Source organism: Lagenorhynchus albirostris, chromosome 11 (genome assembly GCF_949774975.1).
Source record: "Lagenorhynchus albirostris chromosome 11, mLagAlb1.1, whole genome shotgun sequence".
NCBI lineage: Eukaryota > Metazoa > Chordata > Mammalia > Artiodactyla > Delphinidae > Lagenorhynchus > Lagenorhynchus albirostris.
The window spans coordinates 6,822,358-6,892,029 of record NC_083105.1 but is presented as its reverse complement, the minus strand read 5'-3'; the positions used below and the strand labels follow the sequence as shown (position 1 = coordinate 6,892,029).

General features: G+C 51.3%; 2 protein-coding genes and 1 non-coding gene across 4 annotated transcripts; 1 reads left to right on the top strand and 2 right to left on the bottom strand.

The window, feature by feature from the left end:
• Positions 1 to 11,237: 11,237 nt before the first annotated feature.
• POLDIP3 (DNA polymerase delta interacting protein 3) lies at positions 11,238 to 34,425 on the bottom strand. Of its 2 annotated transcripts, XM_060164634.1 has the most exons (9): positions 34,258 to 34,421; positions 23,421 to 23,811; positions 22,575 to 22,661; positions 21,281 to 21,376; positions 19,344 to 19,523; positions 18,706 to 18,783; positions 15,767 to 15,896; positions 14,651 to 14,717; positions 11,238 to 13,576 (listed from the first exon to the last, which is right to left on the bottom strand). In XM_060164634.1, exons 1-9 carry the CDS (start codon positions 34,314 to 34,316, stop codon positions 13,399 to 13,401), a joined length of 1,266 nt encoding a protein of 421 aa, XP_060020617.1. In that variant the 5' UTR covers positions 34,317 to 34,421; the 3' UTR covers positions 11,238 to 13,398. The 2 variants fall into 2 exon arrangements, with proteins under 2 accessions (XP_060020617.1, XP_060020618.1); XM_060164635.1 differs by lacking the exon at positions 14,651 to 14,717 and having other exon boundaries at positions 13,433 to 13,576; positions 34,258 to 34,425.
• A 279-nt stretch (positions 34,426 to 34,704) lies between these two features.
• On the top strand, positions 34,705 to 34,854 carry LOC132530160 (U12 minor spliceosomal RNA). The gene has a single exon (XR_009543714.1). It is a non-coding gene; the product is annotated as a U12 minor spliceosomal RNA (small nuclear RNA).
• A 4,531-nt stretch (positions 34,855 to 39,385) lies between these two features.
• On the bottom strand, positions 39,386 to 64,864 carry LOC132529356 (NADH-cytochrome b5 reductase 3). Its single transcript, XM_060165700.1, has 9 exons — positions 64,711 to 64,864; positions 55,339 to 55,470; positions 51,943 to 52,015; positions 51,478 to 51,584; positions 49,151 to 49,280; positions 48,588 to 48,671; positions 48,295 to 48,380; positions 44,289 to 44,388; positions 39,386 to 40,513 (listed from the first exon to the last, which is right to left on the bottom strand). Exons 1-9 carry the CDS (start codon positions 64,729 to 64,731, stop codon positions 40,341 to 40,343), a joined length of 906 nt encoding a protein of 301 aa, XP_060021683.1. The 5' UTR covers positions 64,732 to 64,864; the 3' UTR covers positions 39,386 to 40,340.
• Between the last annotated feature and the right edge of the window lie 4,808 nt (positions 64,865 to 69,672).

Here is a 69,672-nt window from a genome sequence, read left to right as displayed (position 1 = left end):
AAGAAATATCATGGTTGCCATAGCCCCTGGGAATACCATGGTCTGCGAGCCATCAGCACAGAACCCTGCAGGCCCACGCTCCCTGGCCGCCGCTTGGCCTTGCTCCCGTTCTGGTAGTTACATCAACCCCAGCCTCTGCTCTCTGGAATCCTGTCATCCACACTGACCTCTGGGAGCCCAGCTCCAAGGTACTGTCCGCCCCTGTGGCCTCAGAGGCAGCCCCCCGAGCCCCCTGTGGCATCAGTGATCCTCACTCGTGCATCCCTTGTGCTTGAGTGAAGGCAGCTCCTGTGGGCCCTCTGATCATGCAGCCAGCTGGGTTCTCTGGTCTTACGTCCACCTCTGAGCCTTTTGGTCCCTTCTCAATACCCTGCCAAGATCGTCCTGTTACCTCCCTCTTATTCAGTGGGGCCACCATTTCTTCCACACTTCGAGGAGCCATCTCAGTGGCATGTCAGGACTGGCTCCAGGGCTCTTGCCAGATCACATCCTGAGCCTCGGGGGAGTGGCTCCATGTCTGTAAACCCTCCCTCACCCAACCTAATATTCTGCTCTCTTCCCACCGGAGCCCTCAAGACCCACCTTGGACATGGTCTTGTTCTGCTGGCACATCTCGGCCAGTTTCTGCAGCCAGTGTGGGGAATCATCTCACTTCTCTCATGGCAGGGGCACGACTTCCCCAGCTGGGCTGTGGGGAGACTCGATCATAATTATTGGTCCAGAAGCAAAGAGGGAATTTAGGGAGCAGATCTTGAGGAGGGAAAGCATTGCTTCAAGGCTTCTACCTTAGGGGGTGTATTAGTCAGGGCTCTCCAGAGAACAAGAACCAGTAGGATATAGAGATAGATAGATAGATAGATAGATAGATAGATAGATAGATAGATAGATAGATAAATAGATAGATAGATAGATAGATAGATAGATAGATAGATAGATAGATAGATAGAAGAGATTTATTATAAAAATTGGCTCATGTGATTATGGAGGCCAAGAAGCTCCATGATCGGCTGTCTGCAAGCTGGTGGTTTGGTTAAGTCTGTGTGTGGAGGTCTGAGAACCAGAAGCGCGGATGTCTGAGGGCAGAAGAAGATGGATGTCCCAGCTCAAGCAAAGGGAGCCAATTTACCCTTCCTTTGCCTTTTTGTTCTGTTTGGACCCCCAACAGACTAGGTGATGCCCACCCACACTGGTGAGGGCCATGTCTTATCCAGGCTACCAATTCAAATGCTGATCTATACTGGACACACCCTCACAGACACACCCAGAAAGAATTTGTTTACCAGTTATCTGGGCTCCCTTATCCCTGTCAAGCTGACAGACAGAATTAACAATCACAGGGAGCTCCCTGCTGGCCTAGTGGTTGGGATTCTGGGCTTTCATTGCTGGGGTCCAGGTTTGGTCCCAGGTCAGGGAACTGAGGTCCCGCAAGCCTCATGGGAAAAAAAAAAAAAAAAGAATTAACCATCACAGGGGGGACTTTGCGTGGTCTCCAGGTAAGAGGCTGCTATTCTTAAGCAAGAGGGAATGGGCCACTTCTACTGGCTCAGGGGGTTAATGGGAATCTGGGGTTCAAGATCCTTAAGCCCATCTACCAGATGTCCCCCTGCTAGGTTTCAGTGTCCCACTCCTTCCCTTATGTGACCATAACTGGAGCACAGGCTTTAGCAGAGTCATCTTTTTGGCCTGCTTCAGAACTCCACTCTTCTCAGGCAGGTTCTGGGCCTTCACCAGTACAGGCTGCAGTAGACAAGAGTCTTTAAACACTGATATTGAAACCTCCTGGCTTTCACACTGGGCCATGGATTGATAAATGTCTGTCCTGAGCCTGTTATTTTCTCCCTCAGCACATCACTGCCACTTAATAATAATCAAGTTCACTTTCCATATAAATTACCATTGCCCCATGTATCTCAAATGTTAGCGACATTGCCTAAGCCAGTGTACCCCCTTCCCCAATGTGCCCCATCCCAGGGCAGAAGAGATGAGTCTTAGTAATTATGAGATTCAGCATGCCAAGTGTTATCACAACAAGTTTCAGCTAGCTGTTGCTGCATAACAAATTTCCCCACAACTTAACTGCTCAAAACAATAGCTGTTTTATTACCTCTCATGATTTTGTGGGTTAGGAATTTGGGCCAGGTGATTCCTTTGCTCCATATGGCATTGACTGAGGTCATTCAGTTTGCATATGGTCTGGTCTGAAGGGGCCAAGTCAGGTTCACACATATGTGGCATCTTAGCAGGGATGGCTGGAAGGCTGGGCTCACGTGGGACTGTCAGCTAGAGCACCTACCCATGGCTTTCCCAATATATGGTCTCAGTAGTGAGTCTTCATACGTGGTGGCTCAAGGCCACCAGAGGGTGTTCCGGGGGTAGGAAGTGGGGAAGTGGCCAACCTTTCAAAGTCTGGGGCCAGAAGCTGGCTGAGTCATGTCTGGTCAAAACAGTTACAGAGCCTACTCAGATTCAGGAGGGGCACAGACCCCACCTCTTGAAGGGAAGAGTGTCAAATAATTTGCAGCTATCTTTAATCCACCATAATACCTACTCCAGTTACTGTCACCAACTGGATCTTTGTTGCCATCTAGCTGTTGAGCCTTCCAATTCCAGAATCTAATTCTGAGTATCTATTTCTTAGACTCCCTTCTGGTACCAATTGTTCTAGAGTGGGTTCTCCCAGAAGCAGACCTTGGGACAAGGATTCAGGCGCAAGTAGTTTATTTGGTAGGTGATCCCAGGAGACACCACTAGGGAATTTAGTGCATGGCTGTAAGTTCCAACACTCCACCTTGAGTAGACTGATAGCTTTGTCTCCTCTTCCCTCTTTAGCCTTTGAAATCCAGTATTTAAGTCCTTGTATCAACAAATACCTGTAGGGTAGCTATAGCTTCACTGCTAACTTAACATTCCAATATCTAGATTCTTCATTTTTGTGCCTGGAGATATTCCTTATTTTCACAGGTGTACAGCACTGAAAGGAAGGCTGTTATATGAAGAGTTTCTAGGTGTTTTGTAAGGAGAGGGTTTTCCATATAACTTAGTTCTGCTTATTGCTGGAAGCAAAGGTCCTATTTTTTCAGCTTCATATGATCTCCGGGAGATTTTTTCTAAAGATGGCTGCCAACAATTCCTCCCACCCCTGTAAATACCTGCCACTCCTTTCATCAAGAGCTGGAGGCTATGTCCCCACTTGAATCTGGCCAGTCTTGTGACTTGCTTTGACCAACAGATTGTGACAGAAGTCATATACTGGGGTTTTCAAGCCCAGGATTTAAGTTTATAGCCTTCAACCTCCTGGGATCTAGCCATATAAAGAAACTTGACCTAGACTTCTGAGAGAGAGAGACCACATGGAGAGAGGGAGGCTGCCAGCTGAGTCGTGTGAATTAAGTTGTATCAGTTGTTCTAGCCCCAGCTGTACTGATGGAATGAAGCTGTAGGAGTGAACCCCACTAACACCATGTGGCGGAGAGATGAGTCATCCCTGCTAAGCCCTGCCCAAGTAGCAGAATACTGAGAACATAAATTATTCTTGCTGTTTTAAGTCACTACGTTTTTCATAACAGCTTTATTGAGATATAATTCACATACCATAAAACTCGCTGTTTCAAAGTATGTAATTCGGTGGGTTTTAGTATATTCATGAGGTTGTGCCACCATCACTGCTATCTAATTCTAGAACATTTTGAGAATCCTAAAAAGAAACCCCATATCCATTACCAGCCACCCAGTCTTCTCCTTCTGCCTTCAGCCCCTGGTAACCACTAGTTGCTGTGGACTTGTTTATTCTGGACATTTCATATATATGGAAACGTACAATATGTGGTCTTTTGTGACTGGCTTCCTTTGCTTAATTTTTTCAAGGTTCATCCATGTTGCAGCATGTATCAGTACTTCATTCCTTTATTTAAAATTGTGGTAAAATAAACATAAAACTTACCATTTTAATCACTTTTAAGTGTACAATGTAGTGGCATTTGGTACATTCACATTGTCGTGCAACTGTCCCCATTATCCACCTCCAGAACTTTCTCACTCTCCCAAATTTAACGTCTGTACCTGCTTTCCCCTTTTCCCAGCCCCTGTTAACCACTATTCTACTTTCTGTTTCTATGAGTTTGACTACATTAGGTACTTCATATAAGGTCCTCTTGCATCTTATTTCACTTGCCATGTTTTCAAGGTTAATTAATGTTGTAGCATGTATCAGAAGTTCCTGTCTTTTTAAGGCTGAATAATATTTCATTGTATGTATATACCACATTTTCTTTATCCATTCATCTGTCAATGGACATATGGGTGTTCCTACTTTTGGCTGTTATGAATAATGTTGCTATGAATATTCATGTACAAGTTTTGTGCAGACATGTTTTAATTTCTGTTGGGTATATATCTAGGAGTGGAATTTCTTGGTTATATGGTAACTCTTTGTTTAACTTTTTGAGGAACAGCCAGACTGTTTTCCAAAGTGACTGTCCCATTTTAAAATCCCACCAGCAATGTATGAGGTTTCCAAGTTCTCCACATCCTTACCATGACTTGTTATTATCTATCTTTCATTAGAAGTATCTTACTGGAAGGTACTGTACTGAAGTGGTATCTTACTGGAGTTTGATTTAATTTCCCTAATGACTAATGAGTTTGAGCATCTTTTCATGTGCTTGTTGGCCATTTGTGTATCTTTTTTTTTTTTCTTTTGAGAAATGTCTATTCAAATCCTTTGCTCATTTTGGGAGGTTATTTGTCCTTTTATTTTTATTTTTTAAACTATATATTTATTTATTTGGCTGTGCTGGGTCTTGGTTGCAGCACGCGGGATATAGTTCCCTGACCAGGGATCAAACCTGGGCCCCCTGCATTGGGAGCACAGAGTCTTAACCACTGGACCACCAGGGAAATCCCAGTCCTTTTATTGCTGAGCTTCCGTTATTCATCTTTTCTGAATACAATTCCCTCATCAGATATATGATTTGCAAACATCTTCTCGTATCTCCTGAGTTGTCTTTTCACTTTGTCAAAGGTGTCCTTTAAAGCACAGATTTTTAAATTTTGATGAAATTTATTTTTTGTGGATATCCAGTTGTCTGCACCATTGTTGAAAAGACTATTCTTTTTCCTCACTGAATTGTCTTGGCACCCTTGTCAAAAATTGATTGACCAGGGGAATTCTCTGGTGGTCCAGTGGTTAGGACTCCACGCTTCCACTACATGGGGCACGGGTTCGACCCCTGGTCGGGGAACTAAAATCCTGCAAGCCACCGGACGCAGCCAAAAAAAAAATTAATTTACCGGATATGTGAGGCTTACTTTTGGACTCTCCACTGCATTCCATTGATCTATATGTCTATTCTTATACTAGTACCATACTATTTTTTTTTTTAATTCTCTCTTGGGCTTCCCTGGTGGCTCAGTGGTTAAGAATCCGCCTGCCAATGCAGGGGACACGGGTTTGAGCCCTGGTCCAGGAAGATCCCACATGCCACGGAGCAGCTAAGCCCGTGCGTCACAACTACTGAGCCTGCGCTCTAGAGCCCGTGAGCCACAACTACTGAGCCCGCGTGCCTAGAGCCTGTGCTCCACAACAAGAGAAGCCACCTCAGTGAGAATCCCATGCACCGCAACGAAGACCCAACACAGCCAAAAGTAAATAAATAAATTTTTTTAAAAAAAGAATTTTCTTCCGTTTTCAAGACTTTCTATACTTTAATAGTTGGGGTTTTTTTTTGGGCCACGCCACACGGCACGTGGGATCTTAGTTCCCCGACTAGGGATCAAACCTACATCCCCTGCATTGGTAGTGTGGAGTCTTAACCACTGGACCACCAGGGAAGTCCCATTACCACACTGTCTTGATAGCTTTGTACTTAAATTTTGAAATCAGGAAGTGTGAGTCCTTCAATTCTTTTTCAAGACTCTTTTGGCTACTCAGGGTCCCTTTAAATTCTTTAAAAATATGTTTTATAGTTTTCAGACTATGCGTTTAACCCTTGTTATATTTATGTATAAGTATTCTAACACTTGTTACATTTATGTATAAGTAGTTTATTCTTTTTGATTCTATGCTAAGTGGAATTATTTTCTTGTGATTTTTAGATTTTTCATTGCAAGTGTATCGATATCCTGCAACCTTGCTGTGTTTATTAGTTCTAGTTGCCTTTTAGTGGATTACTTAGCATTTTCTATATACAAGACAATGCCATCTACAAATAGAGATGAATTTACTTCTTTCTTTTCAATCTGATGTTTTTTCCCCCGCACTGAACCCCCTGGCTAGAACTTCCAGTACAAAGTTAAATAGAAGTGGTGAAAGTGGACATCCTTGTCTTGCCTTTGATCTTAGAGGGAAAGCTTTCAATCTTTAACCCAGGGATTATTGATTCCACTGTGACCAAGGAGCTTGTATGGTCTCAATTCTTTCACATTTGTTGACTTTTGTTTTATGGGCCAGGATATGGACTATCTTTGTATACATTCCATGGATATTTGAAAAGAATGTGTCTTCTTTTGTTGGGTGAGGTATACTATATTAATTGGATCATGTTGGTTGATAGTGTTGTTAAGTTCTTCTACATCCTTACTGGTTTTCTGTCCAGTTGTTCTACCTATTGTTAAGAGAGAGGTGTTGAAGTCTCCAGTGGAAGTGTGGATTTGCTATTCTTCTTTCAATTCTATCAGTTTTTGTATCAGTTTTGCAGCTCTGTTGTTTCGTAAATACATATTTAGGATTGTACCTTCTTGGTGGGTTGACCCTTTTTTCATTATATAGTGTCCCTCCCTGTCCCTGGTAACTTTTCTTTGCTCTGAAGTCTAATATATCTGATATTAATATACCTTCTTTTTTGATTGTTTGCATGATATATTTTTCTATCCTTTTACTTTCAACCTTATAGTTATATTTGAAGTGAGTTTCTTGTAGATAGCATGTAGTTAAGTCACACTTTTTCATCCACTTTGCCAATCTCTGTCTTTCAATAGATATATTTAGACCACTTGCACTTAATAGAATTAGTGATGTTAGGGCTTGAGTCTCCCCTCTTTTTTGTTTTCTGTTCTTTTCTTTTTTCTGCCTTCCTGTGGGTTACTTGAATTTTTTTTTTGAATTCCATTTTGGTTTATCTATAGTGTTTTGGGGTATATTATCTTTTTTTAGAAGTTGTTCTAAGAATTACATTAAATACACATAAGTTACCACAGTATACTGTTGACATTTTATCAATGTTGTTGACATTTCTAAGCGTAGAAACCTTCCTTCTCTTGATATCCCTTAGTACTTTCCCATTTATAAAGTAATTGTTTTAAATATTTCCTTTACATACATTGAGAACATCAATTTTATAATTTTTGCTTCAACCATCAACCATAATTTAGAAAACATAAAAGAAGGAAAATATTTACCCAAGTTTCACTATTTCTGCTGTTCCTTCTTCCTTCCTTTTTGATGCTCCAAGTTTTCTTCTTTTATTTTCTCCTTTATGTTCAGAGCTCTTCTTTAGCCATTCTTTTTTTTAAATAAATAAATAAATTTATTTATTTATTTTTGGCTGTGTTGGGTCTTCATTGCTGCGCACGGGCTTTCTCTAGTTGTCGCGAGTGGGGGCTACTCTTTGTTGCAGCGTGCGGCCTTCTCATCGCGGTGGCTTCTCCCGTTGCGGAGCATGGGCTCTAGGCATGCAGGCTTCAGCAGTTGTGGCTCGTGGGCTCAGTAGTTGTGGCTCATGGGCTTCAGTAGTTGAGGCGTGGGCTCTAGAGCACAGGCTCAGCAGTTGTGGCGCATGGGCTTAGCTGCTCCGCAGCATGTGGGATCCTCCCGGACCAGGGCTCGAACCCGTGTCCCCTGCATTGGCAGGCAGGTTCTCAACCACTGCGCCACCAGGGAAGCCCTAGCCATTCTTTTAGGGTAGGACTGCTGGCAACAAATTCTCCTAGTTTTCCTACATCTAAGAATGTCTAAGTCCCCTCTACGTTCTGAAGGATATTTTTCACTTGATATAGAATTCTCAGTTGACGATACTTTTCTTTCACTACTTGAAGTGTGCCACTTCCTTCTGGCCTCATGGTTTCTGATGAGGAATCTCCTGTCCCTTTATAGGTAAGATATCATTTCTCTTTTGCTGCTTTTGAGATTCTCTTTAGTTTTCAGTTTAGCTGTGATGTGTCTTGGTGTGCATTTTGTTAGGTTTACCTTGTTTAGGCTTCTCTGAATTTGCAGGGGTATTTTTTCTTTTTTTACTCTTTTGGCCATGCTGCGCGACATGTGGCATCTTATTCCCTAACCAGAGATTGAACCCACGCCCCCTGCCTTGGAAGCGTGGAGTCTTAACCACTGCCAGGGAAGTCCCATGCAGGTTTTCATCTTTTGCCGTTTCTGGGAAGCTTACAGCCATTCTTTCTGTTTTTTGTGTTTTTTTTGCCATGCCACATGGCTTGTGAGATCTTAGCTCCCCAACCAGGAATTGAACCCAGACCACAGCAGTGAAAGCCCAGAATCCTAACCACTAGGCCACCAGGGAACTCCTGACAGCCATTATTTCTTCAACTGCTTTTCAGTCCCACCCTTACTTTTCTCCTTCTGGGACTCTGATGACACAGACTTTAGACTTTTTGTTTTAGTACCATAGGTCCCCATAGTCCTTCATTATTATTTTTTAAGTCTATTTTCTCTGCTGTTCAGGTTGGGTAGTTTCTATTTTTTAACTTCAAGTTCACTGATTCTTCTCCATTGGGGGGGGGCGGTAATTGTATTTTTCAACTTTATTTGGCTGCACCGCACAGCTTGTGGGATCCTAGTTCCCTGACCAGTGATAAAACCCACAGCCCCAGCAGTGAGAGAGCTAAGTCCTAACCACTGGACCTCCAGGGCATTCCCTGTTTTTTTTTTTAAATACATTTAAAAAATTTATTTATTTTTGGCTGTGTTGGGTCTTTGTTGCTACACACAGGCTTTCTCTAGTTGCCGCAAGCAGGGACTACTCTTCGTTGCGGTGTGCAGGCTTCTCATTATGGTGGCTTCTCTTGTTGCGGAGCAGAGACTCTAGGCGCGCAGGCTTCAGTAGTTGTGGCACGTGGGCTCAGTAGTTGTGGCTCGCAGGCTCTAGAGCGCAGGCTCAGTAGTTGTGGCGCACGGGCTTAGTTGCTCTGCAGCATGTGGGATCTTCCCAGACCAGGGCTCGTACCCATGTCCCCTGCATTGGCAGGCGGATTCTTAACCACTGCGCCACCAGGGAAGCCCTGTATTTTTTGACTTTAAATGGTTCTTTACATTTTCTATTTCCTTGCTGAGACTTGTTGCAGTGTTAATTGCTCATCAACACATTTATGATGGCCACTTTTAAATCCCTGTCAATAATTCTAACATCTCTGTCATCGTGGTGTCGATGTCCATTGTCTTTTCTCCTTCAGGGTGTGATTTTCCTGATCTTTGGTATGAGTGACTTTTGACTGAAACATGGACATTTTGGGTATTATGTTAAGAAGACTCTGGATCTTTTTTTTTTTGCGGTACGCGGGCCTCTCACTGTTGTGGCCTCTCCCATTGCAGAGCACAGGCTCCGGACGCGCAGCCTCAGCAGCCATGGCTCACGGGCCCAGCCGCTCCGCGGCATGTGGGATCTTCCTGAACCAGGGCTCGAACCCGTGTCCCCTGCATTGGAAGAAGACTCTGGATCTTATTTAAATCTTCCTACAGCACACCTCCTCTGACGGGCATGAAAAGGCACTGCTTCATTACTGCCAGGTGTGGGTGGCAGTGAGCTCCATCATCCCACCACACCTCTACTAAAACCCTGGTTGGGAGGGGCTGGGGTGCCCCATTTCTCCTCCCGTGGCCTCCACGGACATCAACTTAAAGTCCCAGCTCCCTATCCGGCCTTCTCTTGACTCCACCCCTGCAGAGATCTGGGGGTGCCCCCAGTACAGCCTAGCAAGGATTGGAAGTCTAGGACCCAACTTGGCGTTTACTGGTGAAGGTGGGGCTGCAGTTCTTCCCGTGGTGTTTCACTAGTTTTCTTTCCGTCTTCGTTAAGCTAACCCCTTTCCGGTCCTCACTTGGGTTTTTTGGTTGTTGGTCTGCTTCTCTAGCACCCAGCTTGGCTTATATGAAGCAAAAAGAAAACCCAGGGAACTCAATGCCAGTCGTTCATTGGGTCCCAAGGTCCCCAGCCAGTCTTTCTTCTCTCCACCTTCCAGTCTTATGTTTGTTTTATATAAAATATCCAGGGTTGTATTTAGTGGAAAGGATAGGGATAAGTACTTCCATCCCATCTTCCCATATAGGAATGTAAAATGGTGCAGCCACTGTGGAAATCAGAATGCTGATTCTTCAAAATATTAAAAATAGAACTGCCACATGATCCAGCAATTCCACTTCTGGGTATATATCCAAAGAATTGAAAGCAGGGTCTTGAAGGTTTTGAAGAGATATTTGTACACCCATGTTCATAGTATTATTCACAACAGCTAAAACATGGAAGCAACCCAAGTGTCCAACAGATGAATGGATAAGCAAAATGTGGTATATACATACAGTGGAATATTACTCAACCTTAAAAAGGAAATTGACACATGCTACAACATGGATGAACCTTAAGGACATTATGCTAAGTGAAATTAGCCAGTCACAAGACGACAAATACTGTCTGACTCCACTTACATGAGTAGTCAAAATCATAAAGACAGAAAATAGAACAGTAGTTGCCAGGGGCAGGGGAGGATCTCAGGAGAGGAATGAGGAGCTGGTGTTTAAGGGAGAATTTCAGCTCCTACAAGATGAAAAAGCTCTGGAGGTGGATGGTGGTGATGGCTGTACAGCAATGTGAATGTATTTAATACCACTGAACTGTACACTTAAACATAGTTAAGATGATAAATTTTGTGTGTATAATTTCTTTTTTTCTAATGCATAGTTGATCTAAGAAGTAAATTTCACCCGTAAGTGTAACTTCCAAGGCAAAGGCTCCCCTGTTCCCTATGAACAGACCTTACTATGTTGGAGCTGACCATGCTTAATACACAGTGAGGCACTTTAGGCCCAGAAGGTACCGAGTTCCTCTGCCAGGTGCTTCCAATACACTGATGCTCACATTCTCTCAGCTGCGGAGACTGCAGTTCAGTGAGTCCTGGGAACAACTGTCCCAAGGTCATAGCTGGTGAGCCGTAAAGCAGAGGCAAATCCTCGTTCCCTTGTGCCAAATTCCATGAGGCCTCTTAGCATAATCTTTTGAGAAATGACAGCTCTAAAGTAGGAATAACAAATGTTTATTCAGAAATGGGTAACACAGTCTCCTCCATCCCTTAATGCCTCTTCCTCTCCTTTTGAACAAAAGAGACACAGATGGGGAATGCAGGGGAGTGGGAGGTGAAGGACACAAGGATTGGCCTACCACCTTCTGTTTCCCACGATGCCATCCTGTAGAACAGGGGGGCAAACAGGCTCTGCCCTGCAATGTACCATATGGCCAGCCAGAGGACAGGGCCCAGATGGCCAGGCAGTTGCAGGTGGGCTCACTGAAACCCTGTGATAAGCAGAGCAGCCTGGCATGGTACTGGAGGGGAGACAGGAAGATAAAGCCATGCAGTCGGGATACGTACCGTCCCTCCCGAAAGCAGAGTCCACGCAGTGATCTGTCTCCAGTACCTGCGAAACCAGGTCCTAGTGTCTTATGGACATTCTCTGGGGCCAAGGAGGGTAAAGTGTAGGAGGCGTGTCTCCCAGCTGCTGAAGAGAACTAAGTTTGCACCCATTCAAAGAGGGAGAAGGGAACGAAAGCAGCCTTCTTTAAAGTACTAGAAAGTGGAGCAGCAACAGGCAGATTCCTCGGGCTTCCCAGGCCTGGGCAACCTCAGACCTGGAGGACTGAGCTCGGTTCAAACCCTGGGTCCCCCCTGCTTGACAGATTTAACTCTGTGGAAACATGAGTTTCCAGGTTTTTCTTCACTGGACTGGCCCCAAGTAGGTCACGAGAGATCCTTAGTGTCTCAGGTCCCGTTTATGCTTTCTAGGCTTGTGCCTTCCATACCACCTGCTACTGATCTGTAGCCCTCTCAGAATCCTGCTCCCCAAAACATGCCAGCTCTGCTAGGCTGGCTTCCCTTTACAGTCCCAACAAACCGGCAGGAAACTGAGAATGAATGTCACTGGAGCGATGCTGTGCTGGTATATTCTGGGGCTGCCCCAGGTTCTACAGTTTTGCCCCAAATGCCTGGAACCATACTGAGGGAACAACTCACCAGCTTGCCTGGAAAGGCTGCTTTGCTCTTTCACCTCCCTCCCCACCACCCATCGCTCCCCTACCCCGACTGCCAAGGCAGGAAAATACCCTCCCGTCAGGGTGGGTCCCTCACAACAGTGGAGCAGTGCCCCCTGGTGGCTGCTGGATATATGCTGCCTCTAAGCATCCCTAACTATTGTCCTGTTCCTGTACCTAAGGCCAGAAGAAAAAATCTAGCAGTAAGTCAACAACTCCTATTCAAATAACCCCCCAGACCCACAGAGTCACAGAACGGGAGGCAGACCCTTTGAAACACCCAACTAGCAGAGAGCTGGCATTTGCACCAAAACCAGGGTGTGACAATGCTGTACTGCATGAGAAATGGCAGGCTAATGATGAAAGCCCCTCCCAGCAGTGACACCCAGAAGGCCAAGAGAGCTGGGGTGGGGCACTCGGCACAACGCAAGGGAAGAGGGGAGTGTGAACTCAAGAATTTACTCTAGGTTGACAGAGACAGTACAGGTCCCCCAAACCAAGAGCCAGCGGTGCACTCTTCCTAGCAAAGCAAGTCTCACCCTGCCCTTGCCACAGGATCCTCTCCAGACCACACTGGTCTGGAGCCAACTGCGGTGAGAGGACAAGGGGCCTGTGACCTGATCCCCACCTAGGCCACCTCCACTGACCAGGAGAGTGAGCGGCAGAAATCTTGAGCTGACCTGGTTCCTATTAGGATGGCAGGGGCTTCCATTCCCCACTTCGAAAAGTTTAAAAAAGAGAAAGGGGAGTCAAACCCTCACCCCTGAAGAAAGAGCAGTGTCCTTCAAACAGCCCCTGGTCTGCATTCCATTGGGCCTCAAGAAGGCCACCCAGAGAATTCAGGGCACCATTTCCAGATAGAAAAAAACAATTTAGGGCTGAGTTTAGGGGGAGACACTCTGAGCAACACAAGCTTACCTTGGTGATGAGGTGGAGAGAGAAGAGACATACTACAGGAAATGTTAACATACAGAAGAGCACAGGGTAGAACACAACACAGAAAGGCGGGTACCATCCAGTGAGGAAGCTCTCTACCCCCGGCGACCCTTCCCACGCTCAGGGGCCTCCAGTCCAATGGCCCATAGGTCACAAGCTTTGTTTTGGGAAACAGAGCCACCCTCCTCTGCCCCCGCTTCTGGCTGTCTCGCTCCCCAGCTCAAAGTTTGATTTTGAATTCTGTGGGCTGTGTGGTCACAGAGGCCCCTGAGGACTTGAAAAGTGCCTTCAGGATGGTGTCAGGGTCCACTTCGGCAGGAGGGTTGGATGAGGCGGCAGAATTCACCCTGCGAGGCAGCTCACTCTCCTTTTTCACTGAGGGGCTGTCGCTCAGCCGTCTGTAGAGAGCAGAGAAAAGTCAAAGTCCTTGTGGGTTTCCCTTACGTAGAGAGAGGTCCCACTGTTAGCTGAGGATCTCTCAAAAGCTGAGCACCAAACATAATGCTTTCCGTACCCTTTTACTCCATTTCTTATAGCAAACCTATCATTTTTTAAATTTGCTGATGAGACAATTGAGATGCAGTCTGCTATGATCTGGGGTTTTAAGTTTAGGAAAACTTAAAGTTTTAAGTTTAAAGTTTAGGAAACTTTAGTTTTAGTTTAGGAAAACTTAAAGTTTTAAGTTTAGGAAACACTGCATGTCCCTCAGGGATGGTCAAACACACTTCTGAGAAGTCTTATAGATTTAACTGGGTTTAGCCCAGTGGTTCCCAAACTCACTAGGTCATAAAACGCACATTTTTCAGAATACAACTTAATCCTGGAACACGGTTTAAGAAACTTATGTAAGTCACACGACGCAATATCCAGGGTTCAAAGTGCCGTCTTTCGGTATTTCAAAGTCTATTTCAGGCCTGCCCCACACTACCCCTCCCACCTTGGCAAGGCTAACATTCTCCCTGGGTCTGTGTATCCTTGTCTACAAAAGGACTTCCTTCTGAATGTCAGTCTAGACATTTTCTGCATCTCAGGCTTCAAAAAGTCCTCAGTCCTGGACCAGGCAATGTATGCCTGGGTATGTAACAAAACAAGGGGTAGCACCCAGCACTGCCCCCCAGAGTCAATCATGAGGAGGCAGGGTTTTCCGCTCACCCAGACAACGCACACACAGTTATGCAAAGAGGGACACAACTGGCCTGCTCGCCACTTTCTTCTCAGGTGTTTCTAAATTATAAGGCTGGGAACGAGGTCTTAATGTTAGCCCCTGTGGGGTCAATCCCCTGCAGAAATGATGTGACAAGCTACTTTGTACAAATTTAAGCTTCCTGATTGGCTGCCAACTATCAGAGCAGAGGAAATGGAATGGAGCTGTGATACAGGCAGTTTACCCCTCAGAACAGAGAGATGATCATGCAGAGTAGGCAAGCAGAAAAGCTCCACTTGGTCCCCAGCACCCCACCTTTGGAACTTACAGCAGGATGGGCTGGTCTGAGGTGATAACATTCCCATTCATGTGGAGGTTGCATTTCATTGGTTGCCCTGAAAAACCAAAAAAGAAAAGGCTCTGCCATGGGACTTCAGCTCCTCACACAAAAGGACATGGACTGCCATTTTCATTACCAGGAGTCAAAGCGTACACCACTGGCAGCTCTGGCTGCACAGCTAGGGATGGGGCTGTCAGGTTTTGGCAAAGCCAGAGACTAAGAAAACCCCAGGGTTATGAGGTCCATGAAACCTTGCCAATGATGGCACCAAGAAGCCAAGTGGCAACAGAACTGGCTTCATGCAGGAGATCAGAGTCAAAGTAAGGGAAAAAGTGGACTCAGCATGAAGCAATCCAAACTTGTTTGTGAAACAAGTAGTAAGGGAAAATGCTTACGGTATAAAATTAAGTGAAAAAAAGATTCAAAGTCTATGTTCAGATGTCTACTTTGTCCATGAAGGATTAACCTTACAAGGACTGGATTCCCACTTTATATAGCATGTGATAAGTGTAACAGTAACAGCACAAAAAAAGGGGAAGAGGGAATAGAGCCCTATAGGAGTAATATTTCTAAATCTCACTGCAACTGCATTAATACTAACCTGAAATAGATTCTGATAACCTACAATGTATACTGTAAACCCTTGAGCAACCATTAAGAAAGTGACTCAAAAAATATAGTGGAAAAAAATCATTAAAAGAACTAAAATGCTGCACTAGATTTTCATATAATGCAAAAGAAAGCCACATAAAGTGTGAACGGATTAAATAATCCAATAAAAAAGCAGAGGCTGAGATAACCAACAAGGATCTACTGTATAGCACTATACTCAATATTTTGTAATGACCTATATGGGAAAAGAATCTGAAAAAGAATGTGTGTGTGTGTGTATCTATCTCTGAATCACTGTGCTGTACATCTGAAACTAACATTGTAATTCAACTATACTTCAATTAAAAACATAACATCTCTGCTTGCTCTTACTACACAGGTGGCCCCGGGGGGTTTAATGCACCAGGAGGTCAAACCACCCATCTCAGAGGAAGGCCTGCTGTGAGCAGTGAGGAGCAGCAAGGTGAGGTGGCTGCTTTCTCCCTGACTTACCATCCAGACACCGGTTGTTATACTTCTTATATGCAGTGATGGCATCATCCTTCTTCACGAAGACCACCTCTGCTACCCCAGGATGGACCAGCCGAGCTCGCTTCAGGGCTCCACAAACACAAAAAAGCTCCTGTGAAGAACAAGAGGAGTTAGTTAGGGTTGAGGGAGAATTTTGGGCAGTCATCCTTCCAGCCTGCCATTCACACATTCCAGACAGGGCTCTGGGTTGACTGATGGCCGCACTCTGACTGAACATGCCCAGCAGCCAAGATTTCAGGGAGGCTCCATTTTAGGTGGTCCTGGGACATCCACAGGCCTCAACCTGGAACCAGATGAGGGGAAGAGCTGTTCTGGCAGTGAGAACTGAGTCTGGGCTTACAAGCCTTGGAGTCCCTGTGACTCCAAGTCACCCCCAAAGTCCTCCTGCCTCAGTGCCCACTTCCTCAACAAGGGTAATAGTTATGGAATACGGAATTTCTGTCAAGAGTGTCTGTAATGAGAATGGACAGACATATAGGCTCATCAAAGACAGTGGCTAATATATCATCTGGAAATCAGTTAGAAACACAAATTCTGGAGTTCTATATAGGGTGACCAATCATCCTGGTTTGGCTAGATTGAGGGGTTTCAACTGAAATCGTTTTCAAGGCAGTGCTTTGTACACCTGTGTCATCATCATCATTTATTCCAACTCCAATCCCTCCTCATTTCACAGACTGAGGCCAGAGAGGGAATCCTATATGGATACAGACTGCAAAGGCCAACTAGCACCCAAGCCATTTCTTCACCTGCAACTGCCTTCACAAGTTGGTTATAGGGACAAAAAGAAGATTTACGAAAAGGTCGTTGAAATGATTTGTTTCTAATGATAAAAGGGAAAATGCTACATATCAAAACCAAGATACGGAACTGAATACTAAGTGTGATTCTAACTCTATTAGTTTTTCTTTTAACATTACCTATTTGGGTAGAAAAGAGGTGAGGATGACTATTATTGGCAGTTCACTATGATTATTGGCAGTTTACTATGAGTAGTAATCATTACAGTAATTCGTTTTTCATTCCTCTGTAATTTCAAAGATCCTGCATACAAAATGCCTGCCACACAGTAAGTATATAAATAATAATAGCTATAATTAACTCAATAAATAAAAGCTATTATTACTTTTATAATCAGGAAAAAAATTGCTTTCTTTCTAATTTGTCAAGTCTTATACAAAGTAGGCAACAATTTCTATTCTCATGTGCACTGTTCACAAAGTGATCACCCAGCACTCACATTTCACAATTAAAACCATTAACAAACGTGGCGGCCAGTGTGGGCTGTTATAGAACCTGGGACTCAGCTGCAGGGAGAGGCTGGAGTCCAGCTGCATTCATTCTGTGATCTAACAGTTGAGTAAAAAGGACATCTGGGTTCTTTAACAGTCTTATTGGTGCCTGAATGAAAATGAGGTTGAAAAGTCCTGGCTGAAAGACAAATACCGTATGCTAACACATATATATGGAATTTAAGAAAAAAAAAATGTCATGAATAACCTAGGGGTAAGACAGGAATAAAGACACAGACCTACTACAGAATGGACTTGAGGATATGGGGAGGGGGGAAGGGTAAGCTGTGACAAAGCGAGAGAGAGGCATGGACATATATACACTACCAAACGTAAAATAGATAGCTAGTGGGAAGCAGCCACATAGCACAGGGAGATCAGCTTGGTGCTTTGTGACCGCCTGGAGGGGTGGGATAGGGAGGGTGCGAGAGAGGGAGACACAAGAGGGAAGAGATATGGGAACATATGTATATGTATAACTGATTCACTTTGTTATAAAGCAGAAACTAACACACAATTGTAAAGCAATTATACTCCAATATAGATGTAAAAAAAAAAAAAAAAAAAGAAAAGAAAAGTCCTGGCTAAGTCTGGGCCACCCTTCACTAGGTACCTGAATTGGGTTTTGCCCATGACTGCCAAGGGTGGGACAGGATGGACCAGAAGCGCAATCCAGAGGGGCCAACCACTAGGTAACACCAGTCCATTTCATCCCTTTTACTTTGGAGCTATCATGAAAACCCCTAAAGGAGGAAGAAATTCCAAAGACTGAGGAAAATATGAACCACTGGATTTTGCACAGTGGGACTAAATGATCCCATTCTAGCACAATTCCATGGCCCTGAGATTTAGGTTGGGCACCTGGCTCTGTTTTTGTTGTTTTAGGTTTTTTTTGGGGGGGGGGGCACACTGCATGGCTTACAGGATCTTAGTTCCCCGACCAGGGATTGAACCCAGACCCCAGCAGTGAAAGTGCCGAGTCCTAACCACCGGACCACCAGGGAATTCCCCTGGCTCTGGTTTAGAAGCTGTGAGGAAAAGGGTTCACATACCTGGCCTGACTGCTCTCTTTTGGAAGGTCTGCTTCCAAGGCTGGCCCTTGGCTGGCATCTGGGAACTTAAGATTCTGGGAGGGCTCCCATAACCCTAACTGATAAGAGTGGCGCACTGAGCCTAAATTGTTTGTGCCGACAATGCAGTTTATGCTAAACACTTGCTTTCCTTCTGAGTCTGGAATTTTGGTGTTAGGCAGAGGGTGCCTACATGACTCGTCCCTGATAAAAACCCTGGGCACTGAGTCTCTAATGAGCTTCCCTGGTTTCACACATGTCATTACAACCAACTGCTGGGGGAATAAAGTGTATCCCGTGTGGCTCCAATGGGAGAGGACTCCAGAAGTTTGAGTGTGCTTTCCTCCAGCCTTTGCCCCACGAACATTTTCCCTCTGTTGATTTTGCTTTGTTCCTGTAATGAATCTTAGCCCTGATACAACTCTATGCTAAGTCCTGTGAGTCCTCTTAGAGAATCAGCTAACCGGGGGGTGCTCTTGGGGACCCTTGAAACAGAAGTGGCTTGAGATTTGAAATTCTGGCAGGCCACAGTACTCACAACAATGTCCTCCTCGGTGACTCGAGGGTGCAGATTATTCACGGTCATCTTGGTGCCTTCCAAAGGGCTGAGGACAGGCTGCCACAGACAAAAGAACGTTACCGGAAGTCAGTGAACGGCAGAGCTCACTTCAGGCAAACGACCAGGAAGGCCCAGAGGAAACCCCCATGGACAGCCTGTCACAATTGGGCCCCTCTAATCATGCCCCCATCACCCTATGCCAGGGAATGGAACCTCTCATCATCTCCCAAATACGCCAGGCCCTTTCGGGCCGAGCCTCTGCCTGGAAGGCCATTCACGTTTCACGACCCGCCCGGCTCAGATGGCGCTTTCTCTTTAAAGCCTTCCCGTATCTGTTCAGTTGAATTAGATGCTCTTTCCTCAGTGCTCCTGGCAGCCCTCTGTTGTATCACCGGGCACAGTGCTCTGTCTGCAGCTCTGTTTTCCCTATTTGCCTGTGAGCTCTCTGAGGGCAGGGGCCACTGGATCTTGGTTTGCTCATTTGTAAAACAGGGGTGGCAATGCCCACCTCAAAGGCACTATGAGGACCCAACAGGATGCACACAGCACACTGCCCACCCAGCACAGGCTAACTCTCAACTAGTGTGGTCACTTCCTCTCCTTCACCTTCACCTCACCTCAGCAGGCGGCAGCTCTTTGGGGGGATCCTCCTTGTTCACTAACGTCCGGGACATGTTGGTCAAGGCTTTTGTTCGAACAGAGGAGGGGAGAGCAGGAGCTGTGTATGCATCATTCTGAACCACTTTGGTGAGAGGAAGGGCCTTGGACATGGAAAGCTTGGAACTGCTCACCCCAGCCTAAACAAAGAGGAAGAGAGGAATCTGAAAAGCTAGGGACCCAGACACCCCAGGGGGCTGGCAACCCCCAGTATCTCAAGGCCTCCCACCTCCCAGTTCCATTATCGATGTAAAGCCAGAAAGGTGCCAGCTGCCAGGGAAGGGGCAGGAGGAGAGAAAAACGGCCTGCACGTGTGTTCACAGAAGCCACTTTCCAGTGTGGGAGGCCCTTTCCAAGAAGCTTCCACACAGTCCTGAACAGGAGCCACAGGCTCACCCATACCGTTTAGACTTTATAAAAACCCTACAATTTGGAGTTAAGAGGCCAAAAGCTCGGGGTCAGGTTCACTCCTAGATACGCTTCTATGACGATGGGCTGGCTGGGAATAGGAACTCACTCTTAAGAAGGCCTGGACTCCCAGCTTTTTGGTCCCTGTTCTGCACAGAGGAACAATGTGTAGCCCTGCCTCCTCAGCTCCCAGACTGTCAGGGACATGCTGGCAGAGTCAGCATGTGCAAAGCAGCAGAAACAGCTCCATCCCTCACTCCCCTGTTACCCCTAAGTGCGGATGTGATCCCTTGGAAATATAAACCAGTGAACTCCCTGGTTTTAATGTGTCTGAGGAAAAAAAAATGCATGAGGCAGAAGTGGCAGGTGGTCTTGTCGTAGGAAAAAGGAGGAATGCAGCAGCCAGACAGGCAGATGATGGGACAGGGTCAATTCACCAGCTTCTGCCAATCCAGGTGAATCTAGATTCATGCTGGATCCCACATTTCTCAAGCTGTTTTCTGAGTCTCAAGAGCCAGTGAGTGTAGTGGTTAAACACATAGCCTGGGAGCCAGACTGCTTAGGCTTAAATCCTTGATCCACTACTTACAAGCTGAGCAGATTTATTTCACCTCTCTGTGCCTAATTCCTCATCCGTAAAATAGGGGTAATAATAGTACCCATCTCACAGGGTCGGAAGGAAAGGAAGTCTTAAATAAGTTAATATAAACACAGGGTTTTTTCCAATTAGGGTTAGCCACTAACTGAGTTAGGAAAGGCCCAGCCCCTTTGTAACAAACTGGCATCATTCAGCTTCACACATCACATTAAGAGCTTCAACGGTAACCAGGAAATTAGTCCACATATTCAGTGCAGTGACCAAAACTGAGTCTTTGGGTCTCTGAAGACCAAACAAAGGCACTTAGCTTGGGCACCCACTTGCCTCCCTATGTGTAATCTGGCTGCATGCACTGAGCTGAGCATGATGTTCAGAGGTCCCTGATATTCCGAGGAACTACTTTCTTTCCTTCTCTGCATCAGCATCCTAGTCCATCGAGCTTTCCCTGCATGCAGGCTGCACCTGGTGGAGCCTTCAGGCAAGGCTCAGTTTATTCTTGCTAACACACTGCCAAGGGAATCCAGACTCAAGAATGGAGCCAGAGCTGCTGACCATGGAAGGAAGGGGACCAGGCAGAATGTCCTGCCACAAAGGAAATAAAATGTGATTCTGTCCTGTGGGATCACTCATATTTCCCCTGCAGTGACTCAGACACAGCAATTGGGAGCTGCAGCTCTGCACTTCACTATCTGTGGGATCTTGAACAAGTCAGTGGATGCGCTGCTGGTCTCAGCATTTATAAAAGCCAGGGGTTGGACTAGTTCCGGTTTTGATAATCTCATGACCCAAATGAAGAAATATTTCTGAATTGAAAGGCCCTACTCTCCACCACCTCTCCCATGAACCTGATCAGACACACCCAGAGTGTAGGAAGAAGGTAAGATGTCATACCACGTGGTGGAGAAAGCTGCCTGAGGCTGCAAATTTCATCTGTTTACTAGGAATGGGAGCTATAACATCATCATCTTCATCCAGGTCATATAAATTCTGAAAATAAAGAAATATAAGCTAACGTGGTATGCAGGCTCTCAACAGACATTTGGAGTAAGGACAACAGGGAGATGAGGGCTGGAGTAAGTGAGGTGGGGGGAGAAGTGGGTGCAGGGGGAGTGCCTGGGGAAACTGGTCTGGGAGACTGGGGCTCAAGTTCTGGCAGGCTGCCTCCCTGCCCCCAAGGGCGCAATGAAAGTGCTGCAATTCCAGTTACATCAGAAGTACCTTTCTACAAGTGGGTACCTTGTAGTTACCTATCAAGGGCCCCTAAAATGTCTGTTTATATCCTTTGGCTTACAAAGTCTGTGCCAGGCAATCTGGCCTATAGAAACAAACCCAAACTCTAGAAAAAGCTTTTTTCCTCCAAGATGTTCATAGAAGGATTTCTAACAGTGGAAATTACAGGAAAATGGTTGAAATAAACTCGAATGTCAACTCAATGGATCAAGCAGTTATTAAAATGTTTACAGTAAATGTGAAACAGAAAAACGCTTGAGTTATAAAGTGAAAACAAACAACATGAAACTGGATAATAACATAATCACAACTACAACTATGCATTAAATAAATAATAATCTCACACACACACACACATACACAACACAGGAAGGAACCAGGGCAGAATTTCAACAGGGGCTGGCTGTAGAGAGCCAGAGCGTGAGGACTTTTTTATCCCCTTCCTTAACCTTTCTCTGTTTTGCAAAATTTCTGTATAAGCACATACTACTTTTATAAAAAAAATAAAAATAAAAAAAATTTCAATTTGCCTCTCTCTCCCTATGCATTTAAGAAATTTCTTTTTAAAACTCATACACTGCAAAAAGTGTCAAATGTAATTAATCCCTCCTCCAACTCTTCAAACTGGAACCTTGGGCCAGGCCTCAGTTAATCCACTTGGAAGGCCACATCAAAACACGCAAGTGTGGGGGACTTCGCTGGTGGTCCAGTGGGTAAGACTCCGTACTCCCAATGCAGGGGGCCTGGGTTTGATCCCTGGTCGGAAAGCTGGATCCTGCATGCGTGCTGCAACTAAGAAGTCTGCGTGCCGCAACTAAGAGTCTGCACATCGCAACTAAGAAGTCCGCATGCTGCAACTAAGACCCAGCACAGGCAAAATAAATAAATAAATATTAAAAAATTTAAACAAACAAACAAAACCACACACGTGTGTATACACACACACACAATCCACCTGTTTGGCCTGGTGGTTATTGACGACGTTGATCTTCATTCCAGCAGGATGGGCATGAGTTGGTGCCATGGCCTTCTGCTGTGGAACCTAGAAATACCCAGTGGTCACAATTCATCCCACAGGGCCTGCATGTGTTCTCTATATGAGTAGAGGATCACTTAACTTAAAATATGGTGGGCACTCAGTTTTGGTCTGTGGTAAAAGGCCCTACAAGACCGCCTTATGCCCAAAGCAGGAAAGCGACAGGAAGACTCATCATCCCAGAGACCATGTGACAATGCATTTGCAGGGCTCAATGAACCTGGCTTAATAAATGTTCACTGCTGCTGCTGTTCCTTTTACCAAAGATGCTGAGAAGATTAAATGATATTGTTTCCATTCCCTTTGGGGCAGCGGCTGTGCAGGTGGCCAAGACCCTGCACTAAGAGCCAGGTCTGATTGGGCTTCTATCCTGGTCCTCCCTCCCACTGACCGGTTGTGTAACTGTGCACAATTACTCACATCTCTGAGACTTAGATTCTTCTTTTATAAAGCTGGGTAATAATCCATGGTTGCAGTGAGGAATACATGTTAAGTACCTGCTACATAGCACGAGCTCAGTCAATGTTTTGTCCTTTCCTCTCACTTCCCTCTACTACTATCTCACTTAGAAAATCACTTAATTTCTCTGGACTACCCCCCACCCTTTTCTTTTACAGAAAAGTGAGATGATATCTTGCCTACCTCATATGGTTACTACACAAACAGCTGGGGGAACTGTCACTTTGCCTAAACACTCCTGGTCCTTGGCCTGAAACTACAGCTGTTACTGGTTTCCAGGAATCTGTGACAGGAGCCACAACCTACCTGGATGGTTTTAGTGAGCTTCAGAGCAGGGGTCACTGTCCCGATGGGTGGGCTCATGAAGGCAGCAGGGGAATTCCGCTTCAAGCTGATCTTCTCCCGGGCATCAGCCACCTGGTGGGGCTTCTGGGGCACCGTGCTCTGCTGTTTGCGGGAATTCAGCATCTCTCTGGCATCTTGCACTTTCCCTTTGATCCGGAACCTGGCATCTTTCTGCAAAAGCTTTTCCCGGGCATCCTTGACTCCCAGCTTGAGCCGGGCATCTGAGAGGCCAATCTTCTGCCGAGCATCAAATCTCTGCTGGAAGGTGGCTGTGCGTGCTGGCTGGCCGAGAAGGCTCTGTTGGATCCCAACACGAGATCGGACACCTCCAACTCCTGGTCTGGCATTGAGCCTGCAAATAAAAACTGCAACATTAAGAGGATCTGGATATCAACAGCAGGCTGTGGAAGTAGAGCCATGGTAATACCGGAAACAAAGAAAGTCCTGGAGAAACCAGAAACCTGCTCCCTGTCAGAGGAAACAATGAATAGAGACTTCCGTAGTTTTATGACTTTTAACTCTGCACTGTAAACAACGTTAGGAGGGAGGGCCTGCTGGTTTCTATCACCAGGTAAGACTGTTTTTGCTCCCAGACCAGGTGTTTTTAGACAGTATGATAGACACCGCCAAACAATACCACAAAAAATAAGAATATTTCCCAGATATCAAAACCCCACACACCTGAAGAGCAACTTCAGTTTCCAAAGTGCTTCCACATCCTTGCTCTCAATCAGCACTCTCAGCACCCTGTGAAGCAGGCATTATTATGCCCATTTTACAGTAGAAGAAACAGGCTTAGAGAGCTTGAGTGATTAACGAAGGGTGCCCAGCTGGCCTCTGGCAGCCTCCTGCCTCCAGGGCAGGCAGATATCCCCACTGGGCTGGGACCAAGAAAGCCAACACATGGGTCTGGCTTGGAGCCAGAGGACTAACAGACTAAGATATAAAGACTTGGTAGACAGAAAAATAATCACTCTGAACTGTTTCTATTCACAATACTCTGACTCCAAATGTGTAGGTTTTTTCCTCACGCCAACTAATTCTCTAAGTCTCTAGACACCAACTGGGTGTCTGACAGCTCAATTCTGACACTAACTACCTAGAGTTGGCACAGACTCCACAGGTTAAAGGCTCAGTCCCACAAGACTGCCCTCAAGTCAGAGGTCAATTCCAAGTCCTGGGCTTCCTGTTCATCTGATCGACGGGCTATAAATGGAGGGTTCACACGACCCCCCCCCCCTCAAGTTACATAATTTGCTAGAATACCTTATAGGACTGAGGGAAACAGTTTACTTATTATTACCAGTTTATTACAAAGGATACAATTCAAGAACAGCCAAAGAGAAGATATGTGTAAGGCAAAGTACAGAGAAAGGGTATGGCAACACCACCCTCCTGGCACATGGATGTGTTCACCAACCCAAAGTTTCTCAAACTCAATTGTATAGGGGTTTCTATGGAGGTTCCATTACCATAATTGATCAAATCACTGGCTACTGATGATAAGCTCAATCTCTAGCCCCTCTTTTCTCCCTGGAGGTCCAGGGTAGGGAGTGGGGTGGAGCTGCAAGTTCCAACAGGCTAATCATGCCTAGGTCTTTCTGGTGACCAGCCCCTGTCCTGAAGCTCCCTAGGGGCCTACCAAGAGCTGCCTCATTAGAACAAAAGATGCTCCTATCACTCTTATCACTCAGGAAATTCCAAGGGTTTTAGAAACTGTGTGCCAGGACAAAGACCAAATATATACTTATCACAGTCTGCAACAACAAAAATGTCAATCCAGAAACTGTTAAAACTGGAAAGGAACGAAGCTCCATAAAACAAGTCCCATTCTCTTCTGGGGCTCCTTCGTTGGCTCTTCTAATGGCTTGCGAGGAAACAGAAGACGCTTCTAGTCCAATCCTGGAAGTCCTCTCTGGGATCTGTGGGCTTCTGCCCACCCCACCATAAGGCTTCCAGCCACACAAACAGTCCTGTGGCAGGTGTCCTGCCTGGGGACACCAACTCCTACGCCTCCTCTTTGGGAAACCCTCTCTGATTCTTCCAGGACAGCCCTCCTTTGTGTCTACTATCCTTTGTGTTCTTCCTTTCTCTCCCTACCCTGGACTGGGAGGGAAGTGGCGGATGGGGCTCATTCCTGATTCACTGCCCCGTGCTTTGTAAGTGTTGCTGAGCCCTGACTCAGTATCAGAAACATCTAAGGAGCTTCTTAAAAATATAGATAGCTCTAAAAAAAGGAAAGAAAACTAACAAACAAAAAAATACAGCTCTCTCAACCCCACCCCAGAGCTACTGAGTCCAAAATCTGGGTGAAGGCCTGGGCATATGCATTTTCACTCGACAGGTGATCCTGGAGAACAGCAGTGTTGAAAATCTCTGACCTGGAGTTAGAAGGTAAAACTAGTGAATAAACAAGTTCCTATACCATGTCCCACATCACTGCACAGGCCTCCCAGGAGGCATCCTTCATAGTGGGCAAGCCACTGGGTTCTCCTACTGCATCTTTCTTCCTCAGCCAGCTGAAGTGAGACTGTCCACCAGCTCCTCTGCTAACAGCAGGAGTGCAACAAAGGTGAGTCTTCCTGGCACCAGTAAAAGAAAACATGGACCTTCATCTTGTTATTCTAAGCATAGTGGAAAAACACCTGCTGCCACTACTATGCCAGAGCCAGACCTAAGGCAGTGATGCATAACGTCATTTTTCTTTGAAAAATGGCAAATTAGGATTTAAGTACTTTCCAGTGGGTTTATACAAAAAACAGGTGGAAGGGACTTCCCTGGTGGTCCAGTGGTTAAGACTCCGCACTCCCAATGCAGGGGGTCCGGGTTCAATCCCTGGTCAGGGAACTAGATCTCACATGCCACAAGTAAAAAAAAGATCCTGCAGGCCACAACTAAAGAAAGATCTCACACACATCAACGAAGATCCCGCATACCACAACTAGGACCTGGAGCAACCAAATAAATATTTAAAAACAACAACAACAACAAAAAAACAGGTGGAAGAGAGAGTGGAAGGGGTCATTTACAGAATCAATCAGATTAGGTTTAAGGTGGGTAGGTAGGACTGCTTGTCCATCCCTGCTCTATTTTCTCAGGTAGAGACTCTGGGAGACTGAGGGGACTTCCCTGGTGGCACAGTGGTTAAGAATCTGCCTGCCAATGCAAGGGACACTGATTCAATCCCTAGTCCGGGAAGATCCCACATGCCGTGAAGCAACTAAGTCCGTGCGACACAACTACTGAGCCTGCGCTCTAGAGCCCACGAGCCACAACTACTGAAGCTGCGAGCCTAGAACCTGTGCTCCGTAACAAGAGAAGCCACCGCAAAGAGAAGCATGCACACTGCAACGAAGAGTAGCCCCTGCTCGCCGCAAGTAGAGAAAGTCCACGTGCAGCAACGAAGACCCAATGCAGCCATAAATAAATAAATAAATAAATTTATAATGTTAAAAAAAACCCCAAAACTGAAATTGAGTTATTTGTAGTGAGGTGGATGGACCTAGAGTCCGTCATACAGAGTGAAGTAAACCAGAAAGAGAAAAACAAATACCGTATGCTAACACATATATATGGAATCCAAAAAAAAATGGTTCTGAAGAATCTAGAGGCAGGGCAGGAATAAAGATGCAGACATAGAGAATGGACTTGAGGACACGGGGAGGGGGAAGGGTAAGCTGGGACAAAGTGAGAGAGGGGCATGGACATATATACACTACCAAATGTAAAACAGATAGCTAGTGGGGAGGCAGCCGCAAAGCACAGGGAGATCAGCTCGGTGATTTGTGACCACCTACAGGGGTGGGATAGGGAGGGTGCAAGGGAGACACAAGAGAGAGGGGATATGGGGATATATGTATATGTATAGCTTTGTTGTACAGCAGAAACAGAACACTGTAAAGCAATAATACTCCAATAAAGATGTTAAAAACAAAACAAAGTCTGTGGGGCCGTGGGAGGGCTTAGAGGTAGCCCAGGGTTTCTGGAAAGAGTAGTGTCAAAAGGCACCCTAGGCAGACCAAATGTGGAGAGCGCCCCCTACAGCCCACAGCTTGTAGTGTCTTTGCTCTCGCAGAGGGGGGGGGGGAGCTGAGGAGGCGTTTAAGTTCTCCCCATTTCCCCACCCTCAAGAGCATTCCTTCACTTCTCCCATATAACTTCCACAGCTGAAGGCTCTCTCCTTCGAGCCCTCAAAGCACTGAATAAAGCTTCTATTAAAGCACTTACCACGCAGCATCACAATGATTTGTTTACAAGCCTGCATCATCCACAGGATTAAGAGCTTCCCAGGCGGTACATCCTACAGCTCCTCCCCTATGTCAACAGTGCCCCAGGGGAATGACAAAGGCTCAGAGAGCTATGTCAGGGATCCTACAGGGCTACTAACTTACATTCTCCTTTTAGGCTCACAATCTCTGAGATCACCTGCCATCACTTCCATTTTACAGAGGAGAAACCAAATCAAAGAGCTAGTGGCATGGCTGGGACTGGACCCCAGACTCCAGACTCTTTCCATTATAACAGATTCCAAGCTTCTCTCTTTCCTACTCCAAGCCCCAGGGGAGGTAAGACGGGAGAAGGGGTGGCTGCCCTGGAAGGGCTTCTCCTAGAGAAAACTGCCCCTGCAAAGCCAGTCCTCCACCCAGCCCTCACCAACTGGTCCAGTGCCCTGCTAGGATCCTGGCCACCAATCGCTCTCCCAGCTGAGAGAGGGGCACCCACACAGCCATGGCACAGGGCCACTCTGGCCCTCACTCCAAAAGTGGGACCCACAAGGATCTTGCCGAGCTGCAGGAGCTTCAGGAAAGGTCTCCCGGAAGAGAAAGCAGCTGGTCTCTTTGTAATGAGTGGACATTACAAAGGGAACCAGGCTGCATACACACTGACAGTGGAATACTTCATTGATGACCAGGTCCACCACACAGTGGAGGTCAGACACATCCTAACCCAAACCTGAGCCTGGCCTCCTGAATGAAGATTTCCTATCTTCATCTGTCTTCTCCAAATCCCACCTCCTCCCATCACCAGGGTACCCCTACCAAAGGTTCCTGATATTTATAACTACAGGAGGCGGGATGATCTTATCGTGTGATACACCATGATTTTACAATACCATAAAATTGGGCAAATCTAGACCCAATGGCATAATTATGCTTTCAAAAAGTCAAGTTACCCAATTTCACCAGTCATTCAAGCAATTAAACATTATTGCCAAGAAAAAAAAGAAAAAGCTACTGAAAGCAACTATTTTGAATAATTAAAGGAACAACGAGATTCTTTTTTAAATGGATGTAGGATTGTCAGCTTATCTCTCTTTTTTTAAAAAACAATTATTTTATTTGTTTTTGGCTGCGTTGGGTCCTTGTTGCTGCGCAGGCTTTCTCTAGTTGCAGGGCGTGGGCTTCAGTAGTTGTGGCACGTGGACTCAGGCGTCGTGGCTCACGGGCTCTAGAGCGCAGGCTCAGTCGTTGTGGTGCACGGGCTTAGTTGCTCCGCGGCATGTGGCATCTTCCCGGACCAGGGCTCGAACCCGTGTTCCCTGCATTGGCAGGTGGATTCTTAACCACTGCGCCACCAAGGAAGTCCCAACAATGAGATTCTTGAAAACAAAATTCATATCCTTGAACAGAGAATGAAGAAAGGGGCAGATTCAAAAGTTTTCTGGTTCATTCCAATTGGATCTGAACAGTAAACCTTTGCAGAAGGAAGGGCGGGGGAGATTAGGCTTCTGAAACCTTAATTTATTCATATTCCTCAACAATTTCCCTTCTCTGATAATTTGTAATGGCTGTTTGAAGTGTTGCATTGAAAATTCACAGAAGTCTATGGTTGATAAGCAATGTCTGCCATGGCCACACAAGGGGCAACTGGCTACCACGGTTTATGAAAGATTTTACAAAGAAGGCACTCTCAACTAACAGTTTTGAGCACTTACTACAATCCATAAACTCTGACCCACCTCCTTTAACCCTCACAACTCTGAGAATTAGGTTATTATCCACCTTTTATAGATGAGGAAACTGAGATTCAAGGAGAGTAACTATCCCAAATAACAGAGCTGTAATGGTGAAAGCTGGATTTGAACTTCACTATACCTAGTTAAAATACCAATAAATCAAGCGTGGGTCAAAAATAAAGAACAGGACTCAAGGAGTTAAGGAAGGGTGAATACTGTCCCCAAGCTAAGGAAAAAATTAGGACTCCAGTCACATCCAGGGATATAGCGTACCCTCTAGAGACGAGAGGGTGAGCACACACACTGAGGCTGGCGGACAGGGTGCTCACCAGAGACCCACACACCATACTGCTTGTCTAGCAAGGAAGACCACCAAGATGTCCCGTGCTGGTATTTTTATCTATTTGAACAGCACAAAAAGGTACATTTTGGGGAGGGAGGTGATACAGCTGTGGACGCAAGAGCACGAGTAAGCTACTTTCCCTCAATTCCATGTATTCAGTTCCCTGGTTACACCAGTTCTTTCAACTCCTTTCATAAGCAGCTTTAGGGGGTTTCAGTGTTCAGGCTTTTTATAATCATTGCTCCTCTCCCTGCATGAAAAGACAGCCATTCATCCCAGCAAGCAGCAGTACTGCTTATATGGCAGGCATTAGTCATCAGGAATTTTTCAAATAAACACTCCTGCTAGAAGCAGGTCTCTAAAACATAGAACCAGTTATGTTACCCTCCTGCTCCAAGAACTGCTAAGAGTTCTCTAACAAAGCCCAACCCCTCAGTGGAACCACTAGTCTGGCCCCCACTGCCCGCAGCCTCACCTCCCACGGCAGACTATCTGATGTTCCTGAAACACATTCTGCACTTCTGGTCTCAGTAAATGTTCGGGATGGGGAGAGAGGGAGGTTTTGAGCAAGTCTCTTAACTGCCTGGCCCCATCACACCTGAAACAGTGCAACTGTACACTGCTTCCAGACGCTCCCCAGGCACGCCACCAGGTCCTAGGAAGAGTGGTGTGGGCGAGAGGGCAAACGCCCTCTGGAGCCTGTGCCCCTCCCCCAGTCCCCTGCTGGAGCCTGGCATACACATGACCAGGGAGGGTCTGTCTGAGGCTAGGAATGCCTCACCCTCTTGGATCTACCTGTAGAGAGCAGAGTGGCAGCTGGCTCTGCACAGATGTCCGGTCCAAAGGATTCGGGCCCACAAGGGGGACCCTGGACTATTCTAAAGTGGATTTTAATCCATGGGGGTCTCTGGGTTAGAACGTGTGTGTTGAGGTCATCTTAGGGAGGAAACACAGTTTAGTTCTAACAATTACTGAGGGTCAATTCTGAACTATGTGCTTTAGAGACACAAGGAAAAACAAGACACGATCCCCTTACCCTCCAAGAGAGTCTTGTGCAGATGTTTCATTTTAAATTATAATTCTTCCCTTCTAAGCTAATGTAGCAACTCATTTACCTCCTCCTTGTTTTAGATCTAATTTCCTTCACCTTATTTCAATAAGGAAACCAGTAGTGAGTACCAGGACCAGAGCCCTGGCCTGAACTCGAAAGTTCCCTAACCTCCTCTCCCCATGGCTCCAAGGACTCTCACATATGCATCTGGCCCAGAGCTGCTCACCTCCAGCACACTCAAGGCCCAACTTCCCTACTAAGGCTGCCGTGTCACCTTCATCTAACGACATGGAGGGAGTGACAGATAGCTATCCTGTGAGGGGTGAACTGAGCAAACCAAAGACGGGGTGACTTGACTAACCAAACCAGTGATACTCTCACATCTAAAGGAAGAAATCGACAAGAGGGGCAGGCCCACGCCACAGCTGGTGCCCAGTGCTGCCCTGGAAGGACTCATCTATGGGTCTTGAACAACTGGAGCCACTAGAGATGTGCTGTGTGTGGGGAAGGAGAGCACCTCACCATGGCCTGGATAAAGTACCATGAAATCATTCCCCCCTTTCTCTAATTTCATATTAATCAAGGAACCTTTTGATGATTAACTGGGGGCCAGGTAATAATGATGATGATGACACCTTTCTTGACTCACACAATCCGATGAACACAAAACAGAATGGCTGCTCTGAAGAACAAGCAAATTCCATGACCTGTGAAAAGGGGTTATTCACACTTCCACGGGCTCAGTCCTTTGCTATTTCCACTAAGAAGAGGAAAGAAGTTTTCTGAGATGGTCATAGGTTCTTTCTTCCTAAATTATTAAGCACAAAGTTCTTCCTGGGACATCCATGCTACATTAAACCAAAGTTTCCAGTAAGGTGATTTCTTCTAGAAAGCATGTAAAATACCCATTTGTTTACTGTAGGAACTGACGTTTGTTCACTGAAATTTGTTCAGACCTTTCAGTCCTTGCTGGGGACTCCCTCCCCACCCCATCTAGTTTTTCCCTTTGCTGGCTATGCAAGCAAACTAAAAATGGAGATTCCAGCAGGTTTAATCCAAACACAGCATGCAGTCCAGTTTCTTCTACACTGTCTCTTGGCCTGCACTTCCCCCAATCCAATCTTCACATAAAAGCAAAGCAATATTCTCACACTGAAGACTGGATGTTACTTCTGTACTTAAAAGCCTTCCTTAACGATGATGATAACTAACATCTATTGGGCACTCAGTACCCATCAGATGCTTTCTGATGTACTTTAGATACACTGATTGACTAAGTCCTGACAACACCTAATGAAGTGAATATTATCCATGTTTTATAGATAAGGGAAGAGAGGCATGAAGTAATGGTTAAGTAATTTTCATGGTTAAGTGGTTAAGTAATTTTTCATAAGATCATATGGAAAGTGGGAGAAGCAGGGATTGAAACTTGGCAGTCTGACTCTAGGACCCCAATGCTTAGCTATTATGTCCCCTGGGGGAAGGGATTTGGGCTTCTACTCTTTTTTTTTTTTTTTTTTTTTGCGGTACGCGGGCCTCTCATTGTTGTGGCCTCTCCCGTTGCGGAGCACAGGCTCCGGACGCACAGGCTCAGCAGCCATGGCTCACGGGCCCAGCCGCTCCACAGCATGTGGGACCTTCCCGGACTGGGGCACGAACCCGTGTCCCCTGCATCAGCAGGCGGACTCTCAACCACTGCGCCACCAGGGAAGCCCTGGGCTTCTACTCTTTTAAAGTCATTTGCTAAACCCTTACTATCTGGTACAAACTTTAAAATATACATTCTTACATTCTCATTTAATTCTCTCAACCACCTACCAGGAACCATTATTACAAATGAGGAAACTGCCCAGCTCAGAAGTCACCTGGCCAGGGAGGCACAGACCCAACAATGGGCCTTGCCAAGGGACCAGGTCTGCCTGGCTGCACAGTCTCTGCTCTTCCCAGGGGTCCACATATCCTCCCTTCCCTGCATGCCCACCCAATGCCCAACACAAGACTGCACACATCAACACCAAAAAAAGTACAGACGGCCTGCAGTCAGGAACAGAGGGAAGTGACTGCAGGAAGCGCAGGTCCTGGGAAGCTGGCCCATTCGGCAACTGTCGAGCAAACCTGTGAGACCTGGATGGGCTTAGAAGTGGCCCGAGGACCCAGCACCAATTCCACACCAGTTACTAGAGGGAAGACCTAGGAGAGAACCACTCACACGTAATGGTAGAGTAAATTAATGCTGGGTGCCTGTCATGAACCAGAAGCCAGGTGAAGCGCTGGCTGGTGAATTCCGTGGTGGCGGGCGCAGTGGCTATGTGTGCAGAGGTGAGGGTGGGGGGGATACCTTTCAGAGAGTAAAAGAATCCATTTTCTAGCCACAGGCACGCAGGCAGTGTTAATAAATTCACGTCTGCGGAGTCAATGACTATCTGAGAAAACTACATCTACCTTTACACCCGGCTGTTTACAGGACATGTGAACTAATTTAACGCGTGCTGGAAAACTACTGGCCTAAGTTCCCACTCTTTCATACAGGTGAACTGGAGCGCACAAAGGCTGGAAATGACTAACAACATTTGAAGGTCCAGAGGAAGTCCGGAGCACCTAACTGCGAACCATCCCCGCGACTCCTCACCCCGATACAGAACAGTCTTCTCTGCGAACCATCGAGAAACAGCCGGCCTCCAGCCCCGTCCCACCTGTTTCTCTGCCCAAGCCTGAGGCCAACTCAGCCAGCTCATAAAGTGCACTCGGCACCGATCTCAGCTCTCCGTGGCTTCGGGCAACTCACTCCGCCTCCAGCTCCTCATCTGGAAAATGGGGAAAACATTAAGAGCGGGCCAGCAGGGCTGCGAAAAGAGCAAAGACCGCCTGGGCAGCAAAGCGCTTAGAGAACCTGAAATGCCGCACAAAGGGAGTCGAGTGTTAGAGAACAAGCAGGCGCAAGATTTGGAAATTAAAGGTCTGGGTGTGGATCTCGGCTTCGGCACTAACAGACCGGCAGAGTCTGAGCAAATCACTTGCCCGCGCAACTCCAGTCGTCCTAACTCTGAGGCCGCGCTGAGACCGTGGGGCAGCGCCCGGCTCCTCAGACGAGGGGCTGCGCCGGAGAGACCCTCCGGGCCGCGGACAGCGCGTCCCCTCCACAACCGCAGCTCCGCCCCCCGCGGGGCGCCCCTCGGGCCGCTCCCACAAGCCCCGCAGTCCGGCCCCTCCGCCGTCAGCGGTCCGACCGGCCTCCCCCCGGCCCGCCGGAGCGACGGCGCCTGCAGCCAGTGGGCAGCCGGGCGGCCGGGCCCGCGGCGGCGGTGGCGGCCGGGCCAATGGGGAGCGCGGCTGTGGCAGGGGGCGGGAGCAGACGGCCCTCCGCGTCGCGCCCAGACCGTTCCCTCCTCCGCCCCGAGCCCCGCTAAGACTCGGGCCGTGAACCCCGAAAGGAGAAAAGGCCGCTCACCGCCCCTTCGCCGCAGCCCCTCGCTTCCGGATGAGCTCGTCCAGGGAGATGTCCGCCATCTTGCACCGCCGCGCGAGCCGCGAGCAGCTAATCGTCCCTCAGCCCTGAAGCCCGCCCCTTCGGCCGCTACGGAGCAACTAGCGGCTTCCGGCGTTCGGCTGACGAAGTCTCGCGACAGATCAAACCGCGCAAGAACCGGAAGGGGCGGGGCTCTTCCCGTGAGCCTTTGCGACGTCCGCTGCTTATCTGCATACGGCGGGTCGTAGCCCTAACGTTCCCTCTTTCTCCAGACGAGCAAATAAAATGAAAAGCAACAGAAAAGAATTAAATGAGTAAGACAATCTTCAAAGGAAAGAGGTTCTCGGTTCGACGGTCAACTTTGCCACTCACCGTAGGGCTAATGAGAATGGGATTCATTACCTAGGAAGTAAGCGTTAGTAGTGGTTTATGCCTTAAACTTATGAGTAAGGAAAATAACGATTCGGGGTGACGCCCGAATCCTCACTGCTAATGTGAGACGAATTTTTGAGCGGGTAAAGGTTGCCCCTACGGTGACCCGCCTACTTTGCGGGATGCCTGGGTGTTGCGATCTGCCCGTACCCCTTACATTTAAAAGGTAGAATTTAGTAATTAACACAATTGAGGAAACTTAAAGACGAACTAAGAAATTATGTTGTCGGTTAACGGTGGTGATCAAACGTCCCGCGCCTATCCGGGGTTGTTAACCCGTAAAACGGTTAAGATTGGGTTAAGATAATATAGGTAGTTGTTTGGAGCTTACGAGCGGCGTTGACTGGGAAGTATTACCAGTTAATTGTTCGGGGGAGACAACGTGCAGTACACGGGAGCCTCGTTGTGTGTGTTATAATGCAGTGCTCACGTACCACGACTCACACTTCTAGGCCGTAGGACGTTTACAACCGAATGTTTTTGCCAGCCTAACCGTTGTCTTCCTGATCTGCACAATGGGGCACATGAACTACGTCGCTGCGAGGGCCAAATGAAGTGTTCCGAATCTGTATTTTTTTTTTAATTGATGTAATCTCAGTCTCCAGCACTGATCCCGGTGGGAGGTTCAGTATGTCGAACCAGTGAATGAAAAATACAACAACAGCAGGAAACGGAATTCCTTGGCGATCCAGTGGTGAGGACTGCGCGGTTCTGCTGCAGCGGGCCCGGGGTTAGATCCCTGATCGCGGAAGTAAAACCCCCGCATGCAGCGCGGTGTGGCCAAAACACCACCAACAGAAAAACAGAAACATTAAACAAAGACTAAACGTGCAACGCGTTTTAGACCAGCGCCGAACAAAGATTAAGTGCCCTATGAATCACTGCTGTAAGTACAACGGGTGAGTGGAGTTATGTGTTCTCGACAGAACATCACACCGCAGATGAAAACCTAGCAGGTCCGTGGAGAGACGAGCTGGTGAAGATTGGGCACCGGAGGAGGGAAATCCAGGTCCCCGCCTTCGCAGCCGTGATTGGCTGCTGGCTGGCCCTCCTTTTCTCAGCCGTGAAACAGGACCATTAACTCCTCCCTCCGCGAGGTGCCGGGAAGGAACGCGGAAACCAGGAACCAACCCTTGGCCGGCTGCACAGCGGAGGGCAGGCAGGTGCGCAGGAATAGGAAAGGGCCAGAGGAGCGCGGGAGTTAAGGCCCTTTCGCACCTCCACGCGAAGAAAGCGAAGTGTAAAAATAGCGCTTAAATAATTTCCTTAAACTACCCCAATAGTGGAGTCATTGATGTCATGTAATTCTGTGACTGCCGGATTGCCCTCCTCCAGAAGCGTTTCGGAACTTCGTGAGGTCTTATTTGGGTGTCGGGACGGCAGGGATCCGGTCACGTGGAAGCGGGGACGGGATGGGATGTCCCACTGGGTCTCCCAACGCTCGGGACATTCCCGGGGCGGAGGCGCCGGTTACGATTCTTTGATCCTGGGTTTCGCTCCATTTCTTGTATGAACACGCAGGACTTTTTTCCTGGTGTAAACAAATATGGGATTGCCAGCAACGCACTTGCGCTGTAGCCAAAGGAACTGGGTCCTGCCTTACTTGGAGACTAACCAATAATTGTGACCCGCCTGGGAAAACCGCACCCCTGTCGGCAGAGCGGGGAAGGCGGGCGGCATTAGAGGCTGCGCCAGTGCGGGGACCATGCGTCCATGCAGACTCCTGATGCTTCCGTCTACGGGCCTTGGGGCCGCCAGCATTTACATGCTGAAATGTGCATCATTTTATAAAGTCCTTTCCTTTTTTGCTTTTATAATATGTTTGGGTTTTGCATTTTTGTTTTTAATATTCATTTATTCGGCTGCGTTGGGTCGTAGTTGTGCTGTGTAGGCTCTTCGTTGTGGCGCTCAGGGCTTCCTCTCCAGTTGTGGAGCGCGGGCTCCAGAGAGCGTGGGGTCAGTAGTTGCATGCAGGCTCTAGAGTGCGTACGGTTAGTTACCCCGCGGCACGTGGGCTCTTAGTTCCCTGACCAGGGATCAAACCTGCGTCCCCTGCATTGGAAGGCAGATTCTTAACCGCTGGACCACCAGGGAAGTCCCCTTTGTGTTGATTTTTTAAAAATTCTGTATAGGTGGGTGGTATCAGCGGTGACTTCAGGAGCATAAAGCGGCTGTTATAAATGTTGTTTTTAAATGGTGTCACGTCTGAGAGGGTGGAGAATCACTGGCTTATTCACTCACCCATTTTACAGGTGGGGAGACAGACTTATAAGAGGGTAGGGACCAGGTCCAATTTACGTCCTTCATCCCAGCTTCAGCAGACAGCCTCTTGTGGGCTCAGGCAGTGTGCAGCAAGTCTCAACGCTCAGGCCCGTTTTCTTATCCTCCAGACGGGGACAGGCACCAGGAGACCTAATGTGTGTCAGGCGCTCAGCAGAGTCCTCAGCAGACGGTAGGTGTGGAGAAGAGCCATCAGGGCCTGAGAGGCCCAGGCTGAGTCCTTCCCCTGCCCACTGAGGAGTCCCAGCCCTGCTCCAGGATGTGTGAGGGCCAGAGACAGATGGAAGGTGAGAGATGAAAGGGGAGAGTGGCTCTCTAGCCCCGAGGCCTCCTGTGAACTCCCCCGTCTTCTCCTCTTCCCCACTCCACTCCAGCCACACTGGCCCTCACTGTGTCCCAGGGCCTCCGCACTTGCTGGTCACTCCCGCTGGAGTACCCCTCTAGTCCTGCCTCCCTCTCCAGTCTCATCCTCACTGTCCCCTCAGCCACCTGCCTTCCTTGATCTGTTTCTGGAAGTTTCTTCCACAAGCTTGTTCTAGCCACAAGGCCTTCACACTTGCTGTTCCGCCTTGAACACCTACCCCAGCGGGGCCAGCTCCTTCCCTTCACATCGCAGCACAAAGGTCACCTCCTCAGAGGGAGTTCCTGCTGCCCAACTCTGAGAACAGCCCTCATTCCCACACTGTCCCGTCTTTTTTTGTTTTTTAATTTTATTTTTATTTTTGGTTGCGATGGGTCTTTGTTGCTGCACAGGGACTTTCTCTAGTTGCGGTGAGCGGGGGCTATTCTTCATTGCAGTGTGCGGGCTTCTCATTGTGGTGGCTTCTCTTGTGGAGCACGGGCTCTAGGCATGTGGGCTCAGCAGTTGTGGCTTGCAGACTCTAGAGCGCAGGCTCAGTAGTTGTGGCGCACAGGCTTAGTTGCTCCGAGGCATGTGGGATCTTCCCAGACCAGGCCTTGAACCCGTGTCCCCTGCGTTGACAGGTGGATTCTTAACCAGTGTGCCACCAGAGAAGCCCCACACTGTCCCATCTTTAACTTCCATCTTGGCATTTCCCATCACCAGTTACTTGTCTAGTGTCTTTCTTGTGAACACCCCAGGAGCAGGGAAGGGTGTGTCTGGAGCAGCCTTGGCCCTGGCCCTGGCCCTGGAAGAGTGCCTGAATGAATGAAGGCACTCCCTTCCTCACCTGTAGCTTCCCCAGGACAGGGCGACACCTGCCTTGCCTCAGGCCCGACCTCCACCCTGAAAGCCATTCACTGCCCTGAGCCTCAGTCTCTCTGTTGGAAATAGGTGCTACTGACTTCTCTCTACTTCTCTCAGGGCTCTCCAGAGGACAGAGTAAAAAGGAAAACACTGGGGACACACAGGGTTGTCCAAAGTTGGGACTGGGGACACCTTTTAACACGGCTGAGATGATGTGAATAAGGCTGGGTGTAAGGGGAGGGTTAAAAGTTGGACCCCCACTGTCCACACTCCATCTATTCCCAGGAATCTACCCTAAAAGAAGTCATAAGAAAGGAGGGTGAAGGACTTCCCTGCTGGCGCAGTGCCTAAGAATCCGCCTGCCAGTGCAGGGGCCACGGGTTCGAGCCCTGGCCTGGGAAGAGCCCACATGCCGTGGAGAAACTAAGCCCGTGTGCCACGACTACTGAGCCTGCACTCTGGAGCCCGTGAGCCACAACTACTGAGCCTGCGTGCCACAACTACTGAAGCCTGCGTGCCTGGAGTCTGTGCTCCACAAGAGAAGCCACCGCAATGAGAAGCCCACGCACTGCAACAAAGCGTAGCCCCCGCTCGCCACAACTAGAGAAAGCCCGCAAGCAGCAATGAGGACCCAACGCAGCCAAAAATAAAAATAAATGAAAAATAAATTTAAAAAAAAAGGAGGGTGAACATGGCCACTGTTATTTACAAAATCTGCAAACTGGAAACAGCCTAACTGTCCAACAACAGGGATTTGCTACATAAGAAAATCATGATCCATGTGGGCCTACGGCGAGTTTCTGACCACAGCGGGAAAGCACATCTGACATTAGGGGAAAGCAGAGGCCACACAGTGGATGTCGTGGTGTCATCCAAGTTCTAAGTGCTGGCCTCTAGCTTCCGGCATTTTTTCCCGTGTATACTCTTCTGAACTCTCCCAATATTTTTTTTTTTTTTTTGGCTGCACCACATTAGCTTGTGGGATCTTAGTTCCCCGACCAGGGCTCAAACCCAGGCCCCCTGCAGCGGAAGCACGGAGTCCTAACCACTGGACTGCCAGGGAAGTCCCCAAGTTTTCTACTATAAACACAAACGTCAGAAATAAATGCCAGGCCTTACACAGCCCCTTCCTCTCCCCCTCCCTCCCCCACAAGGACATAGGTCACAGAGCCTCCAGGAGCTGCAAAAGTGTTCAGATTAGCAAAGTTTTACTTCAACGTTATGTGTGCTCATAAATGACTCTGAAAAGCCGATATGCAAGAGGATGACACGCTGTGGTCTAAAGGCAACGTCGAGGCCACTGAGAATGTCCCTCAGACAAGAGGCTCTGCTCAAAATCTCCCCCACCTGGGGTGAGGGCAGCAGGAGGGGGGTCTGGGACAGAGGGATAAACACATCATCTCAGCTCTCCCATCAGGACTGGCGGCCCGGGACCCCAAGCTGGTCGATCAGAGGTCAACTGCTTGGAACTCCCAAAGCTGCCCGAACATTCTGGTGTTTCAGGGAAATGCGAAGGCTCCCGGAGGGCCCGTGTGCCGGATGGAAGGGCCCTTGGTCAGCCCCCTCCTAGTCCAGCCCCAGGGGGAGCCCAACTCCCTGCTGGCCGGGCCTGCTGTGCCCTGGGGTCGGGGCAGCCTCTCACCCCAGCAGCCCCGTCAACAGGACGTGTTGGTGTTACCTATCACGTAGTGTCAGGTGCCGAGGCCTGGCTGTGGCCCTGAAGCAGGCAGTGGGTAGGGGCCTGGCACCTGCAGCTATGGGCTGCCCGTATATTTATGTTTATTTCCAGAGTGTGGTATGCTCTGGGGAGGGTGGGCAGCATGGTGCTGGCAGCCTCGGCCCAGTAGTGTGTATGTTTTGTGGGGGTGGGGGGGGAGGGGGACATCTCCAGTGAGGCCCAGACAGAAATCTGCCCTAAAGGTGGCCGACAGCAGCCACCTGTAACAGAGCCCTGCTCCCAAAGGGGCCCCTCGGGGGCCAGCCCAGCGGGGTGACCTCCCAGGCACGGGCAGGCCAGGCTGAACCCGGCTGCAGCAGGAGACGTGGGGGAGAGTGGTGTTAACAAACAACAGCAGGAGGGGTGGGTACGGACAGGGCGACAGAGCGCGGTGAGTGTGGGGCGGAGCCACTGGCCGGGGCCCGCCCATCAGAAGGCGAAGCAGCGCTCCTTGGGGTGGCCCACGCGGTCCAGGTTGGGCAGGCAGGCGTACTGGATCATGGGCGGGGGTCCGCACATCAGCACCAGCGGCTCCTCCTCTGGGGGTGGAAGGTGGTCCCGGATCATCTCCTCGTTCACGAAGCCCTGGCTGTAGTCCCAGGCTGCGGGGTGGGAGACCAGGTGAGCCCGAGTACGGCCGTGTGACCAACTGCCAACTGCCCACCCGCCCAGCACCCTCTCCTCCGTGACGAAGTTCCTGTGCCATGAATTCCTCCCTTCTTTCCACAAACACTGAAGAATGAAGAGGCTGAGCCAAGTAAACCCTCAGCCCGATCCCCTGCCCCCAAGCCTGGCTCACCTGTGCCACAAAGGCAAGCCCATCAACTTTCCCCCACCACGCTTCACAGCGTGCAATGTATTTCATTTCCACTGGCCTCTCATGTGGCCCTCAGAAACGCCCTGTGGGCGGACAGGGCAGGGGTTACTGATCCCGTTTTACAGATGTGGGAACTGAGGCCAAGAGGACCCAGAGTTGAGTTGTCTCAGGTCACACAAAAAGGCATGGACAGGACTGGGACGTTAGCCCCAGGTCCCAGAGGTCCCCCAGCCAGTGCCAGGCTGGTCAGGGTGACATTTCCTACCCCACCACCCTCCATGCTACCTACTGGCCCTGTGCCCACTGTCTGACTCTTCCCTCTACTGCATGTCGGTCCACGAGGAGCTGTGTCTGGTCCACAGCTGTAGTCCCAGTGCCCAGACAGCCCCATACACAGTAGTTACGCAATAAATAACGAGTAAAGGAATGCGTCCCAAATAAGCAATCGGTGAGCCTGAAAACAGCAAGGCCAGGACCCAGGCTGAAGCTCCAGATGCAGGACCCTCGTGGCAGCAACAGCTCCTCTAGGTCCTGCCGGCCTCCCTGTCTCGCACACGCACGTGTACATGCGCAGTGTGTCTCCAGGTTTCACCTGAGATCCAGAGCCACCTTTTATTCTTACAAGTCACTGCTGGTGCCCGCGGCGAGAACCTGGTGCCCCGAGGCTGGCAGGGCTCTAGTCCCACCCAGGCCCTCAGGACTGACCTGCCAGCAGGGGCTGCTCAGGGAGGGGAACCAGCCAGTTCCAGGAGCACGGTGGGCCCACGGGGATGGCAGGCTGGCAGGGCTCTGCCAGGGGAATGGGGCTCTGATGACTGGGGCCCGAGGAGAGGCGGAGGAGGCGACACCCAGCCCGGCTCCACTCTGGCTCCGATCTACGCCTTGGCTTCCACATCTGCGCTCAGGGCCGTAACTCCCCCATCACAGCAGACAATGCTCTCTGCATCACATCATGTACACTCCATGGGGGGGTCCCTTGCGAAGGGCCAAGCCAGTCCCAGCTGGTCTTGGGATGAGGAAGAGTCTGCTGTGCTGAGCAACGGGGTATTCTTTACCTCATGGACACTGAGCTGAGTAACTGACCCCATCTCCCTTTTCACTTTGGCTGCTGGGAAGCTCAGAGTGATATACATGGCCACCCACAGCAAGTATGCATCACAGCCCATGCTTCTGTACAAACCTCATTCCCAATTCCATTCTATGGCCCTGCCCTTGTTTTTCTTTCACTCCCACTTTCCATTTATACCACTCCGACTCACTCTATGAGTCTTTGTAAGGTGCCTAAAATCCCTCTGGAACAAGGCGGGACATAGGTAGGTAGATAACATTTTATTAACAGATCTAAAATTACTTTGAAAAAACCTGCATGGGACTAAACCATATTTGCTAGTGTAATGAATGTACAGGTATGTAAGACACATCTCAATTTCACAAGGACGTTTTTAGATAGTGTATTTTTCTTTACTTGTATACTGAAGGTGACTTTGTAGGGGAAACAGAGTCAGCTGGCCCCTCTCCCCTGTTCTTTTGCTTAGCTCCACAACTGCCTGCTGGCCTGGTACCATTTTCCTCCTCAGCGTCTACCCTTTTCAGCTTATACCTAATGTTACGGCAATACCCGAACTACTCTCGAACTGTGGTCAGGGTAATAATAAACGTAAGTGTAGAATACCGGGAGACTACCCAACTGTATTTCTCCTTGGCCAGTAACTGGTTACTCTTAAAACTGTCCCCAGGAGGCACGTCGGTTTGGCGTTGCCAGGTTTCACCACCAGAGGGCAGTGTCCACTCCTCCTGTGGCCAGGCCGTGTGCAGGCAACAGGAGTAGAGACCCCTGCAAGGACACTCCCATCGTGGCCAATGAGCCTACCTGACCACACTCTAGAACCTGCAACCAGAAGGGAGCTAAACCAGCTTTCATTTCCCCCTTTTGAATGAGACGTGGGTACAAGATAAATATTCCTTTCTTGGGCTTCCCGGGTGATGCAGGGGACACGGGTTCGTGCCCCGGTCCGGGAGGATCCCACATGCCGCGGAGCGGCTGGGCCCGTAAGCCATGGCTGCTGAGCTGGATGGGAGAGGCCACAGCAGTGAGGGGCCCGCGTATCGCAAAAAAAAAAAAAAAAAAAAAAAAAAATCCTTTCTTTACTGGAAGCTCGGACTCCCAGAACCAGTGCCTCCTGTGCGACCTCCAGTCTCTATGACTCCACTTTGTCTTTTCTGGGTCTCACTAATCACCTGCTACTGTACTTTATAATTTACTAATAAACCTGTTTCCTGTTCATCCTCCCCAGCTAGAACATCAGCTCGGGCCAGGCTGGTTTCGGGAACACACAGAGTGAAGGGTCCGACCAGGAGGAGACCCACTGAGACACGGGTGGGCCCTGGACGGCTGGTCCAGCCAGAAGCCCTGGAACAAGACTGTCAGGTCCATGGATCCACCAGGGGCCCAGGATCCGATTTGGTCAACCCAGGAGGGTGGCTCCTCTCTCAGGGATGGACCCTGTTGAGATGGGTACCCCCAGAGCCCGCCTGCTCATTTCTGGGGGAAGCAGAGGGTGGCCTGTTCCCCACACTGTGGTGGTTGAGTCCCAGGGGACCGGGTGGCTGTGTGAGGAGAAGGAGGCAAAGCAAGGGCAGTGTGGCAGCAAGCTGGTGCCCACGTGGGTGCTTTGAAAACGTCCAGTTTCCAATATTTAAAAATTTCCCATGAAAGTGCAGGCCCCCAGCTTCCCCTGAAAAATGGAAAGGCTGGCCTCCAGGGTGGTACTCCTGCACAGCAGGGCTGCCCGCAGCTGGGAGGGGGCTGCCCCTCTGCACAGGCAGATGCTCTCCAATTCGTCACAGTCCCCACCACTCCCTATAGTCTCCTAACCCTGACGCCAAACATCACTGGTGTTATCTACCAAGAAGCCTCAGCTGCTGCTTTTCTTACAACAGAGAAGAAGTTAAGATATTTTTTGTAACCACATCTACCTAAGGCATGAGAATGGAGTACAGTTTAACTCCCAGAGGGCAACCTTGTTTCAGGTTTTAGGGGCAGCCCTCATTCACCGCCTCCTATGTGACCTTGGCAAACAGCTTAAACACCTGGATAAGTAGAATGAAGGTAACTGAACATCAGCCCAGCCCACACTCCAGGGCTGATGATTAGAGAGAAAATGGGTGTAAAGTGCCTTACAGGGTATACACTGCAACGTGGAAACACTCACCCTCACCCCAGCACTGGCCCTGGAGACCTGCCCCACAGTGAGCCCCGGCCCAAGGGGAGAACGCCGGCCTTGTTTGTCCAGCTGAGAGCAGGGCAGGCAGGGGAAGGTCTGGGGCTCTGGAGGAGGCGGGTGTGAATTCAAGCCCTAGCTCTGGGGTTTTCCCACTGTGTGCTGTGGGGCACTTGCGTTCCCTCTCTAATCCCTCTTTCCTCATCACCTTCCTCTCACAGGGCCACAGTGAGCACCAAAGGAGACCATGCACGCAGAAGCCTCCACAACGGCAGAGGGCTCCGCCAGGTGAGCATGGGCCGACACCTCCACCCAGCCCACCCGCCTGGGCGCTCTCACCTTCAGGGGCTTTGTCCACTGTGTACCAGAGCTTGAAGCGCGCAGAATGTTCGTTCCTCAGTTCCTCCAGCTCGGGCCGCAGCAGGATGTCCTTCTCAGTCTGCAGGGGGACAGGACCCAGTGGTCAGGAGGGACAGCGACAGGGACTGCCTTTGGAGACCCTCGTCATCCCGCCCACCCATGGGCCGCACACTTGGCAAAGCTTCCAGGGAAAGTCCAAGTCTTTCTATGTTCTGGCGTCTCAGCTTGTACGTCCACAGTCTAGGAAATACAGATACCACTTCCCCAGATCACACCTGGCCCTCCGCAGCCTTGCCCACGCCAATCCCTCTGCTTGGCCTGCAGCTCCCCACTTTCCGTCCCCACTGATTTCGTTTAGCCAGCCCCACGTGGCCCTGTAGAGTTCAGCTTGTCACCTCCTCCAGGAAGCCTTCTCAGACCCCCAGGGAGCATCAGCAATCTGCTCCTGAAACAGCCCCTCTTTCCATTCCTAACCACACACTTTGCCCTGTATGTCTGCAGGTCACTCACAGACGGACAGGGCTCCTCAGGCCAGTGGGTGGCGTGACTGATCTCATAAGACTGTTGTGAAACTGGGGGCCAAAGAGCCCTGTCGATCAGAAAAGGTCACAAACCTCTCCTGAGCCCCAGGCTGGGTGAGGGAGACCACGGGAGAGCCGTGGAGATTGTTCTGAGCGACCTCTTTTCCTCTTTTTTTTTTTTTAACATGTTTATTGGAGTATAATTGCTTTACAATGGTGTGTTAGTTTCTGCTTTATAACAAAGTGGATCAGCTGTACATATACATATATCCCCATATCTCCTCCCTCTTGCGTCTCTGAGCACCCTCTTTATGAACAATCCTCTCTGACCGCCCTCACTGCCCTGTTCCTGAGGATAAACTCGAGGGAGCGGAGTTCAGGATAGAAAATTCCACACGGTTAGGGCGTTCAACACAGCAGCTGCTCTACAATCCCCAGGTGGGTTACACCAAGGCGCACACCAGCAGCGCGCACAGGAGTGTCCACCTCCCTACACCTCTACCAGCACTGGGTAATGATCCTTTAAGCTTTGGCAATCAGGTTAATGGAAAGTAAAGCTTATGTTTTATTTTTATTATTAATAAGTTTGTCACTGGTCTAGTAATATCTTATTAGTTTGTAAAAACTTTTTATATGAAGGATATTAATTTTCATTGGTGATGCATTATATGTCTCATCCCCAGTTACTTATCTTTCTGCCTTATTTATAGTTTGTGTTTTTCCCCAGGGGAGCTTTTCATTTTTAAGCAGATGGTTCCATCAATCTTCTCCTTGACAGGCTCTCCCTGGTGTCTTGCTTACACTGACCATCCTTGTTCACTCATTCATCAATACTTCCTGTAAAAATGCTCACCTCCTACTTTTTTTTCCTAAGAAAAGGGCATATGTTGAACTCATACTTTATTTATTTATTTTTTAATTAATTAATTTATTTATGGCTGTGTTGGGTCTTCGTTTCTGTGCGAGGGCTTTCTCCAGTTGTGGCAAGCGGGGGCCACTCTTCATCGCGGTGCGCGGGCCTCTCTTGTTGAGGAGCACAGGCTCCAGACGCGCAGGCTCAGTAGTTGTGGCTCACGGGCCTAGTTGCTCCGCGGCATGTGGGATCTTCCCAGACCAGGGCTCGAACCCGTGTCCCCTGCATTGGCAGGCAGATTCTCAACCACTGTGCCACCAGGGAAGCCCTCACCTTCTACTTTTAAAGCTTCCATTTTTTACATGTGTATCTTTAACCTAAACTTCATTTTTGTACAAGGTAAGGTAGGGATCTACTTCGTTTTTTCCAAGTGCATAGCAACTAACTCAACACTCCTTTTCCTTTCTCTTTGCACGTTTGGTATGTCACCTGCATCAGATACAAAGTCTCTCCTACACTTGGGTCTGTTTCTAGGCCAGGGCTGTTCAACGGAGTTTTCTACAATGATGGGAACATTCTACAGTAGATCTGTGTTATCCAACAGGGTAACCACTGGCCATGTGTGGCTATGAAACCAATGAAATGTGGCTAGTGAGACTGGGAGAGCGCGTTTTTAACTTCGTTCAATCTTAACTAATTTAAGTGTAGCTAGCCGCATGTCCCAGCACAGTCTAGATTTCCTGTTGCGCCGTCCAGACGTGCAGTGAAGTCCAGCAAGCCCAGGTCTCACGCGTGGCTCCAGACCCATGCCGTTTTCGTCCCCGACACTGCTCAGCACGTTCTAACATCCAGTGCGCTAAGTTCCGCCTTGTCACTCTTCTTTTTCAAAACTTTCTTGGCTGGGCATGTGTACTTTGTCTTCCAGGCCATACTGCATCATTTTGTCATATTAAAGGGGAGAAAATATCCCCACTGGGACTTCGAGTATTACTTTATGAAGAACTGACACCTTCGGAATATCTGTCCCCCTGTCCAAGAACCAGGTCGCCCCGCTGTTTATTAACACTCCCTAATGCCCTTCTGAAAAGTCGTGCTTCCCTTAGGCTGGGGGCAGAGCCCCGGCCTCCCCTGGACTCAGGATGCCGTCCTCAACCTGCCTCCCCACCAGCCTCCACTCCCATCACTAGGTCACTCCAGGAAGAATGCACACGTCTGCAACGTTAAACGCTCCTATCCAAGGCCATCTCAACCCTCACAACCGTCCCGAGAGGTGGGTCCCCCGTTATCCTACGTTACGGATGGGCAAATGGAGGGGCTGCGGCCCCCGTCCAAGCCAAGCACGGAGGTCACTGAGGACGGGGGAGGGAGGGGCAACGACTCAACTGGAGCAAAGCAGCAGTTCCCACAGTGTGGCCTGCAGACCCCTGGGGTCCCCGAGACCCTTCAGAGGGACCTTGAGGTCAGAACGATTTTCATATGATACTTAGTTGCATTCTTCACTCTCCTCCCTCACGGCTTCCAGAGGCTACAGGACTCGTGACACTGCACTGACTAAAGTGCAGAGAGAGATACAGAATCCACCGCCCCTGCTAACGGGCACAAAGATGCCCGTCCAGGCGACAGAGGGCTGACGGCCTCCACAGAGACTGCCCCAGCACTACCAAGCTGAACGCTGCCCACCCTCTCAACCCCACCAGCCAGCTTGGAATTTCTGGCTGCTTCCACCCACCCCTAGTCAAGGCCACCTCAGTTGGCCTCAGAGCAGTTTTCTGCAGCTGTGTGGGACCTCAGCCCGGGGACCTCAGCCCGGCCCCCCCGCCTCCAGGCTCGATGTCCTCACAGATGATGCGGAGTGGAGCCTGGGCCAGATGGACCCAGGGGCAAACTGACCTGAACCACATCTGAGAGGCGCAGGGGGCCTGGGCACGGCCCCCACACAGGTAGGGGGTGCCTCGTCTTAGCTTCCCCCAAAAGGGGCATCACTGTAAGATCCACGTATTCAGTCATGAAACACTGAACCTAGAAAGACCCTTGTGATGACCTTGCTTCATCATCTCATTCCACAGCGAGGGAGCAAAGCCCAGAAAGGGAGAGTGGCTTGTCCAAGGCCACACAGCAGGCCAGGGCGGGCAGGCAGCGGGTGTGGGGAGGAGGACATGCATTCAGGAGCCGGGGAGCCCAGGTCCAAACCCTGTCCCAACTCCCCCAGCTCAGGGACCTCGCGCAGGTGGGACCTTGGCACGTCATCTGTGAAAACGGCCCTTCGGGCTCCTCCCACTTCACCGGTGGGTTCCAAACTCTGTGTGCGGTGAAGGGAACCCTGAGGTTACAAGGAAGCAGCCAGAGGAGCTGTGGGTGCTCCAGGGGCCTCACCCCTCCACCAAAGCAGCCCCGCTCGGGTGAGACGCTCTGAGCTCCGCACTGAAAAGCCTGACCCCACCAGCCCCTGTAAGGGCTGCTGTGCACAGAACGTTCAGAGCACCCCTCACATTTCAGCCTCCCTGAGCATCTCCGCAAAGCTGTGCAGACGCAGACCCCTGAGCAATGCCTGCTGGGCCTCGCCCCCTCTCAGCAGGAGTCGGGTTTGCAGACCTCAGGTCCACCCACTGACCTGGTTGGCAAAGAGCAGATGGCACACGGTCGGATCATCCGGGTCCTTCATGATCGCACGGATCACCTGCAGCATTGGGGTGATTCCTGCAACACAGCCACCCCCCACACACCGCGTGAGCGCCTGCTGCATACGCGCAGGCCCAGTGTCAGGCAGATGCCCAGAGCTGCCAGGACAACTGGGACCTTGGGAAGCTCCCAGTCACTTGTAATCTGTGCCGCATCCCACACCCTGGCCCCGAACCACGACATCCGCCCGCTAGGGACTCAGTGAGGGGCTCCGGGTCCACATACCCGTTCCTCCTGCAATCATGCCCACAGACTTCACCGTTGTGATGACAGGGCTGGATTTCTTGTCCGGACGGATGGCAAACGTTCCTGGGGAGAGGAGAAGGGGTGAGGCCCAGTTCTCAGACATGCTGTGCCTGGGGGTCGGAAGGGCTGGAGAAGCTGCCCCCGCCTCAGGGGTTCGGGCGCGGCGGCCACCACAGCCCCCAGCCAGTCAGGGTGAGGGGGATGGGAAGGCGGCACCGGGACCAGCTCAAATGCAGAGAGGAGCTCGAGGACGAGTTCCTCACTGCGCATGGCTGGGGAGCAGGGAGGCTGGAGAATCGGGGCGGCCCAGCTCAGCCCTACCCCTTGTTTGTTCTCAGCCAAGCAAAGCGGGTCTGTGGGCCGCATCTGGTCTGCAACCCCTGTGCCGGCCACCTTGATTCCTAACAGCCAGGGAAACGGAGGCCCCAGAGAGGAGATAGCTTGCCCTGCGAGAGTCACCCATCCAGACAGCAGCAGAGTCGGGACCTGCACCCAGCATCCACCGCCCCCACTGGGTCCTCGGGGAGTCCAACCCGGATCACCTTTGCCCTGGTAGACCAGCAGCCCATTTGGGCCTCGGAACTCAATGGTGTCTCCAATCTTCATGCTTTCCAGGTACTGGGACATCTTCCCTCCAGCGGGAAACTTGGGGTGGGTGTCTTTGAAGTAAACCTGCAAGACACCCACAGTCCTCAGCTCCCCGTTCCCAGGGCTGCCGGGGTGAGCTCTGGGCCACAGTGGGAAGACGCTCTTCTGGGGTCTTCTGCGGTCGTGTGTGGCCTTCTCACACGATGCCCCTTCCACCCATCAAAACTTACCCGTCTGTGTCCCGTCCCCCGCAGTGGTCTGCCCTCCCCATAACATCCCCTTGGAGGGCAAAGCATCAGCCTGATGTCCAAGGCAGCGACCCGAGGGCCTGCTGCATAATGTTCTGCCAGGAAGCTTCTCTGTGAACACCCCCCGCCCCCTCCCCCGGCAGGAGATCCCCATGGCTGTCAGCTCAGTAAAGGCTCTGGGAAGCCGGCCCTCCTGGTGGATGTTCAATTCTTTCCACTTCGTGCTGCCATAAAAACATCACTCTTGGAACAATTTCCTTCCCTGTGCCTTTTGGGATTTCAGCTTTGGAAAAAGGGATGTGCTACAACGCTCGTACAGAGAGATGGGCAGACAGGGGAGGAGCTCCAGGGCTGGGATGGCTGCACCACGGGGCATTTCTGCTGGGCTTTGAAGGGCAAGCAGGAGTGATGAGCAGAGAAGGGGGAGAGGCAGTGGGGGAGGGACAGCATGGGCAAAGGCCAGGGCGTCTAATAGGGCTTGGGGCCTCGGGGGTGGGGTGGGGAGAAGAGCTTGCGGCTCCAGCACAGGGGATGTGTCTGTGTGTCTGGGGTGCGGGGCAGGGAGAGTGGAGGGAGAGTGGGCAGAGCCCACTGCGTGCCAGGCTGGGGGCCTGACCTTTAGCCAGGGCCAAGGGGGCCAGTGAGGTCTCCAAGCCAGGAAGGGCCTGGTCCTGGTGAGTATTCCATCGCTACTTGAATCCCCCCAACACCTCCTCCACATCTGGCTCGAGAGACTTCAGCAAGAACAGATGCTTGAACTCTCACCACCTTCCCTTTCCTTCCGGACAAAGCCCCAGACTACCAGGGCCTCCAAGGATCTGCCTGGCCCTGCTGACCTCTCCCTTTTCGGTCCCTCAAGTCCTCAAGCCTCCTCCTGACCTCAGGGCCTTTGCACCTGGAAGGTCCTTTTCCTCCGTCTCCACCTGGCTGCCGCCTCCTCAGCCGCCAGACCTTGCCTCACTGTTGCCTGCTCAGGGGGGCAGCTCTCATCACCCCACCCCCGCCCCAGCTCTGGTGCCCATTCTAGGTGCTCAGTCTCTTGTGCTTGTCCCCTGAACAAACACTGACCTCTGTGTGACCACCTGTTCAGTGTCCATTCTCCAGCCAAAGACAAGGTACCGAGGCCGGTGGGCCTGGGCACCCAGCACAGGGTCTAAATGACACCAAGCGAAGAGGAGATCCAGGCCAGAGCCAGGACTGACAGGCCCAGCTCCCTTCCTGCCCTCACAGACACAGCGCCCAGCCCAGGACCCTGTAAGACCCAGGGCTGAAGCTGAGGCCCAGCGGGGGTCTCTGCTCCTGTCCCCCCACCCAAGGGTCCAGTGAGGGGGCCCTGGGGCCTGCACAGTGGAGTTGAGAGAGCAAGCCTGATCCCTGGGGGTGCTGAGCCAGGGCGGCCATGGAGGTTTGGGCCTTGACTAGGGAGGGTCTCTAACATCCAGCCCACCGGCCTGGGCTGGTTCACACTTTTGGGTGGGTGTGTAATCAGAGAACACGGATCACTGCTGGAAAGTTTGTGTTTCTAATTTCCATAAACATGTACCGGGCTCTAGTTGTCATTTCTCCTTCTGTTCAGCATCTTGTTTTTTAAGATCCTTGCTGGTTGTTCTACGTCTCTCTGGTCTGTTGCCTCTAATGGCTACATCTTCCCACAGCGCACACCCAGCCCCTCACCCCGGCTCCCGGACACGGTCCCATGAGCTCCTCATACTGCACCCCCAGCGGGCCCGTGGGATGCTTCCCAGGGGAAGGGCAGGTGCCCAGCTCACTGGGCTTCGCCAGTCCGAGAGCAGGAAGGTGAGCCCTCCACGGGCTGGTGGGCCTGCCTGGTTCCTCTTCTGCAGATGCTCAGCCTGAGCCCGACCCCTGCCCTCTGCCGAGACCCCAAAGCTTGGCTTGTGCTAAGAACTATGATCTGCTATTCACTCGGGAACCAGGCACAGCGAGCACAGGGCCTTCAGAGATCAGACTGTGGGGCCTTGGCTGCGAGGTGGTCACCCCCGCGCCAAGCAGCTGTGGCCCCAAGACCTCACCTTGATGACCAGGTCCACGAAGCCCTTGTCGTCATCGCTGGAGACGGGCGTGTAGGGCCGAATGACTAGGTTCCCGTCGATTCGAGCCGAGAGGTAGATGTGCTGGCCTGCAGGACAGCAGGGGTGAGTGTGGGCTGACTACCCCTGCAGGGCCCCCTGGGTCTTGTCAGCCCACTTCGCTGCACCCCGTCCAGCATTCAAAGCCTAGCCTGACCTCGGCTCCCACTGCTCCCTTCGCCACCCCCAGGGACTCCCATCATGTCCCATCTCTTTGCCTTTGTTCGTGCTCGTGCCACTGCCGGGGACACTGAAGCAACTGGCCTCTTATCCTGACACTCACCCTTGAAGGCCCAGGGTGGCTGTCACCTCCTCCCTGAAGCCTTCCCTGCACTAACTGAAATGCAAAGCCCCCACCTCTCTGTCCCAGCACCGGCTCCACGTGTGCTGGGTTGGGGCCGCACTCACCGACGGGGAGGCCCAGGATGTGCTGGGGTGACGGCAGAGCAAAGCGGAACCGGCGGGTATCATGGCTGATGACCTGCAACGAAGTGTGAGCTGCTGCATGGCACCCAGGGCAGAGGGGCCCCCAGACTCAGAGTGCCCACCCCTCCCCAGCACCTGCACACGCATGGGCAAGGGCACAGAGGTCAGGTGCACACTGGGTGTGCCTCTGCTCTCACTGGCCCAGAGAAGGGCACTGACCCACTCAGGGCCACAGGGCAAGGTGGTCGGAGCAGGGAGTGAGCTCAAGATCCCAAAGGGAGGGACTTCCCTGGTGGCGCAGTGGTTAAGAATCCACCTGCCAATGCAGGGGACACGGGTTCGAGCCCTGGTCCGGGAAGATCCCACATGCCGTGGAGCAACTAAGCCTGTGCGCCACAACTACTGAGCCTGCGCTCTAGAGCCCATGAGCCACAACTACTGAGCCCTCGTGCCACAACTACTGAAGCCTGCGCGCCTAGAGCCTGTGCTTTAAAAAAAAAAGATCCCAAAGGGAGGCTGCCAGACAGCCCAGAAAATTCCAGGGACAGGAGGAAAGGATCCACCTCCGCCACAGCTTGAGAAGTGTCCTGGGGTGGCAGAAACAGCTCAGGGACTGGGCCAGCAGTGGGGCAGAGCTGAGACAAGGCCCCATGTGCCAGGCCTGGGACTCAAGAGAGGGGCTCTAGAAGCCACTACACTAACAGCCGCCCCCGCCCCGAGAAGTGGGACAGCATGACCGTGGCTGGGCTGCAGAGGGCAGGAGGCATGGCAGCCTTGCTGCCCAGGAGGTCACTGGGGCTGGCCATGGCCAAGACAGGGTGTGCACCCAGGGTGTGGTCAATGGGTGAAGGCCATTCCCCCTCCAGGGTGGGGCAGAGGCTGCTTAAGAGTGAGGCTGGGCTGAGGAAGGAGCCCAGTCCTGACTGGGGCCAGGGAGGCGAGCATCCCACAGTGAGCTGTGTCAGAGCTGGGAACCGAACCCAGTGCCCGGACTCCGACCTGGGCTCCGGAAGGCCCCTGTGAGGTCTCCCCTGCACCAGGTGCAGCAGGATGGTGGGTGTCGAGGGGCTGTTTGGAAGGCAGGCAGCTAGCTGTCCAGCACATGTTGACGCCCACACGAGGCAAGGTCCAGTGATGGAGAGTGTTACCACCCGGAGGGGAGACGCCAGACCTCTCCAAAGGGACAGAGCGTCACTCTAAGCATCACTGAAGCGTGTGAGCCAAGGCAGGTGGCCTGGATCTCAGGAGAGACGGTGCCCAGCCACCACTTAGGACGCAGTGCTTGTCGGCGGCCAGTGGGCCTCTCTGCCCCACAGTCCGGGCCTGAAGCTGCAAACGGAGCCCCAGGGCCTCCCGCAAGCGGATCCCAGGATTATCAACTGGTCCTGGGGCTCAAGGTCAGAAACCCACGTGCCAGATGTTTTTGGAGGAAGAACAGAAGTGAGAGAAAGACACTGATGATTACTAGCCCAGCACAGCAAAAGTCATGAGGCTAACGTGTATGAGGGCTCGGCACGGTGCTGGCCGTGATGGCCCGAGCAGTAGACTCACAGAGCTGTGGGCAACCTTGCTGATCGCCTGGTCCAGTCCCGTTCAGAGAGGGGAGGGGCCCACAGCCGGGACCCCTCCCTGGGCCACGGCAAAATAACCAAGAGCAGGCCCACCTGCTGGCCCACCACTAGGCTACAATGGGGGAGGGGAACTGCTAGCACGTGTGCCTCCTGATCAATCCAAGGGGCCTGGAGGGTCCACCGTGTGACATCCTGTGACAAAATACCAGACAGTCATCAAAAATAATGAATCAGGGCTTCCCTGGCGGCTCAGTGGTTGAGAGTCCGCCTGCCGATGCAGGGGATGCGGGTTCGTGCCCTGGTCCGGGAGGATCCCACATGCCGCGGAGCGGCTGGGCCCGTGAACCATGGCCGCTGGGCCTGCGCGTCCGGAGCCTGTGCTCCGCAACGGGAGAGGCCACAACAGTGAGAGGCCCGCGTACCGCAAAAAAAAAAAAAAAAAAAAAAAAAATTAAAAATAATGAATCAGCTTTGGGTTAGACATGTAAAGGTGTCCATATTGTACAGCTGGGTAAAAACTCAAGTTATTAAAAAAGAGAAACTAAGTATGCACACACCTGAACCTCCACACATCATGTACACAGGAATGTACTACCAGAACGGCTCACGGTGACCCGTGAAGGGGACCCTCTGCAAAGGGGTTATGGGGGAGGGGAACGTTCACACCTCATGAACAGGGCACATATAAACATGTGCTTTTATTTTATAAAAGTAAAATTTTTATAGCGAGCACATATATATCATACATTACTTTGGGAATTAAAAAACAACAAAGAAAAAGAACTTTATAAAAGGAAAAGCTTTTAAAACATTGTTATTTCATTTTAGTAAGAAAAAATTGTGTATAAGATATATTGAGAGGATAAGTGTGGTCTCATCTGGGAAGCAGTAATTTTTTTTTCTTTTTCTTTTCTTTTTGCCTCTCTCTGGTTTTCAACTTCTATGAAATCCTGTTACAAGTACAGTCACAGGAGCCCCAGCTCTCATGGGGAGCCCGGGTGCAGACTAGAGCCCAGGACTCAGGCTTCCGGCAAGTGACTGACTTTCTCTGCCCCATGACTCAGTTTTCCCTGTCACACCCCTCCTGAGGCAGCTGTGGTGGCCAGAAATAGCACATGGGAGGGGCTCTGATGAGAGAGAGTAAGGAGGGAAACAGCCTTACAGGGTGGGCGGCTGGGCAAAGGAGGGAGAGGATGGTTTTAAATCACGATCAGAGGTCTGAAAAGGAAAAGCATCAAGTGGGGAGGGCAGGAGCAAGCCTGTGGGAGGAGCAGATGGAGCCGCCCCGCCCGCCCGCAGGGAATCCGACAGATGCAAAAGACTCTAGGGGCCCTGAGTGGGTGACCCTGCGGGCGGGGAAGGAGGAGGGGAGGAGACCTTATCTTTAAGGAAGGGGCACTGGGATGGGAGCCGCGAGGCCTAGGCCTAAGTCCTGGTCCTGCCCCTAACTCACAGTGTGACCTGAGTTTCTCCTCTCTTGTCCTCTGTTTTCACAGCCATTAAATGGTTACTTGGACCCAAGAGTCCTTACAGGGTCCCTCCCACTCTGGCCTTCTGGGGAATAGTGAGTGTGGTTCAAAGAACCAGCTCTGTGGGCAAAGACCTGAGTTCAAAGCCCTCTGCCGCTTACTGGTAGCCTTAGAAAGGGACCACCTTGCTTTCCCCATTTGTAAAATGGGCAGATAATGGGACCTACTTCACAAGGGGCCATGCCCTGAGCACATAGTAGGTGCCTGTGAAATGCTGTGATGCTGACAAGGACAGAGAGGTGCCCATGCCCCACGACGCCCTCAGGCCCCACACTGACCTCCTTGTCAATCAGCCGCAGTGGGTACTTGATGTCCGGGTTCTCGAGGGTGATGGCTGGGGTAGAGCGCTGGAATAGCTTCATGAACAGGCTATACAGGAACCAGACTGGGGAGAGGACCACGTGGCCCAACTGAAACGACAGGACAGACCCACGAGGTCAGCCTGCCCCCTGCCCTTCCTCCAAACACACCTCCGGGCCTCTCCCCTACCAGGAACGCCCTCTCCCCATCATGTTCATTCAGGGAACCCCAGCTCCATTTTGGTGCCAGCTGGGAGAAGTTACAAAAATCAGACTCATGAAACCTGTCACTGTGTTACTGAGTCATTGGAAAAGCTCCATTTTCCCTAAGGAATGGGGACAAAGAAAGCTACATAACTGAGCAGGTAGCCCTTTTCACTTTGGCTGCCAGGAAGCTCAGCATAAAGTTCCCAAGTACCTGTGCTTAATCTTGAGCACTGTGTATCTGTGCTCCCTCCCTCCCTCCCTCCCTTTAGTCAATTTCCCTGGCCCTATTAAGTGATGTCAAGTGCTAGCTCTATTTAGACAAACAGACAAACCCCTGAGCCCTGAGGTTCTGCCTTCAGATGTGGGGGCAGCCAAGGCACTGAGCTAGACACTAGGAAGCTCTGCTCCTTGCTGGCTGTGTGACTCTGCACAAGTCCCTTCCCCTCTCTGAACTGAACTGGACCAGGTGATCTGCAAGGTCCCCTGGAGCTCTGAGAGTCTACTCCTAGCATCATGCAGAGCCCTGCACAGGGGTTAACCTCATGACAACCCTATGGGGTAGGCACTGTCATCGCCACCACTTTACAGATGAGGAAACAGCTCAGAGAGGTGAAGCAACTCACCCACAGTCACACAGCAGGCAGGTGGGGAGCTGGAACTCAAACCTGAGTCCACCTGCCTCCCCAATCACACTCTTAAACATCAGGCCTCACCCTCATCATCACTCACCCTCTTGCGTGGCTCTGAGAACCTCTTCCTTGCCAGCCCCCTGCCCCCCATATCGCAGCCTCACAAAGACCCTAGAGGCGGTTTGGATTTTTTAAAAACAGAGAAAACCCACATCCCATGGCCAAATAAAACTACTTAGGTTTACCTGGAGAGGACACCCTTGCAAGGAAAGACAACCAGCCTGCTGCTCTTTCTAGCTATTTTTGTCCCTGGGAAAAGCACTTAGCCTCTCTGCCCTGTTTCTCCATCTGTGAAATGGGAGTCATAAGCTACACTCTCTGGCTGTGAAGATGGAGATCGGCTAACCCAGGCCGTCCCCCAGCAGGCACTTGACCTCACTGGGTATCTGTGTGCAGCAGCTACCCTTGGCCATCCGGAAGTCGAGTCCTGGGCAGCCTCCACTATCTGGACCACAAGTGAGACTCAGGAAGAGAACAACAACAGCCTCAAGACCGCTCAGACCAACCCTACAGTGGAGAACCTGGCAGACCCCACCCTAACCAGGGAGCAGCACAGGAAAGGGGCCAGCTGACACCGTGCACCTCCTGACACGAAGCAAGAAGGGCCCAGCACTGCGCTGTGCCTTCCTTCAGGAGCACACAGCCTGCCTCTGACACAAGGAAACACCGAGGGCCTTTCGCCGCGAGAACTGGCACCACTCTTCAAAAACGTCAAAGCCAGGGCTTCCCTGGTGGCGCAGTGGTTGAGAGTCCGCCTGCCAATGCAGGAGACGCGGGTTCGTGCCCCGGTCCGGGAAGATCCCACATGCTGCGGAGCAACTAAGCCTGTGCGCCATGGCCACTGAGCCTGCGCGTCCGGAGCCTGTGCTCCGCAACAGGAGAGGCCACAACAGTGAGAGGCCTGCGTACCGAAAAACAAAAAAAAAAAGAGAGAAACGAAGGCCGAGGAATGGGTCCAGATTAAAGGAGGCTCTGGTGGGTCGGACGGTGCTCCCCTAAAACTCATGTCCACCCAGATCCTGGGGATGGAAAAGGGTTTTTGCACGTGTAATTAAACTAAGGATCTTGAGATGAGATCCTCTTGGATCCCCCTGGTGGGCCCCAGATCCCATGACAAGTGTCCTTCTAAAACAGAGGAGAAGACTCAGAGGAGAAGGTTGTGTGAAGACAGAGACTGGAGTGATGTGGTGACACGCCAAGGAGGCCAAGGACTGCTGGAAGCCACCAGAAGCAGGATGAGGGGGAAGGCCCCTCCCCTAGGCCTCCAGAGAGCACACCCTGCCAAAACCTTGATTTCACACTTCTGGCCTCCAGACCATGCAAGAATGAACTCCCATTGTTTTATGCTACCTAGTTTGTGGCAATTTATATGCAGCCGTAGGAAACGAATACAGTAAGTCCCCTACATATGAACGAGTTCTGATCTGAGAGCACGTTCTTAAGTCCAATTTGTTTGTTAAGTCCAACAAAGTTGGACCCAACTAACACAATCAGCTATACAGTACTGTACTGTAATAGGTTTATAATACTTTTCACACAAATAATACACAAAAAAAAACAAACAAAAAAATAAAGAAAACATTTTAAATCTTGCAGTACAGTACCTTGAAAAGTTCAGTAGTACAGTACAACAGCTAGCATATAGGGGCTGGCCTCGAGTGAACAGGCAAGAAGAGTTACTGACTGGAGGAGGGAGAGGAGGTGGGAGACGGTAGAGCTGAAGGATCGTCAGCCATAGGAGACGGAGGGCAAGCTGCAATTTCACTCACGCCTGACGTTGGTGTCTTTCACTCACACACGTTCGCACCTTTGAAAGTTTGCAACTTGTAGGGGACTTACTGTACAGAGGCCAAAGAGACAGAACAACTGAATACAATGTGTGGTTCTGAATTTGATTCTGGGCCGGGGGGGGGGGGGGGGGGGAAACAGTTGTAAAAGACAATCCTGAGACAATAGGTGGCATATGCATGAAGGCCCATAGATTAGACAATAGCACTGTATCAGTGTTACATTCCTGATTTGATCATCGTCCTGTGATTATGCAAAAGAATGTCCTTGTTCTTAGGAGATAGATGCTGAAGTATTTAGGGGCAAAGAACCATCATATCTGTCGTTTACTCTCAAATAGTTTAAAATACACACACACACAATAAAGTAAATATAGCAAATGTTAACATCTGGTATATCTTGATGAAGAGTATATAAGGGCTCTTTATACATTTTTTCAACTTTACTGTAAGTCTGAAATTATTTCAAAATAAAAAGTGAAGAAGGGGGCTTCCCTGGTGGCGCAGTGGTTGAGAGTCCGCCTGCCGATGCAGGGGACACGGGTTCGTGCCCCGGTCCGGGAAGATCCCACATGCCGCAGAGCGGCTGGGCCCGTGAGCCATGGCCGCTGAGCCTGCGCGTCCGGAGCCTGTGCTCCGCAACGGGAGAGGCCACAACAGTGAGAGGCCCGCGTACCGCAAAACCAAAAAACGAAAAAACAAAAACAAACAAACAAAAAAAAGTGAAGAAGGAAGTCCACACTAGTGGTTCATATAGTGGGGTCAACAACCAAAAGTTCTCCCAAAATACTGGTTCTCAAGAAAACTGTTTCACAGCTTGTTCACTCACCCTCCCTAGTGTACCTCCCTGACTTTAGTTCTCACAGCAGATGACCGTGTGTATTCTTCTTATCATAACACTACAAATTCCCCTTTTTGCCTTGGCTGCCAGGAAGCTCAGAGTCAAGTTCCTTGCTTGCATGGAGGCCTCTTTGCTTCCTTTGCAGGCCTCTTGAGGTAGCATGTTCTACAGAGAACAGACCTGGAATGGGCCCCTGCCCTATTGAGGGTCAGGTGAGAAGATTCTCACCTCTCAAGGCCCAGCCTCACTGCTCCCTCCCTTCCCAGAAGCCCTGCCAGGACCCCCCACTCTATCAACTGGGGAGGACACTCCGGCTGAGTACCTGAGGCCTCTCTGAGCCTCGGTATTCTTGGCTATAGAAGGAAGGTGAGGGCCACTGCCTGGCCAACAGCCCAAGGGAGGTGGGATATGAGATGAGATGAGGGGCTGAGGTCACCGAAGGGTCTATAACCTGTGGAATGTGGGCATGCACACAGGTTCTTCTACCACCCTCATGGGGCCACCATCACCCAGGAGACGGAATACCCAAATGAAGGAAGGGCAGAGGCACCAAGATCCCACACCGGGCCTGGCCCAGCCCCCAAACCGGCCCAGCTGCTTCAAGTTGCCCAGCCGAAGCTTTGGTTACAGGCCTTTTGTTGGGCTCAAAACACCGTGCCTCTCCCGCAGACAGAGCCTCCAGGCTGGCTGCAGCCACGGCCTTGCCCCACGGGGCCCCTCGTCTGTTAACCAATGGGTCTAAACAGAAGGCCTGAGGGAGCTGGCCCCAGCGCACCCCTCCGGCCCACACAGGGCCACACAAAGGGTCTCTGGCCACCTGCCCACTTAACCCGCACCTACCATGTCCTGGCTACCAAGTGGTATTTCACCCACCCTGGGTCGCATTTAAGGCCCGTTGGCAGCCCTGGGCTCTGGGGTCAGGAGACTTGGGTTTGAGACCCAGCTCAGGACTTCAGGAGAGAATCTTCACCTCTCCAGGCTCCATCTTCCTCAAGTTCATGAGGACAGTCCCACCTAGGGCTGGGGAGGAATCGAGGCTGCAACAGGCCATGTTAGAGCAAACTGGCCAGTGTCCCCGAGCTGGCGCTGCTCCAAGAGTGGGACGTGAATTCTCCGGCATAATCCTCACTTCAATCCTAGGCTGTAGGTACTGTGATTATCATCAAGTTACAGATCAGGAAAGCCAGTCCTCAGAGGACTCACACCCATTTCTCAGAGAGATTAAGTGACTCACCCATGGCCACGCAACCCAGGCCTGTCCAGCCCTAAGTGTGGCTCTTCCCAAGCCGCCTCCCAGGACAGATGCCCTGGAGCCCACAGCCCAAGTCCCCTTGCTCCAGCACAGTCCAATCTCCCGGCTCTTGCAGTGAAGCCCCAGCCACCCAGACTAACAGGCTGCTCCGCCACCCCCAAACGCCCACCACGGCTCCCCACTGCCAACACTCAAGGTCCCCACTATCCGGTCACAAGCCTGTCTTGCCTTAGGCCTTTGCACACTCTCCCTTCTGCCCTGAATGCCCTTTCTCTTCCCTCATCCAACAACTCCTATTCCACTTCCAGAGCCCAGCTCAAACGTCAACTCTTACCCTCTAGCTAAGCAAGCCCTCAGCAGACATCCGGAGCCCCCCCCCCCAGCCTCTGCAAACTCCACGGGGATGAGGGCGACTCTGATGATTCCTCTGCTCCAGGCCTCTCCCACATCAGTCAGGGAAGCCATATCCATGGAGAACATTGTTTAGGGAAAAAGTTGAGCGAAGCTACGTTTGCAGGAAATCACCATTGTTGGGAGTCCTGGAAATAAACTTCAACGACATTAAGAGCCCAAGTGGAGTTATGTTTGGTGCTCTCTGGAGTCTTATTTCCCCCCAGCACAGCCGTTTAAGTGGTCAGCCAAGTTTAATAACTAAGACCCCCTGGCCTGCAGCTCGCTTCACAGTCTGCAAAGCACCTTCCCTTCCATTTCCTCACTGACCCTCCGCACTGGGAGACAGGCCAACTGCATTCTTCATTTGACAAATGAGGAAACTGTGGCTCAGGGAGGCCCAGGGTGGAGTCTGGGCTTCGGTTCCCAATTTTCTGTCGTTCACCCCAAATCTCTCACCTGCCCCAAATGCCAGCCCATGGTTACGTGCTGAGCCGTGAAAATGACTCATTTGTCAACAGTTCTGAAGATGAGTCCTCAACACTGGCCTTGGCCCTTACACCGAACTTGCGGATCCCAGGCGCCAGCTTCGTGTGCCCTGGCTGCCAGCCCTGGGCTCACACGGCTGGGCCAGGTTCCCACGTGAGGTCACAGACAATGTGCGACGGCAGACCCAGGAAGGCGGGGGACCTGGTGTCTCATCTCTAGCACTCAGAGCAGAGACACTCAGTAAATATTCGTGGATAAATTCACGAAGGGACAAGAACAAGCCCCTGCACTGCAGTCTCTCTCTGACTTTTCTTACTTTGTCTGAAAGTTTCCACAACCAGGAAAAGGGACCAGATGCCTCCGGGGGAGGGTGGGGCTCGGCCCTCCACGGAGCACAGGGCTGAGGGGTTGGATCCTGAACTCCTGGCTGTTTCCACACCTGCCTCCCAGAGGTGTGGTGGGACTGCAGCCGCTGCTGGAAGGAGCTGTGCCAGTGAGCGCTGGATAATGTGAGCGGCCTTCCTTCCAGTCCCCGTGCCCAGACGCGACACCCTCGTATCTCGCACAGTCCTTGAGCCCGGGACGCGGGCGCTATGGCCACTGCACGTCAGTGAGGACACTGAGACAGGGTGAGAACTGGCGCCCAGCTCGGTCCGAGCACTGAGCCCCAGCCCTGCACAGTCCCTCTGCGTCTGCGGACAGTCGGGCCACTGAGAGAGCGAGGGTGGACTTTGCACAAATTCCTCTCTGGAGGCAGCTGTGAGCCGACCCTCACTGTCAGTCAGTCCTTCAGGTCACAAACCCCAGTGGGCACAGCTGTCAGGGCCCATGTGGGATGCGGCGGACACAGGTCAGGGGACCGCGTCCCTGGGGAGCTCAAGCCAGTGTGGGAGATGGACACGGGCAGAGAGAAGGGTGCCGTGGAAAGGCGAAGCTTCGTCTCTGGAAAACTGGAGGCTTTACCAGACTCACAAGGGGCTGGGATGCCCTGTTCCCCGTCCAAGGCACCACTCCCACCCCTGCAAGCAGTGGGCAGAGTAAACAGGAGGCAGGCGGCCAAAGCCAAGGTCCCACCCCAGCTCCTCCTCAGCTGTGCTGCTCACACACACACACACACACACCACGTCACCCCAGCTCCCCAGGGGAGCTAGGGGACAGCTGCTTCGCCAGGCCTTGACCTGGTGCCCCATAGGCCACACAGTGCCCACCAGGGAACCCACCACCTGCCTTTCCCCACCTCTGCTAACACAGGAAGGGGAGAGGGAAACGGGGTGCCGGAGTCCCAGGATGCCTCCAGGGAGCCCCCAGCTCACCCACCACAGCCGAGGAGCTGGGTAGCCCTACTACCCCCATGTGGCACCCAGCCAGCTGCTCACCCCCTGGAACTCCCCACCGGGACCCTGCCATCCGCTCTACCCAGGTCAGGTCTGGGTGGGCAAAGGGACCTGCCAGGACCCCCCAGCTGCCAGCCCCCTGTGCTGAGGCTTCCCTGCCCGCTGCCCGCCAGCTGTCCATCTGGGATCTGCGTGTCCACCTCCCTCATGGCCCCCTTCTTGGGAAGCAGGAGCAAGTGGGAGGGAGTGGAGGAAGCTCTGCAGCGAGGGGCTCCTGGCTCTGCGCTTCTGGGAAAGGGAACCCAGGAGGAGGGGCAGGTGGACAGTGGAGCAGCCCTCCACAGGGGAGACCCAGCCCTGCTTCCCAGGGGCTGGGTGTCTGGACCACGGACTAGGCACAGAGCTGCCAGGGGCAGGGGAAAAGCCTTGGACTCTACCTGTGGTGGCGGCCTGTCAGGGTCCACTGAGCACTCACAACTGTGCTGGGGGAAGGGGAGCCAGAGTCGGGGACGGCAGGCTAAGCCCCCAACATACCCCCAGGTGGCGGGCAGGTTCAAGTGCCAACCACTCGGCGTCCCCACTTCCGGTGTGTGGGAGGAGGCCTCTCTCAGGGCCTGCACATCTCAGATAAGACGCCTGGTGCCCAGAGCCCGTGCTGGCCTCCCGCAGACGGCGTGGAGCCGCTGTGCCAGGAGGCCTGCCTGGGGTCTGCTCCGGGTATTTGGGCTCAAGTGGGGACCCCGGCAGGGCCCACGAGGAAAGGGCAACCCTGCCACCCTTTGGATAGAGGAGGCTTAGGAGTTGGTGAAGGTCTCCTGACGCTCAGACGGGGCTCTGCCCCTCATAGAGGGGCTCCAAGGGGTCCTTGGCTCCTCGGCAAAAACACTGAGCAGCCAGACCTTGGGGACACAGAGACAAACCCAACCAACACGGCTAGAAGGTGAGAAGCACTGCGGGAAAACAGCAGGGGCGGGGGTCTGGGTGCCGGTCCGGAGGCTGAGCAGTGAGGGAGGAAGGGGATTGCTGGGAACACGGTCAGGATGTTACGCTGAGCTGGGGTGATGCCCCCAGGCTAGCCCTGGGCAAAGCTGCCCCCTGGGCTGAACGCCACCCAGAGTCCTGGGCTGGGCCACACATTCACAAGCCAACACCCAGGCCAAGAGGCCTTCTGCTGAGTCCCCAAGGGGGAGCCCCACAGAGCCAGAGGGAGGAGGTGGAGGAGGACGCCAGGCAAGAGGCTCTGGGCCTAATCCTCCCAGTGGCAGCCCTGCCCAAGTGCCCCCAGCCAGCGCCCAGGCACCCGCATGTGTGGGTGGGGACTGCCCTCTGGCCACAGCCTCAACGTGGAGCGCAAGCCAAGCCACGCACCACCACTGTGGCTTCTGAGAAATTCGAAAGGCCTGAGGGCGAGGGAGGGTGGCCCTGGGCCGAACCAAAGTGACAGCATGACGATGGACTTTGCAGCTCCACAAGTTCAGACTCCGCCAGCCCGGCCCGTGGCCAAGTCTTTGAGTGGCATTTCTTCTTCTGTAAAATGGGGCCAACGGCTGGGGCCTCTCAAGTTTGCTGGGTTAAGAGAGACCAGAGCCTAGCTTGCAGCCCACGGAGAGGGTTCAGGGGCTGTTGTCGGTAAAAACTGCGATCCAGCAACACCGCACGTGAGCGCGCACACACACGCACACACACTCATTCCACACGCACACAATCACTCCACGTGCACACACTCACTCCACACACACACACACACCTCACACCCACTCCACACGCACACACTCGCAGGTACTCACGGTCACACTCCCGCACACCTGCTCACTCTTTCACTGTCACCCCCATACACACTCCTGCACACGCACACGTCACACCCACACACCCGGTCACACACACGCCCTCACAAACTCACACTCACACATACGCGCTCCCTCCTTCACACTTCACACGTGTTCAGTCGCACTCATACTAACTCACACGCGGGGGCACCGGCCACGTTCACCCCCGCACTCGCTCAGCACTAGCGCACACATCCGCACTCATCGGCCGTCCGGGCTGAGGGGGGCGGCGGCGGCGGCGGCGGGCGGGGCGCCCCGAACGCGTGGCCGCCCGCCTCCGGGTGACGCCCCTTGACCGGGAGTGCTGGGCCCGGGTGCAGAGGCCCGGGCGTGAATCACGGCCGCACGGGGACGACCGGGGCGCGGCGGGCTGGGTGGGGCGGGGCCGGGTGGGGTCCTGCGCCCCGCGTCCGAGCCCGGTCCCCCCGCCCCTAGCGGCCGGGCGCAGTCGGCGCTGCCCGAGACGGGGGTCCGGCGCCCGCCGGTGCGCAGCGACGCCCCGGGCCCGCGGCAGCCGGCGTCCCCTCCCAGCCTACCGTGCTCAGCTGGGCCCCCATGGTGGCGCCGCTCTGCACTCGCTCCGCCGCCGCCGCCGCCGCCGAGACCGCCGCGCCCCGAGCCAGCCCCCCGGCCGCGTCACCGAGGAGGAGGGGCGGGCCCGAGCGCGGCCCAGTCGGGGCGCGGGGGCGGGAGGCCGAGCTAGAGGCCCGGCTCCGCCCCGCCCCGCCCGCTTCCGTCCGCGGGAAGAGGGTTGAAGGGAGAGGATCCGTTAGAACGCGAGGCCGGGCGCCGGCGCAGTCGCCCCGGTAGCCTGCGGCGGGGCTCTGACCCGCTGAGTGGCCTCGGGTGGGACGCTGGCAGTCTCTGGGCCTCGTTTGCCATCCTAAAGGGGAGAAGATGGCGCCCCCTATTGATGGGATCTAAAATAAAATCCGGAAACTCCACCGCGGCTTCCAAGGCCTGCAGGAGGAAGCCCCGCTTGGCCTGACCTCAGCCTGCGCCCCTGAGCACGTTGCTGGGCCTCACAGGCCTTCTTGTTCCTCACACTGCTCGGTTTGGTCCCGCCTCCAGGCCTTTCCCTCTCTGGAACACCATCCCTAACTGCCTCAGGGTCAGCCCTGGCTTCTTGCTTGGGCATCAGGTGAGATGTTCCGTCCTCAGCAAGGCCTGCCCTGACTCCCTCTCCAGGCAACCTCTGTGGTCTTCCTGGCACTTAGCATTAAGCTAAAGTCACCCTTTGTGTTTCTTCAGGGATGGTCTGCCCGCAGCCCCACCCCATCACAGTGGATTGTGGGCTTCCTGAGAGCAGGACTCTGCTTTGAAGTCCCCTGCCTGCCTGGAACCCAGCACAGAACATAGAGTAGCATATAGTAGGTGCTCAATAAATACTTGTTGAATGAGTGAATTCAACAGACAGTGGGCAGGTGCCTGCTCTGTGTAGGCCCATGCTGGCCCGCCGGGGCTCTCTGGCCTTGATTGCAAAGGAAGTAATCAAATAGGAAAGCTTTACTTGAGCATGTGCAGCCAGTAAGTTCTCACGACTAGGTGCTTCCTAGGCCACCCACGGCACAGGTGCCCTCTCCAGAGACACCTTCCACAGAGGCCAGGGGAGCCACAGGCCACCCCGAACCTTAGCATTTCCCCCAGTCACTTCTCGTTTTCTCCGTGTTCTTTGTTACACCTGGACTGGTGATGGTTATCACGAATGTGGATGTCTGATGTTGGATTTTCTTCTCGTGAAATTTGGAGGTGACGAAGTTGCCTTTCTCCTTTATTTTATTTTATTTTTTTTGCGGTACGCGGGCCCCTCACCGCCGCGGCCTCTCCCCTTGCGGAGCACAGGTTCTGGACGCGCAGGCCCAGCGGCCATGGCCCACGGGCCCAGCCGCTCCGCGGCACGCGGGATCCTCCCGGACCGGGGCACGAACCCGTGTCCCCTGCATCGGCAGGCGGACTCTCACCCGCTGCGCCACCAGGGAAGCCCGCCTTTCTCCTTTTAATCATCACCTAAATGGCCTTAAATAAACAAAACTTAAATACTATTTAGACTAAAGCTATAAATGCTAGTCCAACAAACAGTCCTAAAAAATCACAATTAGGATGGAATCTATTTTTTTGTCTTGTCATTTAAATTATTACATGCACTTGTAGACTCAAAAAGGAAATAGCTTTCCTCCTAAAGTTATCACTGCTGTTGTTGCCTCTCTTAAGATCATATTAACTGTCTATTTCTTTTCTTATTTATCTGTCTGAACCTTTTCATAATTGTTGTAGTATACAGGATTAACATTATAACAATATAAATTATTGAAGCATTTTGCTCTCACTACAGTAAAAGCTGTTGTGTTTACACCTTACCCCACTGAAACACTCCAGTGTGTAAAGCACAAAAGGAGATTTCACTCCTGGTTACATCTGGAAGCTTTCCTAGAAAGTATCCCGCCTGCCAGGCTTGGCCTCGCATGAAGGAGTTGTGGTCCAGTTTCTTTGGGAGGGGCAGGGCAGAGTTCTCCCCAGACTCCGGGAGCTGCTCATCTCCCATATACTGTAGGGTGGCCCCAGGGGCAGAACGTTGGCGGGTGAGGGAGAGCGGGGAGAAGAACCAGAGGTGACATTGGTTAGGTGGCCCATTCCTGCTCTTGGAACTCAGTCCAAGTGGGGAGGGTTCAGCTGCCATTCACTGTGTGAGCACAGGCCAAGGCCTTCCCCTCTCTGGGAAAGGGTCAGGGAACAAGGTCTTTAAGACCCCTTCTACTTCTGATATTTTATTCTGGGTGGGTGTTCCTTCAGACTTTTTATTTGGAAAAATGTCCAATGTACAGAGAAGTTGCAAGCATAGTACAATGAACCACCGGATTCACCAGCTGTTAGCCTTTGAGCCCTTTTCCCCCTCCTCCCTATCTACCGAGAGAGAGTTAGTTGCAGATATGTAGCCCTTCACCTCTACACACTTCACCACACGTCTCCCAAGAACAAGGCCATTCTCCTACATACCACTGTGCAGTATCAAATTCAGGGAATTTAACATTGAAACAACACAGTTGTCTGATCCCCAGTCCACATTCCACTTGTCCCAGTTGTCCCATAATGTCCTTTCTAGCCATTATTTTTTGCGGTCCAGGCTCTAATCCCAGGTCAGGCATGGCCTTTACTTGGCCAGGGGTCTTTAGTCTCCTTTAGCCTGGAGACAGATGGGATCAAAGGGCAGGTGATGGGTCACCTGCCTGTTGGCGCCTGCCTGGTCTCCCTATTGTAAAGGTAACTTTTACTTTGATACCCTGTGAATGTCCTAATTCCCAACAAACTTTCATCCAATGCTTTTAGTTGATGATCATGTCTGAATCAATTATCATTGAGGTAGTTTAACTAACTGGTTTACGAGGCACTTTGGGAAAAAACAAGCCAAAAAGGACCTTTGTCTTAATTATTCCTCAAGGCCCTTTGGTGAGCCAGAGAACAGAAACTCTCACAAGCCTGTTTGCCTTCTGCAAAGGCAAACATCCGGTCAGCTGAGAATCCCCTACTCTACTGAGGTGTTTGATCCTTGGGAGAGGTTGGGAAACGGGACAGAGAAACCATGAGTTTCATTTTATAGAGAAGCAAACTAGGCCCAGAGAGAGGAGAGAAGTGGGCAGCAGTGGAATAATTCCTCCCATGGAGTCTCTGGGCTCCCGCCCCTTCCAGGTACCAGGGCAGAGGTTTGGAAAGGAGGCTTTCAGGCTGACTGCGGGGCAGAGTTTTCAGGGTCCAGGTTGGGGCTGTCCGACCCTTGCCAGTCCCCCTGGTCCCTATTACCTATGTAGGACCTAGGTTGCCAGATTTAGCAAATAAAAATTCAGGATGCCCAATTAGATTTGAATTTCAGATAAACAATGAATCAGTTTTTTGGTACAAGTATGTCCAAGATATTGCACTTAAATGTAGCTATACTAAAAAATTAAAAGGGGACTTCCCTGGAGGTCCAGTGGTTAAGACTCTGTGCTTCCAATGCAGGGGGTGCAGGTTCGATCCCTGGTGCGGGAGCTAAGATCCCACATGCCTCATGGCACAGCTGAAAAAAAAAAAATTAAGCTAAAAAAACCCTCATCATGTTGTCCAGGGTGTTTGGACTGACATTAGGGTTGCCAGGTAAAATACAGAACACCCAGTTCAATTTTAATTTCAGGGAAACAATGAATAATTTTTTCTCCCTGCTGTGGGGAATTAAAAAATGCATGGCACGTGTTATCAGATATAGGAAATAAGGCAGGTAAAGTCAGTGGGGCCTTGAATGCTGGGATGAGCTGTCCTTCTGAGAGTAGCTGACAGCATTGAAAGAAGGGACTTAAGTTTGGAGGCCCTTTGCCAGACAGTTCTAGAAAGGGACCAGTCGGGGGAGACTGCAGTGGCTGGTGACATGCCATGAGGCTCAGGCCAGGGGTCAGGGGATGAAAAGAGCATTCAGGAGGCAGGACTGATGGGGCCTGAGGCCCACCAGCTGGTGTGAGTGGGCGGGAGGCTTCTGGCCTGGCATGGGAGGGGGCGGGGAAAGCCTGAGGAGCAATGGAGTCCAGTGTCTAGAGTTCAGCAGGGGCTGGGGCCGAGGAGGAGAGAGTGGCCCTGAGTCAGGGAAGGAGGGACTCAGAGGTAGGGCAGTGTGCTGGGCGGTGGAGCAACCTCCTAGGAGGCGTTTCTGCCATCGGAGGAGCTGGCTGGACCTCTGGGCCCTGGGAGGGGAGGGCTGGGTCTCCCCACTCCTGGAGGTGGACGGAGGTGAGGGGCCCAACCAGCCAGGCCACCTGCCCACCCCCTGTCATAGCTGAGTGTCAGGAGAGGCCAGTGAAATGAGTCATTGCAAGCTAAGGTATTAACCCCCTCGGGCATTTACAATTTGAAGAGAGAGCTTGTTTAAAAAAAAAAAAAGCAGCAGCAGCAGCAGCAGCAGCAGCAGGGACTGGAATAGCTTTTTAGCCGGTGACTGAGGCATTACTGGTAGAATCAGGCACCTGCTCAGGCTGTGAACGGGCTTCAGCAGGGAGGGGGTGCTGGGACCGGAGCTCCACTGTCACCAAGCCTGTCCTGCAGAGGCCTTTCTGGAAGCCACAGTCTGCTCTGGTGCAATCTCTGTGCCAGCAGAACTGGGAGGTTGATGAAACAGGAATGGGCGCCGCGCGTGCGCTGTGGCAACCGCATCAGAGTTCTCCAGAAGTATTCACAGCACAGTCCCAGCCTGCAGGGTCCAAAACCCATGGAGTCAGTGGAGTCTGGCCTGCACCCCTGGACCAGCCGAGCCTGAGAGTGAGTCATCGCTTACCCAGGGCATCCTGTCTCCATCTCATAGCGGAGAGGCCGTGGCTCAGAAAAAAAAGGGCCTGGCCCAAGGTCACACAGCTGGTGAGGGTTGCGGCTGGAGTTTGAACCCAGTTCTCCTTGCTTCTGAAACTCAGCTCTCCCCACGGCCACTTGCCCCCAGAATCAGGCATCTGTTTTCCTTTTCCTTGTTGGCTTGAGCCACCTTA

What these genes read in the sequence shown, in the direction of transcription:
- POLDIP3 (XM_060164634.1), bottom strand. Translation starts at nt 34,316, where the DNA reads ATGGCGGACATCTCCCTGGACGAGCTCATCCGGAAGCGAGGGGCTGCG. An exon ending in AAGAGCTGCCGCCTGCTGAG is followed by an intron (nt 18,784 to 19,343) that starts GTGAGGTGAAGG and finishes TGTCTGTGGCAG; the next exon opens with CCTGTCCTCAGCCCTTTGGA. An exon ending in TCAGACCAGCCCATCCTGCT is followed by an intron (nt 13,577 to 14,650) that starts GTAAGTTCCAAA and finishes TGCTCTCTACAG; the next exon opens with ACGGCTGAGCGACAGCCCCT.
- LOC132529356 (XM_060165700.1), bottom strand. Translation starts at nt 64,731, where the DNA reads ATGGGGGCCCAGCTGAGCACG. An exon ending in TCGTGGACCTGGTCATCAAG is followed by an intron (nt 49,281 to 51,477) that starts GTGAGGTCTTGG and finishes GGTGTCTTGCAG; the next exon opens with GTTTACTTCAAAGACACCCA. An exon ending in CATGATTGCAGGAGGAACGG is followed by an intron (nt 48,381 to 48,587) that starts GTATGTGGACCC and finishes GCTGTGTTGCAG; the next exon opens with GAATCACCCCAATGCTGCAG.